At 42.4% G+C, this 58,845-nt stretch overlaps 1 long non-coding RNA gene across 1 annotated transcript; it reads left to right on the forward strand.

The window, feature by feature from the left end:
• The first annotated feature begins 3,714 nt into the window (after window positions 1–3,714).
• Window positions 3,715–49,681, forward strand: LOC132391889 (uncharacterized). Its single transcript, XR_009511368.1, has 3 exons — window positions 3,715–3,871; window positions 39,818–40,007; window positions 49,624–49,681. It is a non-coding gene; the product is annotated as an uncharacterized LOC132391889 (long non-coding RNA).
• Window positions 49,682–58,845: the final 9,164 nt, after the last annotated feature.

Below are 58,845 nucleotides of genomic sequence, written 5' to 3' on the forward strand. Positions count from 1 at the left end.
ACTCACCCAGCACCTGATACAGATAGCCTCCAACCCTGGGAGATAAAGAAGTTCAAAATTATACTTATTATCGAAATATGTATACCATATGGAACCTTGGGCTTCATCTTCTTGCAGGCAGCCAGAAAAGAGAGAAATACAATAGAATACACAATAAAAAAAAGCCCACATCACAAAGTCATTGTGCAAAAAAGAAACTGCAAATAATAAACAAAAAGTGAACAAACGATGCACAGAACCTGAAAGTAAATACACAGCCATGTAGTTCATTCAGCGCTGAGGTGAGTTAAACTTTCTAGAGTAGTGAGCTGAACACTGGTTTGTTCTCCACCCTTGGCAACATTGCCTTAACTTTTAAAAATCTGGCTCAACTCTAAAATCGGCCAGAAATCAGTTTGCTGTCTGCTCTCCGACCTGGGCCTTGCTGCTTTGGCCCAGCTTGAAGATTCTGTCTGGTCCCATGTTTGCTCCAGCAATGGCCACCATTCTGTACCTGCATTTTCAAGAAGCCAGTACACCGAATAGTTCAGGATACCACTCGCAGATGGCTCAAAAGCATACTTCCTTAATGGTAAATTACAGAGTCTCAAAGGAAGTCTAGTAGTTTCGGCTCTGCCTGCAAAGAGCTGCGCCAGCACCATTTCTGTCTCCAGTCCCTGGCCTGGATTCAGAGAGTTGCCTTTCGGGCTTCTGCCTCCAGTCTTGCTGACTTCTGGACTTTGCCCAGTTTCTGGGTATCAAATCCAAAAATCACCGTGCTTGATCTTTGAGCCTCGACCACAGGACTCGTAGAACACAGGTCTGATCTCAGGCCTTGACTTACACACACAAATGGACCTACAGCTGCTGGGGGTGGGGTGGGGATGTAGAATGAAGAATCACTGGCCCTTGTGAGTCCAGCCTATTCTTGTTTGTGATGTTCTGTTGAACATCAGGAGCATGATATGTTGGCACCAGAATGTGTGATGACACACTGACTCAAACTCTGAATCCCGGTCTTGCCCCTGACCTCATTATCCCTCATCCCTGGTCTTAAACCTGATCCCCAACTTTTCACTCTGCCCCCCAAAAAATCTCTATGAACCTTTTTTTAAAAAAAACTGAACCACAACATTGAGGCACGTTGCTGCTCGACAACATTTTAACTGGTTCCTGCTCCTAGCTCTTCATGTAAAGCCCCTGACTTACAACTGTCCCTCATCTTTGTCCACAAACCAGACAGGCCAAGCCAGTCCATCACAGCAAAACCCCTTTCCGTCATTTGAGTACAGTCGGCCCTCCTTAACTGCGAGTTCTGCATGCGTGAATTCAACTAAATGCGAATCGAGAAAACCTGGAAGTGCTCTTCCAGCACTCGTTCTTCGAGCATGTACAGACTTTTTTCTTGTCTTTATTCCTTAAACAATGCAGTATAACGACTATTTGCATAGCATTTACATTGTATTACGTAGTATAAGTAATGTAGAGATGATTTAAAGTATACAGGAGGATGTGCGTAGGTTATTGTGGATCGGGATAGAAGAAAATCAGAAGTTCTCTTACTAAGTAAGTCGGAACAGCTACGTCCAGTATTATTTAGCGTCAGTTAGTCAAACATTTGTCTTAGAAAATAGTATATATTTTACCTTTCTATGCATAGAAAACACTTAAGAAACGTATGTATTTCAATAGCTAAACCACTGCATTCCTTAGTAATAATTGTAGCTTTCATTGAGGCAGGACCTTTCTCACTTTATCCTTTAAAATTGTTCTGATCATTGACCGACTGTAGCCTAACACTTTTCTAATGACCAATGGTGTTTCACCTCTTTCTGATCGCTTTATTATTTCCACTTTATTTTCAATCGTGATCCTGATTATTTTCATGAACAGAAACACTGAGGATTTGGAGCTCCGCCAGGTCCTAAAGACCACCGCACTGACACAGGTTAAATAAGGGACTCGAGCATCCGCGTTTTTTGGTATCTACAAGGGGTCCCAGAAGCAATCCCTCGCGGATAAGGAGGGCCAACTGTACATTTACAAAGAGTGCTACCACAAGAAAGCAACATCCATCACTAAAGGCCCCCATCTGGACAAAGCTGTCTTCTTGCTGCTGCCGTCAGGGAGGAGGTACAAAAGCCTGCTGTTTGAAGGGTAACTTCAACCATCAGACTCCTGAACTAGCATGGATAGCTTTACTTACCTCAACACTGAACTGATCAATGAACACAACCTATGGACTCACTTTCAAGGGCTCAAACAACTCTTGTTCTCAGTATATTTACTTATTTTTTGTGGTTCTCTTTCAATATTTTTATTTAAGTCACAAAAATAAAATAGTACCTAATACATTGTTTTAAAAATATAGTTACAATCACAAAACCCTGTATTCATAAAAATTAAATTGTAATATTGAAATATAATAATTTTGTTATACAAAAAAAATCTAAACCCACTACCAAAGTCAGAGCTGTTAGGAAAAACAAGAAAAAAAAGGGGGGTAATTATCATATAATAAAATATATTATTCGCCACCATCTGTACTTTAACACAAATCAAAGGATTTGAAAATAACTCAAAAATGGTCCCCACAATGTACAGAAGTCTTGGTTAGATTCAAAAACTGAACAATGGATCTTCTCTAAATTTAAACATGACATAATGTCCCGTAACCATTGAGCATGAGTAGGTGGAGTGGCATCCTTCCATTTAAGCAAGAGCACCCACCTAGCTATAAGAGAAGTAAAAGCCAAAATATGCAAATCAGCTGTCTCCAAAATAAAGCCTTTTCCTCCAGCAATGCCAAATAATGCAGTCAAAGGGTTGGTCTTAAATTATTTTGTTATTGTAATTATGTTTTTATCTTTCCTCAGCTCAAGCTGGTGAAACCTGAAGTACTGTCAGAGGCAAGCACACATCTCTCAATTGCTAGGAATTCTCAGACTATTGGTGTCTAGTGGTGTTTAGTATTATGGTTTTCTGGAGATTTGCATAAATATTGCTGTGTAGACCTAATTGTTTAATGCTGTTTGGAATTATACCAGTTGTAGATTTAGCTATTCGGCCAGTGTATACCCTGTTCATGTTCCATAGTCCTTCAATTTCCTCTTTTAATTCAGCATATTACTGCTGTTGTATCACTTACTGATTTTTGTAAGGTAGGTGTGTTTGGAATGGCTGTATCGATTAAGTAAGTTGTTCTTGCTGGTTTATCCTGTAATGTTATATTTGGACGGTTATTACGGATTGTCCTATCTGTAATAATGGATCCGTTTGTAAGACTCTGAAACAAGATCAGGCTTGTATTTAGAGTAAGGTATGGTGACTTTTATGAGTTTGTACTTTAAAACAAGATTTTGGTGAATGATGTTTGTCACTTGATTGTCTCTGTGTAAGTAAAAAGATTGAATTAAACTGCTGCAGTATCCTTTAATTAGTTGGACTGTTTCTGTTTTGGCATTTTCTGCATTTATTGTTTTGAATTTGTTGGTCTTTTATTATGTATTTTTGATTTTTTTTGTGCCTTAACCACCTGGTCCTGTATTGCCAGAAGAAACTGCTCTGTTTCTGTGAAGAGGTCTTCAACTCTGAGCCAGGCGTTTGACACTTCCCTGTCGATATCTGGTGGGAATGTCTTCCATTGAGGGTCATGCTCTTCTATTGGTTAATATTTTCTTTTGTAGTGATAGTTTCTTAATTGTTCTGGTGTTTATTTTGTATTTGCACAGTTTGTTTCATTTGGACGTTGGTTGTTTGTCAGTCTTTGCTTGTGAAAGAAATACAGAATCTGCATACCTCTCACTATGAAAGAGGCCCGAAGGTCAAACCAGTGATCGGCATGCTTGGGTGAAATTCGAAAGTAAAGGAGCCTTGGGTCCCATACCGCCAGGTGAGGAACAGCTATTATCCTACTTCTAAGCTCCTGAACCAGCATGAGTAACTTCACTCACCTCAACTCTGAACTCCGTCCACAACCTATGGTCTCACTTTCAAGGCCTCTGCAACTCATGTTCTCAGTGTTTTATTTATTTGTATAGTATCTTTTGCATATTGGTTATTTGTCAGTCTTTGTGTTTAGCTTTTCATTAATTCCATTGTATTTCACTGTTCTACTGTGAATGCCTGCAAGAAGATGAATCCGCAGGTAGTATGTGATGGCATACAGTTGTAACTACTGTCCAACAGGCTGGTATGTGTCTAGGGGAAATAAGGCCAGCCACTCACCCTCCCCGCCTCCCATATATGCAGGTGCTGTGGGAATCAATTTTATGCCACGTTGCACACACAATATCAAACTCACACCAGATACTGTTATGGAATATACTTTAAAGATTTTACTAAAACTAAATGAGTACTAACAATACAGTACATATGAAGGAAAAGAAAATAAAGTAAAAGGCGCCAAACTTATCAGAGTTCAGTCAATTTAGTGCACATCATTGGAGGTCAACCATTGAACCATTCGACCCCTCGTTACTTTCCTCCGACCTCCATGTCCTTGCACCTGGGACCACCCTGGTGGTCAACCGAGCAGTGCAGCACACGTCCACCTTCTTCGGCGTCTTCTTCCCAACTCCCCGAAAAGACCATGAAACCCAGCTCCCAGACACACAAGACAAAGTAACATACCCCCATTGGTTAACAAATGAATACAATCCCTGTTATCAGCAATTGTAAAGCTAAACAAACTGCGAGAGAAAGCACTTATCATAACAAAGAAGCATTCCTACTCTTAACAAACAAAGAAGCCACTTTGATTAACATACGCAGCACATTGTACACAGTATATGTGCTTTGATAATAAAATTTACTTTGAACTTTAAAACTGACCCCTAATTCCCCACGTGGTCCCCAAAACCATTCCTAGAAACCAAAACGGTGTTGGAGGACATTGCAGCTTGGCACCTTCTTGACCAGAGGAAACTAATCGTTCTTCCCCAGCACACCTGAAACAATAAGTCCAATTCTCTATCCTTCAATGTTACCCAATCTGCAGAGTGGTTCCAGCATTTTCTGTTCTGCTTTCAGATTCCCATTATCTGAAGATTTTTGATTTTTCACAGAAATAGATATGTCAGTTACAGTAAAGGATTTTTATAGGCAATTAATTTCACAAAGGTTGCTAGCCATACTATTGTGACTTCAAATGACAAGAGTGTCCTAATTGCCAGAATGGAACAAAATAAACGTCGTCTAAATCATATTTCAAGATTATGATTGTTTTCAGTTTAGTGAATTTCCTTTAATTGTTACTTCTCATTTGGACTTGCAGTCCACTTCAATTAACAGGTTAACAGCAAAGGCAGGATTATTTGATGCCATTGGTTAATGAAGAAAACCACTGTAGTTGGCCATGATTATAAATATTAATGATGGGTTAGTCCTGAGCCACAAAATGTTGACACCAAACAGCACAGATGAATTTTCCTGGCCTTAAAGGAAATATGCAGCTGAACATCTGATAATCATCTTTTCAGGCAATTGAGACGAATGTGCCCACAAAAATCAAATTACATACAGGCAAATGGATGAAATGCTTTCTTTGCCTCCATGCACATGACTTTAAATGCAGTTTTGTTTTGTGGAAGAGTGAGCTGTTTAGGTGGGACACAACACACAAAGTTCGCCACACAGCCAATCAGCGACTAGATTTCCTGCCCACATCAGAATTGAGTTCCAAACTGACTTCCAATCAGCCGATTGAGTAATATATAAAGGCCAAGCATTCAGAGGACACACCACAATCAACAGCACACTGATGATGTCTCCTCGCAGGGTGACATTGTGAGAACAACTCAACCCAACCATTAACCTCCAAGCAGCACATCTTCGAATTACTTCCAGTGTTCTAACAGCTATGCGCTAGATACTATTATAAAATTGCTAAGGGAATGGTCCAAGCAGTTTTAAGTAATGAATGATTTATCCTTTAAAGTATTTGTTTCGCAATTCCCACATGATCGCTTGGATAAATAATTGATGCACTTTACTGCTTTTATAAAATGTAATTTTAATTCTCAAGTCCCCTGAAGAGCAAATTACTGCCATAGCCAAGTTGACCACTTCACCGTGCAAATCTGTAGGAATGTTAACTAATTGGGTAGATGTGACATTAGGTGAAGTCTGCCACAAAATGTTTCAGTATGGACAATCTTTCTACCATGCAGGGTTAGGAAAAAATGTTATTAGTAAAGTATTATATAAATCAAAATTCCAGAAAATTTGAGGTATATGTGCATATACTCAGGGGCTATGTTATTAGGTACACATATACATCAGCTCATTATGCAAATATCTAATTAGTTAATCATGTGGCAGCAATTCAATGCATAAAATCATACAGAGATGGTCAAGTGGTTCGTTTGTTGTACAGACCAAACATCGGAATGGGAAGAAATGTGATCTAAGTTACTTTGACTGCAGAATGATTGCTGATGCCAGACGAGGTGGTTTGAGTATCTCAGAAACTGGCAATCTCTGGGGATTTTCATGTACAGCAGTCTCTAGAGTTTACAGAGAATGGTGCATAAAACAAAATACATCTAATGAAAGGCACGTCTTTGGGCAAAATCACCATGTTAATGAGAGAAGTCGGAGGAGAATGACCAGACTTTTCAAGCTGACAGGACAGCGACTGTAACTGCATGTTACAACAGTGGTGTGTACACAAGAGACCCTCTGAATGTGCAACATGTCGAACCTTGAAGTGGATGGCCTACAACAGCAGAAGACCAGGACCATACACTCAATGGCCATTTTCTTAGATACAGGAGATACCTAATAAAATGGCCACTGAATGTGTGTAAAGTGTAAATTTTAAAGCAATATTTAATATTTGGAAGCATTACTTTACTTTTACTTTTATTGTCACCAAACAACTGATACTAGAGAGATCAAAGTAAATATAATAAAACTTTAAATTATAAATCATAATTAGAAAATAGAAAAGGGAAAGTAAGGTAGTGCATGTCAGGTCCGGATATTTGGAAGGTACGGCCCAGATCCGGGTCAGGATCTGTTCAGCAGTCTTATCACAGTTAGAAAGAAGCTGTTCCCAAATCTGGCCGTATGAATCTTCAGCCTCCTGAACCTTTTCCCAGAGAGAAGAGGGACAAAATGTGTGTTGGCTGGGTGGGTCGTGTCCTTGATTATCCTTGCAGCACTGTTCCGACAGTGTGCGGTGTAAAGTGAGTCCAAGCATGGAAGATTGGTTTGTGTGTTGTGCTGGGCTATGTTCACGATCTTCTGCAGCTTCTTCCGGTCTTGGACAGGACAACTTCCATACCAGGTTGTGATGCACCTTAGAAGAATGTCTTCTACGGTGCACCTTTAACAATTAGTGAGGGTTTTAGGGAACAGACCAAATTTCTTCAGCTTTCTTAGGAAGTAAGGGTACTGGTGGGCCTTCTTGGCAGTGGACTCTGCTTGGTTAGACCAAGTCAGATCATTTGTGATATTCACCCCGAGGAACTTAAAGCTTTTTACATTATTAAGTGTAATTGGATGCAATGCAGGTTTTTTAATGAAGGAATTCCATTTGACAATCACTTTGTGATAATTGCAACAAGTTGAAAGATTTGGGAACCTAGTCGTGTTATTTTTAGGTAAAATGGGGCAAGAATGACTGATAATTCTACTGTAGTACTGATATTTAGGTATGTTCCTATCAAGAGAATTAACTACAGATTTAATTTGTGATAATTCTGATTCGTAACCACAGTAAAATCTGAAGAGAAGCTAATTTCCATAATTGCAAAATATGTTGAGAAATGTATTGTGTCTCTACATTACTGGCTGAGCAGAAATAACTTCCAACAAAATATTGGGGAAGGTTAAAACTATTATCCTTGTATCCTTATCATATACTCTACAAATGCAAGTCTTCACTTTGACTGTTTTCTGAATCTGCACCAGTTTGTTTGCCCTCGCATTGTGTTTAAACCTGAACTGTGAATCTGACATAAAGTTCTCTCCATTGCCAACTTTGTCTATTTCTGTATCTGTGGTCTCCTATTTTGTCTTTTGCCCTAGCTCAACTGATAATGAAACATTCAGTCATGTCTTTTTTAACATCCAGACATTACTACATCAATGTTCTCCTCATTGGCCTCTCATCGTTCACCTGTCTGAAGTTTGATTTCATGGAGTCATAGAGAAGTATAGCACAGTATTAGGTCCTTTAGCCCATCTAGTCCATGCCTATTTCCAATGACCTGCACCTGGACTGTAGACCTCCATAGCCCTACTATCCATGTACATATCCAAACTTCTCTTAAATGTTGAAATCAACTTCACATGCACCATTTGTGCTGGTAGCTAATTCCACACTCACAACCCTCTGAGTGAAGAAGTTTTCCCTCATCTTCCCCTTAAACTTCTCACCTTTCACCCTTCAGCATGACCTCTGGTTGTAGTCCCACCCAGCTTCGGTGGAAGAAAGTCTGTTTGCATTTCCCTTATCTATACCCCTCATAATTTTGTATGCCACTGTCAAATCTCCTCTCAGTCTTCTATGTTGTAAAGAATACAGTCCTAATCTATTCAATCTTTCCTTATAACTTAGTTCCACCAGACCTGGCAACATTCTTATAAATTTTCTCTGCAAGCTTTCAACCTTGTTTACACCTTTCCTGCAGGAAGGTGACCAAAGCTGCATATAATACTCTAATTCTGACCTCACCAACATCTTGTACAACTTCACCATAACATCCCATCTTCTGTATTCAGTGTATTGATTTATGAAGGCCAACGTGCCAAAAGCATTTTTTACAATCCTATCTACCTGTGACCACACTTTCAACAAATTATGGACCTGTATTCCCAGATCCCTTTGTTCTCCGACACTCCTTAGTAGCCTACCCTGTGTATGACCTACCCAGTTTGGTCATTCCAAAGTGCAAAACCTTGCACTTGTCTGCATTAAATTCCATCTGCATTTTTCAGCTCATTTTTCCACTTGATGCAGATCCCTCTGAAAATCATGATAGCTTTCCTCACTGTCCACTGTTACGTATCCCATAACTGGATAACTTACCAGCAAAGATAGAGAGGTCCGTTGAAGTCTGATGTCACTATTTTCAAACATTTTTATTTATAAAGGGGCACAAAAGTAAGGTTAATACAAACACTCAGATAATGCACGTCGTCAATACTCAATCTAAAGTGTGGGTATAGTAATAATCATCATTAAGAAATGAGCTCTACTGTTGTCTATGGGATAATATATTGTCCGTTGGAAATATAAAAATCACTCAGAAGTCTGCAGGCTTCAGCCTTTTGGGAATCGCTGGGTTTCACTTGGGGCGACAGAGAGAGAGAGATTGGGGAGAAGAGGAAAGACTTGCCGGGTCTTGATGAAGCTTCCGTTGAATCGGGGGTAGCGTTGGTTCCCCTTCCCGATGTTAGTCAAAAGCGGTTTTCTGCGATTCCAGCCACAAATTCCAATCCTGGAATCTAACGCACGTGGCTTCCTTCAAAATGGCTTCCCGCTACGGCGGGATCACTCTCGTGTCTTCTTGGTGCGTCTGAGGGGGCTGTCCCCCTTAGACCCTCCTTTATACTTCCTCACGGGGTCGCAGGTGTCAATCAGGTTGGGATGATGCAATCTCTCTCTCAACCAGCCCACTTTGCCCGAGGGCTTTACACGTGGTCTCCATGAGACAATAGTCACTGTCGCCTTATTTTGCATCCCGCTGGAACGCAGTACTCTGCACGTCTCTCTCTCTCCCACTTCCTGGGTCTACTGACCCCCCCCCCCCCCAAACGGGTGCTCTTGCGATTCTCACAAAGGAGGGGGCTCGGATCATAACACCACTACACCTCCAATCTTGGTGTCATCAGCAAATTTGCTGATGCAGTTAACCACATTATCGTCTGGGTCACTGATATAGGTGACAAACAACAAAGAACCCAGCACTGATTCCTGTGGCACAACACTAGTCACAGGCCTCCAGTCAATGAGGCAATCCTCTACAACTCGCTGGCTTCTCCCACAAAGCCAATGTTCAATCCAATATACTACCTCATCCTAAATGCTGAGCAATTGAACCTTTTGACCAGCCTCCTATGCAGGACCTTGTCAAATGCCTTACTGAAGTCCATGTAGATAACATCCACTGCCTTGCCTTCACCCACTTTCCTGGCAACTTCCTTGAAAAACTGTATAGCATTGGCTAGACATGACCTACCAAGCATGAAGCCATGCTGACTATCCTTAATCCGTCTATGTCTATCCAAATACTTATATATGTGGTCCCTTAGACAACCTTAGAATAACTTTCCTACAACTGATGACAGATTCACCGTTCTATAATTTCTTGATTTCTGTTTAAAGCCTTTTTTAAACAGTGGAACAACCTTGGCTATTCTCCATTCTTCTGGTCCCTCTCTTGTTGCTAAGGATGTTTTAAATATCTCTGCTAGGGCCTTGGTAATTTCTGCACTTGCCTCTGGTAGGGTCCAAGGGAACACTTTGTTAGACCCTGGGGATTTATCAGTTCTGATTTGCCTCAGGGTAACAACACCACCTCCTCTGTAATCTGTATAGGGTCCATGAAGTTGATCCCACTTTGCTACATTTCTATAGACTCTGTCCATCTCCCAAGAAAATCAGATGCAAGGAATGCATTTAAGATCTCCTCCATCTGTTTTGGCTCCATGCATGGATTAATATTCTGGTCTTCCAGGGGCCCAGTTTTGAACCTTTTGCTCTTAACATACTTGTAGAATCCTTCAGGATTTTCATTCACCTTGTCTGCTAGAGCAACTTCATGCCCTCCTGATTTCTTTCTTAAGTGCTCTCTTGCATTTCTTATACTCCATACGCACCTCATTTGTTCCTACTTGCCTATACCTGCAATGCGCCTCCTTTTTTCTCTTAACCAGGCCCGCAATATCTTTTGAAAACCAGGGTTCTCAACACTCATTATCTTTATCATTTATTCTAACAGGCACATACAAGCTTTAAAAATTTCATTTTTGAAGGCCTCCCACTTTCCAAGTACTCCTTTGTCAGAAAATAGCCTGTCCCGATCCACACTTGCCAGATCATTTCTGATACCATCAAAATTGGCCTTTCTCCAGTTTAGAATCTCAACCCCCCGGCCAGACCTATCTCTTTTCATATTTACTTTGAAGCTAATGGCATTGTGGCTGCTGGAATCATAATGTTCCTCTGCACAAACTTCTTTCACCTGCCCTGTCTCATTCCCCACTAGCAGATCCAGAAATGCATGCCCTCTTGTTGGAACTTATATGTACTGATGAAGGAAATTTTGCTGAACATATTTGACAAACTAATGCAGCTAGACCTTTTTTCCCCAGTCAATATGTTACAGTTCATAACCTTGTGTTTCTTGCAGCATTCTGTGATCACTTTACAAATTGTTTCCTCTAAATCCCAAGGACTGTTGGGTGGTGTGTAATATAGCCCCATTAGCATGGCCGTACCTTTCCTTTTTCTCATTTTCCCTGACTACTAATGGCAAACTTCCTCCTTTAATCCCTCCCACTCTGTTACATCTAAAACAATGGAACCCAGAAATATTGAGCTGTCAGCTCTACCCCTCCTGCAACAAATGGCTACAGAGTCATAAAAACAGGAGTTGATGCTTGCCCTGACTTCCCTACGATACTTCTTGCATTGAAGTATATGCAGCTCAAGATACTAGTTGCACAATGCTCAACCATTTGGTTCCCGACTTTGAGATCTTACCAACATCTGCTTCCACAACCTCTCCAGTAACTGTTCTGGCACTCTGGCTCCCATCCCCCAGCAATTCCAGCTTAAACCCCACTGATGCAGCATTAACAAACCTTCCCACTAGAATATTAGCCCCCTCCAGCTCAGGTGCAAACTGTCCTTTCTGTACAGGTCCCATCTGCCTTGAAAGAGTGCTCAATGATTGAAAAATCTCACTCCTACACCATTCCCCTGCCTTCTCCCAAAACCTTTAGCCCTTTCACCAATTAATAACCTATAAATCTCTGCCTTATTTACATCCAAATGACTTGGCCTCCACAGGACACAGATTCACCCCCCTCTGAAATTCCTCCTCCTCTCAGTTTTGAAGTCCTTTTATTCTGAGGCTGTGCCCTCAGATCATGGGCTCTTCTACTAATGGAAATCTCTTTTCACATTTTCATGTTTTCTGCAAACCTGCTACAAATGTTATTGTACTGTAGAGTCCCAGCATCGTCCAATCACAAAATCAACCTTCATTGATAATGGTGATTCGGAGTACAGAGAGGAAGTGGAGCGACTGGTGTGAGAAGAACAACCTTAGTTTGAATGTGGAACTCAGTAGGTCAAGCAGCAGTTATGGAAATGAATAAGCTGATCACTTTTCAGGCCAAAACCCTTGATCAGGTCAGTGACCTGTGCTCCAGCAGGGGTGATGGGGCTTAAGAAGAAAAAGATTGGGATACCTTTCTAATGTGTCCCATTATATGTCAGTCCTACACTACAGCTATGATTCGGGGCTTACATTCTGGTGACTTCTTGCTCTTTCCAAATTGATTCTACATCTTGAACTTATGCTTCATTATGTTTTTCATCAAGATGTGATCACATTCATTATTAGCGGAGTTGCTTACCTTCATTTTCCTTTTGGTAAAACCATCCGAAATGTCAGGGTTCCGGAATCTCAGTTACCAGCATCTATGTCACTCTAACAGCCAGCAAGTCATAACTGTTTATTGTCATCAACTCATCTGTATTCAGAAGCCTTTAATTTTATCTTCTCATTTCCCCCTCCACTTACAGATGGGCATAGCTTTAAAGTGAGAGTTGGAGAGTTTAAAGGCAATTTGTTTTTCTTACACAGAGAGGGATAGGTATCTAGATTATACTGTGAAAACAGATATCATTGTATTGTTTAAGAGGCTTTTCGATAGACCTGTGAACAGATGGGGAATGGAGGAACATAGACCATGTTTATGCAAATGTGCAGTGTATATTGGCATCATGGCTATCCCAGACTTGTGGGCTGACAGACCTGTTCCTGGGCTGTACTGTTCTGTTTTCTATGACTGTATTTGATGTAGAGTGCTTATGTTTCTATACTCTGTAGCATTCCCAAATGGCACTAGCAAACCAACCCCACCCATAGATACTATACATGTTGTGGGACAAACCTTTTGGCTAACACATATCTAACCTTCCCCAGAAATGGTACTAGTTCCCCAGGATTTTAAAGCCCTCCATCTTACACATTTCTGAAGACAAATATTCATATAATTTGTCTTACTATTTCTGAGCTCAAGAGCTTGTGGCACAGCGAAGAGTCCCAAAAGAGTTCCTACTTTTTAAACTATCATCCTCCTCTTCCACCCCTCAAATCATCCTCTTTCATTTCTGGCACTTCAACCACCAGACACATTTACCCCTCCATTTCTCTCTTGGTATTCCAAAGGGGCTTCTCCCTTTGACTTGTTCTAATTCACCCTTACAAATCCACCAATACCGCTCTTCTTCTGTCGGTAGCTGCCTATGAAATATTCCACTCCCCTTTCCCATTGTGAGAGAACAAAGCACTTTCCAATGAAGCAACGTTTTACTCAAAATTCTTCCAATTTAATGGACTGCATCTAGCCAATATGATTTTATTTGTGTCTTCTCTACTGAGGAAAGCACAGGCAGATACAACATGTACAACGATATTGCCTGGATTGGGGAGCATGCCTTATGAGAATAGGCTGAGTGAACTCGCCCTTTTCTCCTTGGAGCGATGGAGGATGAGAGGTGACCTGATAGAGGTGTTCAAGATAATGAACAGTATTGATCATGTGGATAGTCAGAGGCTTTTCCCCAGGGCTGAAATGGCTAGTACGAGAGGGCATAGTTTTAAGATGCTTGGAAGTAGGTACAGAGGAGATGTTAGAAGTAAGTTTTTTATGCAGAGTGGTGAGTGTGTGGAACAGGCTGCTGAGGTCATGCTATATTCTGCCAGAAGTAGGTGACACTTGTGGGCTACTCCCTCGGACTGTGTTGGTCAACGACACAAACGACGCATTCCACTGTATGTTTCGATGTACATGTGACAAATGAAGCTAATCTCTATAACACTTCATCCCACTCATTGTCTTTCTTTGTTCTCATACACTCTCTCCCTGAAGCTCAAGATAAGTACCTCATCTCCCAGCAGGACCCATTACAGCCCTCCAGATTCAACTCAGAATTCAATAATCATCAGCCATCACAGCCTTGTTGCTCACAGTATTCCATATTGTGCTCTTTTCTGGTAATTTCAGACTGCATAGATCTTTGATACATTTTCCTATATTGGAGAAAGTATCTTGGCGCTGAAGGAAGGGAATTAAAACAGTTTTCATGGAAATGGGAGGTAACAAATGAGGGGGGGAAGGGTTGGTGGGGCTATTCTAAAGCCTCCTTAGTAGTAGCTCCAGTGAATCTCTGACTATCAGATATTATTTGGCAATCCCAATGGTTCAGCACTTGGCTCACCAGGTAATGTTTTCTGTGCTCCTTTGTAACAAACCAGATCCTGGTACTCACAATCAGAATCAGGTATCACTGGCATAAGTCGTAAAATTTGTTGTTTTGTGTTAGCATTACCATGCATACATAAGAATACTATAAATTACTATAAGATACATATATATAAAATAAATAAATAGTGCAAAAGGGGAGCAAAAGTAGTGAGGTAGTGTTCAAGGTTTACTTCATTGTCTGTTCAGAAATCTGGCGGTGGAGGGGTAGAAGCTGTTCCTGAAGTGTACCTCCTTGATGGTAGCAATCAGAGAAGAGAGCATGTCCTTGGTGGTAGGGTCCTTAATGATGCATGCCGGTTTTCCACATACCACTCCAACTCTTTGGGACATCGTTTCTTGTGTTACTTTCTAATTCACCTGGGTCCTGATTCACACATTCCTGTCCCAGTCACTGAGGTTCCCGGTTCCTGTGCTCCTTTCCCAATAACTGCTGTTCTTGGTCAGTTCAATGGGGTGCCATTTCCCAACACCCCCCCCCCCCATTTCTCTGGGAAATTCCATATCTGAAAAAAAGTGAATATGTTTGAGTATGAACAGGAATAATATTAAGTGATCTGGAAAATCTGCTTCACTCTGCCCGGCACTAAAGGCAGAATTTCCTGATGGTTACCTGTTTTGATTTGACTTACCATTGCTATTCTAACATGTTGGTCCATGGCCTCCTCCACTGCCACAATGTGGCCAAACTCAGGTAGCAGTAGGAGCATTTCATTCCGTATGGGTAGCCTCCAATCTAATGGCATAAACATGGACTTCTCTAACTCTGGTAATTACTCCCCTTTTTTCATTCTCTATTCCAGTTACCCTCTCACCCTTTCTCCTCTCCTTGCCTGCCCATAATCTCCAACTTCCCTTTCTTCCATAGTCCACTGTTTTCTCCTCTAAGATTGCTTCTTGTTCAGCTCTTTATCTCTCCCACCTATTACCTCTCAGCTTCTTACTTCAATCCCCCTCCCCTACCCACCCACTTCCCCCTCACCCGGTCTCGCCTGTCACCTGCCCCACCTTTTTACTCCAGCATCTGCCCCTTCCTTTTCAGTCCTGATGAAGGCTCCATGCCCGATACATCGACTGTTCATTCCTCTCCATAGATGCTGCCTGACTTGCTGAGTTCCTCCAGCATTTTGTGTGTTTAACTCTTTAAAATTTCTCCCTTTTTATGTTAAACCTGTGTCAACTACTTCTGAAATCCACTGCTCGAAAAAAAAATTCTGAGTATGTGTCCTATCTATGCCCCCTATATTTTGTAAGTCTCTATTAGAGCTTCCTAATTCCATGGAGGATAAACTCAGCTATACAGCAGTAACATCAACACAGGATGTATAGAAAGTAAAGATGGAATACAAAAGTAAACAAGCCAATAATATTAAAGAGGATACCTAAAGTTTCTTCAGATACGTGAAGTGTAAAAGAGAGGTGAGAGTGGATATTGGATCACTGGAGAGGTAGTAATGGGGGACAATGAAATGGCAGATGAATTGAGTAAGTATTTTGCATCAGTGGAAGAAACTAGCAGTATGATGGAAGTTACATGTATCAAGGGTTAATAACTAGAGAGAAGGTTGTTGGGAAACCAAAAGGTCTCCTGGACCAGAAGGTATATACCCTGGGGTCCAAAAGAGTTGGCTGAAGAGATCATGGAGGCATTAACTAGGTAGATACTTCAGTGATTCCAAAGGAAATTACAGTGTCACAAGTGCACAGGTATACAAATATTAGAATAGAAGTAAGAAAGAATAAAAAATAAGTTACTTCAAACAGACTAACAAGAGGGGACCATCACTTCCCCGGTGATAGGCTGACATTATAGAGCCTAATGGCCGAGGGTAAGAATGACCTCATTGACACCCTTTGGAACAGCACAGCTGTCTTAGTCTTTTACTAAAAGTGCTGCTCTGTTCAACCAAGGTGGCAAGCAGAGGATGAGAAACATTGTCCAGAATTGCCAAGATTTTCCGTAGGGTCCTTTGTTCTACTACAGGCTCCAGTGTGTCCAGTTTGACTCCTATAACAGAGCAAGCCTTTCTAATCAGTTTATTGAGCCTGTTGGCATCAACAGTATTGATGCCATTGCCCCAGCACACCACCGCATAGAAGAGTGTTCTGGTGACAACAGACTTGTAGATCATGTGAAGGAGAGGCCTGCATACTCCAAAAGAACTCAGTCTCCTCAGGAAGTAGAGGTGACCCTGGCCCTTCTTCTACACAGCCTCTATGTTGATGCTTCACTCAAGTCTGTCATCCAGGTGCACCTCCAAGTACTTGTAGGTCCTCACCACATCCACGTCCTCACCATCAGTAGTAACATGGAGCAGTGCTGGCTTAGTCTTCCTAAAGTCCACCACCATCTGTTTTGTCTTACTGATGTTGAGCGCAGATGATTCAGCTTGCAACATTTGACAAAGTCTTCCACCAGGGCCCTGTATTCATCCTCCCATCCTCCCTTTATACACCCAACTATTGCTGGGTTATCAGAGAATTTCTGCAGATGACATGATTCAGTGTTGTATCTAAAGTCTGAGGTATGTTGTTGTTTGTTGTTTGTCCTCCGGAGTCGAAGACGACCACGACCTGTCAGGTGGAGGGTTTGTGACTGTGGGTCCGGAGGTGACTGGTGAGGCCAATCCGGGCCCTGAAAGCTCACCTACATGTGGGACACATGAGGGTAGGTGCTGCAGTGGAAGTGGAGGTAGCTCGAGCCTTGCATCTGGCTTAGGCTTTCTGTAGGAGGGTGTAGACGCTGTGGGTGCTAGCCGGCTTCAGGACCTCCGTGTCTGGAACTTTGTCCTGCCATCATATGTGGAGAAGTCTGCGGAGGCAGCTCAAGTGGAAGTGGTTGAGCTGTTTAGCGTGTCTGCTGTAGACAGTTCAGGTCTCGCTGGCATAGAGGAGGGTGGTGAGAGCCACTGCTCGGTAGACCTTCAGCTTGGTGGTAAGGTTGAGTCCTCTCTGCTCCCATACACTCTCATGGAGTCTCCCAAAGGCAGCACTGGCTTTGGCAATTCTGTTGCTGATCTCTGCATCTATGTTCACCGCTCATGATAGAGTACTGCCCAGATAAGTAAAGCTGTCAACTGCCAGTAGCTTCTGCCTCTTTACTGTGATGTGTGGTTCCTGGTAGGGCTTTCTGGGTGCGGGCTGGTACATAACTTCGGTCTTTTTGGTGCTGATTGTAAGTCCGAAGTTGTCACTGGCTCGTGAGAGGCAGTCCATTTCTCACTGCATCTTCTGCTCTGTGCTGGCGTTGAGGGCGCAATCATCAGCGAATAAGAGGTCCCTGACAAGGGTCTCCTTTACCTTTGTAATAGCCTGTAGACACCGGAGGTTGAATAGCCCACCGCCAGTCCTGTATCTGACATGTATACCACCCTGACAATCGCGGACGGCATCAGTCAGCATAGCAGAGAAGACCATGCTAAAGCGTGTAGGGGCAAGAACACATCCTTGCTTCACACCATTCATCACTGGGAAGGCTTCTGACTCGTCACCATCATCTAAAACTTTCACCATCATGCCATCGTGGAACTGCCGAACAATCGTGATGAACCTGCTAGGGCAGCCAAACTTCTCCATTATCTTCCATAAGCCATCTCTGCTGACCGTATCAAATGCCTTGGTCAGATTGACGAAGGTCATAAAGAGGTCGCTGTGCTGCTCTTGACATTTTTCCTGGAGTTGGCGTGCAGCAAGTATCATGTAGACAGTTCCACGCTCTGCATGGAAGCCACACTGGCTTTCTGGGAGGAGACCTTGCTCAAGGTGTTGGAGAAGGCGATTAAGCAGGACGTGAGCCAAGATCTTCCCAGCTATGGACAGGAGGGAGATGCCTCGGTGATTGTCACAAGACTGGCGGTTACCTTTCCTCTTGTAGATGTGGACTATACTGGCAACTTTCAACTGTTGCGGGACCTTTCCTTCGTTCCACATAGACTGGAAGAGCTCAGTCAGCTTCTACATCATGAATGGGCCTCCTGCTTTGTAGACTTCAGCAGGGATTGCATCTGATCCTGGTGCTTTGCCACAAGAAAGTTGCCTGATGGCTTTTCTGACTTTTTCCTCTGTGGGGAGGTTGTCAAGGTCCCAGTTGATCTCCACCTGAGGTAGGCGAGCAATGGCCTCATCACTGATTTCGACAGAGCGGTTGAGGACCTGGTTGAAGTGTTCAGCCCATCTCTCCAAAATCTGCTTTTTCTCTGTCAGCAGCCGAGTCCCATCTGCACTGAGGAGGGGGGAGGAGCTAGAGGACTGAGGTCCATACATAGCCTTCAAAGCGTCGTAGAAACACTTGGTGTCGTGACTGTCTGCATACCCCTGGATCTCATCGGCCTTATTGCTAAACTAGACATCCTGCATCTCATGGAGTTTCTTCTGCACTTTCTGTCTTGCACTGGCAAAGGCATTTATCTTTGCTTGTGATGTGGGATCGTTCTGGTGTGCTCTGAACTGTTGGTGTTTCTCTGACAACAGTGCCTGTATCTCCTCGTCGTTCTCATCGAACCAGTCTTGATGTCTACGGATTGCTGGTCGGAGATGTTTGAGAGCGGTAGAGTAGACTGCATCTCTGAAAGCCGTCTACTGCTCTTCAATGCTGGTGTGGTCATCCTGGGGTGTGTCAAGCAGCCTGCTATCTAGGTCTTCACGAAATTCTTCTGCAACTACGCTGCTCTTCAGCTTGGAGACATTGAGCCTCCTTGCAGTCTTCTGACCTTGGGGTCTTCTCACAGGCAGAATGCGAAGTTTAAACTTGGACACCATGAGTCGATGATCCGTCCAGCAGTCGGCACCACACGTGGCCTTTGTCACTCTCACGTCTTGCCAGTCCCTCTTGCTGGTGATGACATGGTCAAACAGATGCCAGTGTCTAGAGTGTGGATGCATCCAAGATGTCTTGTTACGGGTAGGGAGGCAGAATAGGGTGTTGGTGATGACAAGGTCATGCGTAGCGCATGTCTTAAGGAGCAGCAGGCCATTGCTGTTACACTTGCCAATACCATTGCTGGGTTATCAGAGAATTTCTGCAGATGACATGATTCAGTGTTGTATCTAAAGTCCGAGGTATACAGGGTGAACAGGAAGGGAGCCAATACAGTCCCTTGTAGGGCCCCAGTGCTACTTATAGCCATGTTTGACACACAGCTCTGAAGCTGCACAAACTGTGGTCTGCCAGTCAGGTAGTCCATTATCCAGGATACAATGGAAGTGCCAACCTGCATCAAGCAGAGTTTTTGCCCCAGCAGTGAAGGCTGTATGGTATTGAGGCACATGAGAAATTGGAAGTCATGATTCTCACAGTACTGCCCTGCTTATCCGAATTGGAGTAGGCTAGAAAAGCAGGAAGATGACAGTATTGTCGACTCCAATGTGCTCCTGGTAGGCAAACCACAGGGGATCGAGAGCTGATCTGATCAGGGGTTGGAGATGAGTTAGAACTAGCCACTCTAGGGTCTTCATGATGTGTGAGGTCAAGGCCACTGGACGGTAGTCATTCAAGACTTTCAGTTGGCCCTTCTTGTGTACTGAGACCACACATGAGGTTTTCCACACAATCAGGACCCTTTCCAGTCTCAGCCTCAGATTGAAAATGCACTGGAGAACTCCACACAGCTGCTCAGCTCACTCCTTCAGGACCTTGGGGTTCATGCCATCCGGTCCTGATGATTTGCCATGTCTGAGTTTCCCCGGAGCCCTTCTCACCTGCTCAGTAGCGAAGGTGAGTCCACGATGAGTGGAGAGTTGGTGGAAGTTGAGGGCTTTAGTCGCATTATTATTACTATTACTAATTAGTATTAGTAATGATGGTGGGATCCATCAATCTCGAAGGCCAATGGAGTAAGTGACCTCTCCAGGGCACAAGCTTGGGCAGAAGGTATGGAGATCGTGGGATGCCCAGTTGTCAAGATGCCCTCTCAGCCTCACCTGTGTAGTCCCAAGGAAAGCGAAGCAATACGTTTGCAACCAGCTTGGCTGCAGGACCTGACCGAAGGATGTTCAATGATGTCCAGCTAGCCCAAAGACTCCACTCCGGATTTTCTGTCTGGGTTCACTCCCGTAGCCTTCGTCAGATTCATGGATTTATGTAGCACGGCCTAACTCAACCATGCTAGCCAATACCCATTTGTCCCACATCCATCAAACCCTTTTTTTTAAAATATATTTTTATTGAAGGAATGACACAATACAGAATACATAATGGATTACATTTTCCTCCATTTTGCTTTTATATCTTACCCCAAAACAAACCTCCCCTCACCCTGCCTCCCTGAACATATGATGGCAGCTAATGTATTTGCAATACAACAATTCACAAATACAAGTACGGACATTTCAGAGCCATACCCTCATACTACTTCAAGACGAAGGCCCACACACATCCACAACATGTCAGATGATCCAGAACATACTCATATTACAATTCATCAGCCACCCTGTAAGGTAAATCATATGCGTGTTAAAAGAGAGGCAACTTCCCAAGTTCAATCAGATGCCCTCAACTAGTAGGTAATTCCTTAAGACTCCCAATATATGACAAGAAAGGTCCCCATTTCGAATAGAACTTTTTCCACAGACCCCCTCACAGTGAATTTAATTTTTTCTAATTTCAGAAAAAACATTACATCCTCTAACCAAGCAGCAGCAGATGAGGGAGTGGCAGATTTCCAGACCAGCAAGATTCTCCTACAGGCCAAAAGTGATGTAGATGCAACAATATCCGACTGGTTTGCATTTAAACCCAAAGCATCATCCGCCGCATGACAAGGACCCGACTCAATGTGGATCATGTTGCCCCATCTCACTTTAGAATGTGAATGTAAAAATTTTGGCTAAAGTGCTTGTGTGCCATTTAGAACGCCCCCTTCCCAAGATAATCTCAGATGATCAAACAGGTTTTATTAAAAATCGCCATTCTTTTTTTAATATCTGTCGACTGGCTGAGGTGGTTTACTCACCCAGTGACTCTCTGACTCTGGAGGTTGTTATCCCCTTGAATGCGGAGAAAGCGTTTGATAAAGTGGAGTGGGTATACTTGTTTAATGTTTTGGAGAAATTTGGATTTGGCAGAATATTTGTAGCTGGGGTTAAGCGATCATATCACTGGCCTTTAGCGTGTGTACAGACAAATTATTTTCAATCTATTTCCCATTAACACGTGGCACTCGCCAAGGCTGCCCATTGTCCCCTCTTCTTTTTGCAATTGCAATTGAGCCTCTTTCTATTGCATTTAAGTCAACTACATTATTTCAAGGTGTTAGGAGTGGGGACATGGAACACCCTGTATCCCTATATGCTGATGACCTCTTACTTTATGTTAGCGACCCTGTAGGTAGCAGTCCTGCTATTGTGTCATTATTAGGTCAATTTGGAGCCTTCTCTGGCTATAATCTGAACGTTCAAAAAAGCAAATGCTTTCCCATTAATAACTTGGCCCTACAGATCGGACAGGAATCTTTGCCTTTTCCTTTATCTGAAGATGGTTTTGTATATCTAGGAATACATGTTACTTGCTCTTTTACATCTCTTTTTGAAACTAACTACAGGCCTCACGGTAGCCAAATGAAGGCTGATTTTGAGAGATGGCGCAGTTTACCCTTTCTATAGCTGGGAGAATTCATTCAGTGAAAATGACTATACTTCCCAGATTTCTTTACTTGTTCCAGAGCTTGCCAGTTTTCTTACCCAAGTTATTTTTCAAATCAGTCAACCAAGCTATAACCTCCTTTATTTGGAAAAATGTCCCAAGGGTTAATAAGCACATTCTCCAAAGAGGTTGTGACATAGGTGGAATGAGCTTTTCTAGCTTTATTCATGATTACTGGGCATTGAACATTCAAAAGATATTATTTTGGCTTCACCAGCCAGATATAAACTGGTGCCTGCTTGAGACACGGTCTTGCCACTCCTCATCTCTCCCAGCTTTAGTGTATTCTTCCTTGCAATTGAAATCCTCTCAGTTCACATCTAACCCAGTCGTGCTCTCCAGCCTCAAAATTTTTAATCAGTTTCACTGCCATCAAACACTTTTTTTATCCATGCATCTTATTAAATGTCTTTTAAATGCTGCCTCCACCACTTTCTTTGACAGCTTGCTCCACATTACCCACCACTCTTTGTATGGAAAAAGTTGTCCATCAGGTTTTAGTTTTGCAAATTTGGGAAGAAGACAGTGGTCATCTACCTTTTCTATGCTACTATGATCTTGTATTCCCCTATAGGGTCACCCTCAGCCTTCTATGCTCCAGTGGAAAAAAAGCCCACTCTCCTTATAAGCCAAACCCTGTAACCCTGTTGAATCTTGTCTGCATCTACTCCAGCTTAATGACCCCCTTCTCACCAATGTCTTGTATAATTGTAACACGTGGGAAGGGTAGTCATAACATGATGATGTTTCACAGTTATTTCATTTGTATTTTTGCTGCTTTAATAGCATTACATTACCTGCTGGGAACTGTGCTGATTAGTTAGAGTAACAAACTAAATTACATAAACCAAAACTTAAGGTAAAGTATTAGGATGCAAATTGTCCTGGGAAGATTGGAACGTTAGCTTAAAAGATATGACTTTTTAAAACACTGGCCGATACTATCTCTTGAATCCTCAACAAATATACAGCATATTGAATAATAAGACCATAAGACATTGGAGCAGGTATAAGCCATTCAGACCATCAAGTCTGCTCTGTCATTTCATCAATACTGATCCATTTCCCTCTCAACCCCACTCTCCTGCCTTCTCCCCTAGCCTTTCACATCCTGACCTATCAAGACCTATCAACTTCCGCTTTGAATGCACTCAATGACCTGGCCTCCAAACCACCTATGACAGCAAATTCCACAGATTCACCGTGCCACGGTTGAAGAAAGTCCTGCTCATCCCCATTCTAAGTAGATGTCTCTGTATTCTGAAGTTGTGACCTCTGGTACTAGACTGCTTCACTATAGGAAACATTCTCTCTACATCCACTCTATCAAGGCCTTTCAACATTCGATAGTTTTCAGTGGGATTCCCACCCCCCCCCCCCACCACCACCATCCATTATTCTAAATTCCAGTGAGTACAGGCTCAGAACTATCACACTCTCTTATGTTACCTTTTTTATCTGGGATCATTTTTGTGAGCCTCCTTTGAACCCTCTCCAGTTTCAGCACATCCTTTCTTCCTCTCAAAATGATTGCTAATATTACATTTTCCTTCCTCACCAATGACTTAACATGCAACTTAACTTTTAGGAAGTCCTCCAAGTCCCTTTTTCCTTTCCGTTTAGAAAATAGTCGACACTTTTATATCTTCTACCAAAATTAATGACCATACACTTCTGAACACTGTATTCAACCTGCTACTTTTCCCATTCTCCTAATCTGTCTAAATCTTTCTGTAGACTCCCTGCTTCCTCAACACTACCTGCCCCTCCACGTATTTTCGTATCTTCTGCAAATCTGTCCACAAAGCCATCAATTCCATCATCCAAATCATTGACATACTATGTAAAAAGAAGGGGTCCCAATGGTGATTCCTGTAGAACACCACTAGTCACTAGCAACAAATCAGAAAAGGCTCCCTTTATTCTCATTCTTTGCCACCTGCCAATCAGCCAATGCTCTATCCATGCTAGTATCTTTCCTTTAAAACCTCTTTCAGAACTTTGAATGTAGTTCCTCAGGTCCAAGTAACTTATCTACATTCAGACCTTTCAGCTTCCCAAGCACCTTCTGCCTAGTAATAGCAACTGCACTCACTTCCACCTCCTGACACTCTCAAACATACGGCATTCTGCTAGTGTCCTCCACTGTGAAGACTAGCGCAAAATACTTATTCAGTTCACCCGACATTTCCAATGTCCCTTGTTGCTACCCCTCCAGCATCTTCTTTCAGCGATCCAATACCGACTCGCCCCTCTTTTATTCTTTATATATCAGACAAAACTTTTGGCATCCTCTTTGATATCATTGGCTTGCTTACCTTCATGTTTAATCTTTTCACTTATTATGGCTTTTTTTAGTTGCATTCTGTTTTTAAAAGCTTCCTAATCCTCCAACTTCCCGCAAGTTTTGCTCTATTATACGCCCTCTCTTTTGCTTCCATGTTGTCTTTGACTTCCCTTGTCAGCGACCGTTTGTATCATTCTGCCTTTAGAATGCTTCTGCTTCTTCGGGATGTCACGAGCACAGTGGATAGAGGGGATCAGACGAACATTATTTACTTGGATTTCCAAAAGGTATCATGGAAGAGGGGACCGACTGTAGTGTATGTAAGTTTGCTGATGATACTAAATTGAGTGGAAAAGCAAACTGCGCAAAAAAAAAGGAGAGTCTGCAGAAAGATATAGATATGTTAAGTGAGTGGGCAAGGGTCTGGCAGATAGAGTACAATGTTGGTAAATGCGAGATCGTCCACTTTAGAAGGAAAAATGAAAGAGCAGATTATTATTTAAATTGTAAAATATTGCAGCATGCTGTTATGCAGAGGGATTTGGGAGTGCTTGTGCATGAATCACAAAGTTTGGTTTGCAGATGCAGCAAACTATCAAGAAGGCAAATGGAATGCTGGCCTTCATTGCTACAGGGATTGAATTTAAGAGCAGAGAGGGTGTGCTGCAACTGTACAGGGTACTGGTGAGGCTGCACCTGGAGTACTGTGTGCAGTTCTGGTCTCCTTACTTGAAGAAGGATATATTTGTAAAGGGGGTTTTTTCCTCTTTGTTACTGTTTCCTTTTGTTAACTAGCAGGAATGCTAATTTACTGATAATGAGAATGGTATTCCTTTGTAAACCAAATGGGGATTAATGTTCTTTCTTCTGAGTCTGTAAGCTTTTGTTGACGGGCTTTTGGGCAGATCAGCGCGAGGGGGTCGATAGAGAGGACGCAATGCTCTAAGCTGGGCGAGGATCGGACCCCAAAGGGGGGTCCGAGGCCGGGAGATTCTCCGAGGAGGGGAGGGGATGAAGCTAGATGTGCTTGGTTGACCACTCGGAGGGTCCTGAGCTGTTTGGAGAGTCGAGGAGTTCGGAGGGTCCTGAGCTGCGAGTCGAGGAGTTCGGAGGGGATCGAATGGTGGCCAGAAGACTTCAGTAATTGAGCTGCAACGGTTGTGCACGAAGTGGTTTGGACTTTGATAAGTTTGGCGCCTTTTCTTTAATTTTCTCTTCATATATACTGTATCGTTATTAATCACTTAGTTATAGTAACCTTTATAAATTGTACTCATTTAATCGCATATGGTGTACTGTCTGTTTTTGGGCGAGGCGGGGACATCACACAGCATCCACACCAGCTGATTACCCAGTTTGGCGGGGCCGAAGGCTGCTCCCCCTAGACGAGAACGAGCTGAGCGAGCCTGAGGCGACCCAGGGTGTTACATATTGGCTTTGGAGGCAGTGCAGAGGAGGTTCACCGGGTTGATTCCAGAGATGAAGGGGTTCAACTATGAGGAGTGGTTTAATCGCCTGGAACTGTACTTTCTGGAATTCAGAAGAATGAGTGGAAATCTTATAGAAACATATAAAATTATGAAAGGGATAGATATGATAGAGACCGGAAAATTGTTTCCACTGATAAGTGAGACTAAAACTAGGGGACCTAACCTCAAGATTTGGGGGAGTAGATTTAGGACGGAGATGAGGAGGAACTGCTTTTCCCAGAGAGTGGAATTCTCTGCCCAATGAAGCAGTGGAAGTTACCTCGGTAAATATATTTAAGACAAGATTCGATAGATTTTTGCATAGTAGGGGAATTAAGGGTTATGGGGAAAGGCAGAAAGGTGGAGATGAGTCCATGGCCAGATCAGCCATGATCTTATTGAATGGCAGAACAGGCTTGATGGGCCCGATGGTCTACGCCTGCCCCTATTTCTTATGTTCTTATGTATCTATCTTGTGCCTTGAAATTTGCTCCCAGAATCTCCAGCCACTACTGCTCTGCCATCATCGCTGCTAGTGTACCCTTCCAATCAACTTCGGTCAGCTCCTCTCTCATGCCTCTGTAATTCCCTTTACCCCACTGTAATACAGCTATATCTGACTTTACCTTCTTCCTCTCAAATTGCAGAGTGAATTCTATCATATTGTGATCACGGTCTCTTACCTTAAGCTCTCTAATCAAATCTACCTGCATATTGAAATTCCCCATGAAAATCTAGCATTGCCCTTTTGACATGCATTTTCTATCTCCTTTTGTAATCTGTATCCCACATCCTGGCTACTGTTTAGAGACCTATATATAACATCCATCAGGATCTTTTTACCTTGCATTGGGTAGAGTTCCTTGACCCTACCCACATTGATACTACATCTTCGGATCCTATGTCACCTCTTTCTTGTAATTTATTTTTTTATTGAAGTTTATCATCAAACAAACATTTCCATAAGATGTATTTCAGACATTGTACATATATATCATATAATCATACATATCACAAATCTCCGCAAAGTATTTATCTGAGGTATACACTTATAGAAAAGAGTGGAAAGAAAAAACAAGCAAAAGGAAAGAACTATGTACAAGTAGGATCTTTTTTTTTACAACAGAATTTTTTACATTAAAAAATGCTTTTAAACCATTTTTCCCAGTATGAATCAAATTGTTCCAGCTTATGATTAACAGATGCTGTTATCATCTCCATTTTGTAAATGTCCATTGTATTTTCCATCCATGTATTTAAAGTTGGGCTCTCCTGTGATAACCATTTCCTAGTAAGAGTCTTTTTACCAGCCACCAACAATATATTCATTAAATATTTATCTCTTTTCAACCATTCTCGAGGTATATATCCAAAATATATGGTCTTACTCTCCAAAGGTATTTCACATTTAAAGATGTCTTGTAAGGCATTGTGTATCCCCCTCCAAAAGTTTTTGATAACAGGGCGGTCCCAAAAAATATGATAATGATTTGCATTTTGATTTCCACGATTTCTCCAGCAAACAGGGAGGTCACTATCATAATCGGATTTCTGAGAAGGTGTAATAAAATATCAAGTTTTTCCATCCAAACTCCCTCTATTTCTGTGAATTGGTACACTTCCATTGATACCTCCATATTGTTGTCCATTCTTCCTCAGATATAATTATCCCTCCTTCCTTCTCCCATTTTGTTTTAATGTATGAAGTCGAATGTGTTTTAAGATTTGAGAACCCCTTATACATGCTTGAACTGATTCTACTACCATTATCTGAATTATATGCTTTTCTAAAGAGCTCTATCAAGCATGTATTTGCCTTGGTTACATTTTTAAGCATCTTATTAACATTTTGTCGCATCTGTAAATACCGATAAAAATCTTGTTTTTCTAATAAGTGTTTCTCTTTAAGCATTTCAAAACTGAACAGTGTTCCTTCTTTCATTATGTTGCAAAGAACTGTTATTCCTTTAGCTGTCCAGTCTTTAAATCTAGCATCCAATTTATTTGGTGTAAAATCAGAGTCATATGCACACCATTTAAGAATTGCAACATCTCCCTCTAGATTATATTCTTTTATAGTGGTTTTCCATATTTTAAGAGTCAATTTCACCCATGGGTTATCAATAGTATTTATGTACCTTTGCAGGTTGTTATCAGCCAAAATTGCTTGTATGGGGATGGGAAGTACCCGCTCCTCAATGTTTTTCCATTGAGCGTCATATGATGGGTTGCACCAATATATCACAGCCCTCAACTATGCTGCAAAATAATAATCTCTAAGAGAAGGCAAGCTCCATCCCCCCTTTTCCTTTGTTAATTGAAAAGTTTTGAGATGAACTCTAGGCCTTTTACCCTGCCAAATATACCTTGATAGCATCTTGTTCCATTCATTGAATTGATTTTGATTAATCTCTATTGGTAGGGTCCGTATCAGATATAACAGTCTGGGCAGTATATTCATTTTAATAGACTCAATCCTTGAACTGAGACTAAAAAAAAGGAATCAGGCTCCATCTTGCCACATCTTCCTTAATTTTTTTATATAGAGGCTGATAATTACATTCTGATAATTTTGCCAAATCTTTTGGCATAATGATGCCTAAATATTTGAAAGACTGTGTGCCATGCCCAGGGGTATTGACTTTCAATTTCTCTTGGTGGGCTATAGTAATATGAAAGTAATTGGGTTTTATCTATGTTGATCTTGTAACCTGATAATTGACCATATTGTTCAAAGGATTGCATCAAATTAGGTAAAGAGTATGTTGGTTGCTCTAGATAGATGAAAATGTCATCCACATAACAAGCCAATTTATGCTCTGTCCCTTTAATAGTAATTCCCCTGATATCTTCATTTTGTCTGATGTATTGAGCTAATGGTTCCAGATATAGAGCGAAGAGTAGTGGTGACCATGCACAACCCTATCTCGTGCCCCTTTCTAGAATAAGACTATTTGATAAATATCCATTGATTTTAATCCTAGCAGTAGGATTGTCATATAGTGTCTGTATAGTTTTAATAATTGTGTCTTGGAAACCAAATCTATGTAAAACTCTGTAAAGAAAATTCCAATTAACCGCATCAAATGCTTTTTCAACATCCATGCTTATCACTATTGCTTTGATTTTATTTTTTTGTATATGATCCATAATGTGAAGTGTCCTTCATATATTGTCTTGAGTCTGGCGTTGTCGTATAAAACCTGTCTGATCATTACGTATCAGTATGGGTAGAAACTCCTCTAATCATTTGGCCATGATGGAGATAAATAGCCTATAATCTACATTAAGAACAGATATTGGTCTAAATGACCCGCATTCCATTTTATCCTTGCTTTCTTTCAGTATAGCTGAGATTATTGCTTCCTTCCAACTGGATGGCATTTGTGCCTTTTTTAGAGCCCAGTTCAGTGTGGGGAGTAAAACAGGAATTAACTCATTTTTAAATTCTTTGTACCACTCTGCCGTATACCCATCTGATCCTGGTGACTTGCTTAATTTAAGCCTACTAATTGCAGCTTTTAATTCAACTTCAGTTATGTCAGCAGTCATCCTTCTATTTTGTTCTTCGCTTAAAGTGGGTAACTCTAGAGAATTCAAGAAGGTGTCAATTTGGATTATGCTTCCCCCTGGAACTTTGGAATATAGCGTTTTGTAAAACACTTCAAAAGCTTCTTGAATTTCACTTAGCTTATTTTTTATCATTTTCATTCTTGGGTCCTTAATTCTATGAATTATATTTTCTGCTATCTTTTTTTTCAGTTTCCATGCCAGTATTTTCATAGATTTCGATCTACTTTCATAATGTCTCTGTTTCAGAAACATTAAGTTTTTTCTGATTTATTTCATTCCTAATTCTTTTAATTTCCCCTAATGTATCCTGTGCCAAATTCAATTTCTGTTTTTTCTCTAGTTCCTTCGTCTATTTTGTAATTCCTCGAATGTTTTATTCCTTATTTTTTTCTTATATGAAGATATCGCTATAATTTTCCCTCTTAAGACCGCCTTCAGAGTATCCCATAAAATGGGAGTTGAAACCTCTCCATTATCATTAAATTCTAAGTAGAGACCAATTTCTTTTTTAATTTGTTCCTTAAAGTATGGATCATTGAGTAGATGAGAATGTGGAGCAGAATAATGAGTGTAATCCCTTCTGTCAGGGAAAAGGTCCCTCCATATATCAATTAAACCAACATCCTTAAAAAGTGTATTAACTTTCTTGTGTAAAGATTTTGTTACATAGGTTTTTCTATTGGAAGAGTCTAAGTTTGGTTATAATTGTAAATTTAAGTCTCCCCCACCTATCAGGAGACCTTCTGTTTCCGTTACCATAATATCAGTAATTTTCTGAAAGAAACCAATATCACTTCCTGGGGGTGCGTATATATTCAATAGAATAACTGAATTGCCATCTATATTCCCCCTTACCAGACTATATCTGCCTTCTTTATCTCCCATTTCAAATATTTTTTTCAAAATTTAGCTTACTTGAGATAAGAATAGCAACTCCTCTCTTGTGTCACCTCTTTCAAAGGACTTGATTTCATTTTTTACCGACAGAGCCATGCCACCCCCTTTGCCAACCTGCCTGTCCTTTCGATACAATGTGTATCCCAGATTGTTAAGCTCCCAACTATAACCTTCTTTCAGTGTTGCCCACAACGTCCTGCCAATCTCTAACTCTGCTACAAAATCATCTACGTTATTCAAATATAACACCTTTGGTCCTGTATTGATCACCTTTTTTGATTTTGTCTCCCTTGTTTCACTGCAATAATTCCATTGACTGCAATGTTAGTCTATCATCTGCCTGACCTTCCAGACAGTCTCACTACACACTGCCTCTGCTTATATACCAACTGCCCTATCCACAGTCCATGGAACCATAGAACGCTACAGCACAGTACAAGCCCTCCAGCCCTCCATGTTGTGCCGACCCATATAATACTTTAAAAAAAGTACTAAACCCACACTACCCAATAACCCTCTATTTTTCTTTCATCCATGTGCCTGTCCAAGAGGTTCTTAAATACCCCTAATGTTTTAGCTTCCGCTACCATCCCTGGCAAGTCATTCCAGGCAGTCACAACTCTTTGTGTAAAAAACTTACCCCTGATGTCTCCCCTAAACTTCCCTCCCTTAATTTTGTACATATGCCCTCTGGTGTTTGTTATTGGTGCCCTGGGAAACAGATACTGACTATCCACCTTATCTATGCCTCTCATAATCTTGTAGGCCTCTATCAAGTCCCCTCTCATTCTTCAAAGTTCCAAAGAGAAAAGTCCCAGCTCTGCTAACCTTGCTTCATATGACTTGTTCTCCAAACCAGGCAACATCCTGGTAAATCCCCTCTGCACCCTCTCCATAGCTTCCACATCCTTCCTATAATGACATGACCAGTATTGAACACAATACTCTTAAGTGCAGTCTCACCAGAGATTTGTAGAGTTGCAACATGACCTCTCTACTCTTGAACTCAATTCCCCTGTTAATGAAGCCTAGCATCCCATAGGTCTTCTTAACTACCCTATCAACCTGCGCAGCAACCTTGAGGGATGTATGGATTTGAACCCCAAGGTCCCTTTGTTCATCCACACTCTTAAGTAACTGACAATTAATCCTGTACTCAGTCTTCTGGTTTGTCCTTCCAAAATGCATCACCTCTCACTTATCCGGATTGAACTCCATCTGCCATTTTTCTGCCCAACTCTGCAGCCTGTCTATATCTTCTTGTAACCTTCAACAACCTGCAGCTCCATCCACAACTCCTCCAATCTTCATGTCATCCACAAACTTACTCACCCATCCTTCTGCCTCTACATCCAGGTCATCTATAAAAATCACAAATAGCAGGGGTCCCAGGACAGATCGCTGCGGCACTCCACTAGTCACTGACCTCCAGGCAGAATACTTTCCTTCCACAACTACCCTCTGCTTTCTTCCTTTAATCCAATTTTTTATCCAAGCAGCCAAGGTTCTATGACTCATGACTTTCTGGATGAGTCTCTTGTGAGGGACCTTGTCAAGTGCCTTGCTAAAGTCCATGTAGACCACATCCACTGCCCTACCCTCATCAATTTCTTTTGTTACCTCTTCAAAAAACTCGATCAGGCTCGTGAGGCACGATCTTCCCTTCACAAAACCATGTTGACTATCCATGAGTAGACTGTACTTCTCCAAATGCTCGTAGATCCTATCCTTAAGAATCCTTTCCAGTAGTTTGCATACCTCCAACGTAAGACTCACCGGTCTATAGTTCCCAGGTTTCTCCCTATTACCTTTTTTAAACAAGGAACTACATTTGCCATTCTCCAGTCCTCCAGCACTTCCCCTGTAGCCAAAGAGGATTCAAAGATCATAGCTAATGCTCCAGCTATCTCTTCTCTCAATTCCCACAACAACCTGGAGTGTATCATATACCCTGGGGATTTATCAATCTTGATGTTTTTAAGAAGATCCAGCACTTCTTCCTTAATCTCAACATTGTGCAGCACACAGGCCTGCTCTATTTTGACCTCACCCTGATCAAGATTCTTTTCACTTGTGAATACTGAAGCAAAGTATTCATTTGGGACCTCCTCCGCCTCCAGGCACAAGTTGCCCTCTTTATCCTTTAGTGGTCCCACTTTCATTCTCGTCATCCTCTTGTTCTTCACTTACGCATAGAACGCCTTGGGGTTCTCCTTAATCCTACATGCCAAGGCCTTCTCATGTCCCCTTCGAGCTTTCCTAAGTCCTTTTTTAGCTCCTTCCTGGCTACCCTATATTTCTCATGAGTCCCTCCTGCTTCCTGCTTCTTATATCTAACATATGCTTCCTTGTTCCTCTTGACGAGTTGCCTCACGTGTTTCATCAGCCACAGTTTCCTTTTCCTACCATTTCTTCCTTGCCTCAGTGGGACAAACCTATCCTGAACCCAGCTCAAGTGGTCCCTAAACTTCTCCCACATTGCTTCTGTGCTTTCCCCTTTGAACATCTGTTTCCAATTTACTCTTGCTAGTTCCTGCATCATCCCTTCAAAGTTAGCCCTTCCCCAGTTAAGCACTTTACCATTTCATCTGATTTTATCTCTTTCCATAGCTATGCTGGAGCTAAGGGAGTTGTAGTCACTCTCACCAAAATGCTCCCCCACCAAGAGGTCTGTCACCTGACCAGGTTCATTACCCAGAACTAGATCCAGTACAGCCTCTCCTCTCGTCGGCTGGTCCACATACTGTGTCAGGAATCCTTCTTGAACACACCTGACAAAGTTAGCCCCATCTATCCCCCTTGCACTCAGGAGATGCCAGTCAATATGAGGGAAGTTGAAATCACCCATAATTATTACCCTGTATTTTGTGCACCATTCTAAAATCTGCCTGCTTATCTGCTCCTTGGTGTCCCAAGGGCTATTTGGGGCCTGTAGACTACTCCCAGCACAGTGATTGATCCCTTCCTACTTCTGACTTCCACCCAGACTGACTCAGTGGACACTCCCTTTGCAGCGTCCTCCCTTTCTATAGCCGTGATACTATCCCTGACCAGCAATGCCACTCACCCCTTTTTCTACTTCCCATCCTATTCCTTTTTTAGACACCTGAACCCTGGAACCTACATCATCCAATCCTGCCCTTCCTCCAACCAAGTTTCAGGAACAGCCACAACATCGTAGTTCCGCATACTAATCCATGCTCTAAGTTCATTCTCCTTGTTCCTAATACTCCTAGCATTGAAATAGACACATTTCAACACCTTTAAATGGCTACAGTTATGTCTCGTCCCCACCTGTCCTTCCTCATCAACTCAGAACTCTTAGCATCATGCCCTTGTCCTTCTACCTTAATCCCTGCACGCACATTCTGATTCCCACCCCCCTGCCAAACTAGCTTAAACCCTCCCCAACAACTCTAACAAATCTGCCCACCAGGATATTGGTCCCTCTGGGATTCAAGTGCAACCCGTCCTTTTTGTACAGGTCACACCCACCCCAAAAGAGGTCCCAATGATCCAGAACTCTGAATCCCTGCCCCCTGCTCCATCCCCTCAGCCACGCATTTATCCTCCACCTCATTCTATTCTTATTCTCACTGTCGCGTGGCACAGGCAGTAATCCCAAAATTACTACCTTTGAGGTCCTGCTTTTCAAATTCCTTCCTAATTCCCTGTAGTCTTCTTTCAGGACCTCTTCCCTTTTCCTACCTATGTCATTGGTACCAATATGTACCACGACCTCTGGCTGTTCTCCCTCCCACCGCAGGATATCTTGGACGTGATCAGAAACATCCCAGACCCTGGCACCTGGGAGGCAAACTACCATCCGAGTTTCTTTCCTGCGTCCACAGAATCGCCTGTCTGAACCCCTGACTATAGAATCCCCATCACTACTGCCTTCCTCTTCCTTTCCCTACCCTTCTGAGCCACAGGGCCGGGCTCTGTGCCAGAGGCTTGGCCACTGTCGCTTCCACCAGGTAGGCTGTTCCCCCCAACAGTACTCAAGCAGGAGTACTTATTGCCAAGGGGTACAGCCACTGCGGTACTCTCTAGTACCTGACTCTTCCCTTCTCTCTCCTGACTGTGACCCATTTCTCTGTCCCCCGTGGCCCCGGAGTGACCACCTGCCTGTACCTCCTCTCTATCACCTCCTCACTCTCCCTGACCAGATGAAGGTCATCAAGCTGCATCTCCAGTTCCCTAACACGGTCCCTTAGGAGTTGCATCTTGATGCACCGGGTGCAGATGTGGCAGTCCGGGACACCAGGAGACTTCAGGACCTCCCACATCTGACACCAACCACAGTTTGTGGTTGAGTAGTATGGCCTCACACACATACTACTTCCTTTTGCAATCAACAATTGTCTCGCCTTGTCCCATAACTGCTGAAGCCCGTTGAGCCAAAGCCCTCTCACTCTGCTGCCCACTGGATATGGCTGCCTCCTTTTTAAACTGTTCGTGCTCAACTGGCTGACATCGCGTACCTGCACAGTCTGGCCTCTCTCTTACCCCGAGAACTCAAAATGTCTTCCCACTGGAAATCCTTAGGTGCTCTCCTGCTGCCTTCTTGTTCCGAATCAAAAACTTCTGCAGATTCCTTGCCCTTTTTAAAAGGTTTGCGCTCAACTGGCTGACGTCACGCGCCTGTGCAGTCTGGCCTCTCTCTTCCTCCGAGAACTGAAAATGTCTTCGCACTGGAAATCCTTAGGTGCTCTCCTGCTGCCTTCTTGTTTTGAATCAAAAGCTTCTGGAGATTCCTATCAGTTTGAACCCTCCCCACAAGGATATTGGTCCTCCTCGGATTCAGCTGTAACCCACCCCTTTTATACTGGTCACACCTTCCCCAGAAGAGATCCAAATGAGCCTGAAATCTGAAACCCTTACCCCTGCGCCAGTTCCTCAGCCATTCATTCATCTGGCAAATCATCCTATTTTTGCCCTCACTGGCATGTGGCATAGGCAGCTATCCAGAGATTACTACCCTGGAAGTCCTGCTTTCGGCTTTCTACCTGAAAATTTTGGAAAGATGACTAAAATAATGAGGAAGAAAGAGCCAACAGTATATGGGAGTAAACTAGTAAAGTTAAATATTTAGTTTTAATAGCTTCTATTTATATAAGGGATATGTATAAAGGATAGCAAAAGTAAATTTTAGTCTCCTAGAAGCTGAGCCTAGTTAATTAATAATGGGAAATAAGAAAATAGCGGCAGTTCTAAGCAAATATTTTCCATCTACCTTCCTAAAATTGGACCAAAATAGTGAGTAGCAAAGATGTAGAACAAGGTGAGAAACCTAAAACTTTTAATATTAGTAGATAAGAAGTACCAGCTAAAGTTTAAGAGACTACTAGACAGGTATATGGAGGAATTTAAGGTGGGGTGTTATATGGGAGGCAGGGTTTGAGGGTCAGCACAACATTGTGGGCTGAAGGGCCTGTAATGTGCTGTACTATTCTATGTTCTAATAGGAACAAAGAGATGAAAGTTCATCTTGATTGATGACCTGTGTACTCATGTTTTAAAAGAAGAGGCTTCAAAGAAGATCTTCCAAATTGTGATCTTAGTTGTGGTCTTCCAAATTTCCTTAGGTTCTGGAAAGATCCCAGCAAATTAGAATGCATTAGTAGAACACTGCTATTCATGTGGTTGTGGATGGGAAATGATGGGGAGGCGAGGCAGATTTTCTGCAGTTACAGAGAAAAATGACTAAAGTTAAAATCTCCATAGTTCAAGGGAAGAGTAGTGGATCTGAACTTGCAAAAGCTACTGAGAGAATGTGAGATGAATTTTTATAACCTAGTGTAATAGTGCAGTGAAGAAGTTGTCTTAGCAATTACTGTGACAATTTAATGTTTATCTATATACTCTCATATTGATGCAATAACAGTATAAATGTTTATAAAATACAATAATGGAATATAATATCTCACCTCACTGGTTTTCATACACATGTTTACATTTATATATAGAAATATAGAAAATAGGTGCAGGAGTAGGCCATTTGGCCCTTCGAGCCTGCATCGCCATTCAGGATGATCATGGCTGATAATCCAACTCAGAACCCTGTACCTGCTTTCTCTCCATACCCCCTGATCCCTTTAGCCACAAGGGCCATATCTAACTTCCTCTTAAATATAGCCAATGAACCGGCCTCAACTGTTTCCTGTGGCAGAGAATTCCACAGATTCACCACTCTCTGTGTGAAGAAGTTTTTCCTCATCTCGGTCCTAAAAGGCTTCCCCTTTATCCTTAAACTGTGACCCCTCATTCTGGACTTCCCCAACATCGGAAACAATCTTCTTGCATCTAGCCTGTCCAATCTCTTGAGAATTTTATACATTTCAATAAGATCCCCCCCAATCTTCTAAATTCCAGTGAGTATAAGCCTAGTCGATCCAGTCTTTCTTCATATGAAAGTCCTGCCATCCCAGGAATCAATATGGTGAAACTTCTTTGTACTCCCTCTATGGCAAGAATGTCTTTCCTCAGATTAGGGGACCAAAACTGCACACAATATTCTGGGCGTGGTCTCACCAAGGCCTCACAAGAGAGTCCCAGGTAGACAGAGTATGAGAAGGGTCTGAGACATGTATGTCAAAAGGAACAGTGTCTGTGAGAGAGAGACACACACCAGTTCCAGTGCAGATCTGGAGAGAGATGGGAGCTGAACTGTCATTGATTAGCAGTAAGGTACTGGATTTTGGTCACAAGCTGGGAATGGTACCTTTGAAAGGAATAGGAAAAGGGACAGAAACGGTGCCTTTGCATAGGATCATTATAAATTGTGAGCTGGTATCTGGACCAGTTGAAATAGGGGTGCGATCAGAATTCCTGAGAACTGACGTGGACGTCCTTCTTGGTAATGATTTAGCCGGTGGTAAGGTTTGGTCAGCAATGAAGCTGATGAGCCAGCCTGTGAGTGTTGTGGTCCCGCCCCTAGATTCCAAGATCTATCTCGCATGCACGATCACTTGCAGCATGTCGAGAAAGGCAGCTGAGAACGAGAGCAGTTTAAAACCGGCCAGTATCGATTTGGCCGAGACGTTTTTACCGACCCTGTACCACGAGAGTTTAAAGGGTGGTAAAACGGAGAGTAGTAAAGTGAAAGAGAGTAAGGGAGAGGAGGTAGACCTGCCCTTAGCGAGAAGAAAATTTATAAAGGCACAAAGTAAAGATGAGAAACAGATAAAGCTGTTAAAAGGTCCAGAGTTGGACATGGATGATCTATCTGGTTTGGCAGAACTGTTTGAAGAAGTTGAAAATTCTAAAGGTGTTCCCGATAATGAAATGAGGGCAGTCCTAGATGAAAAGGATGCCATTACCTTGAAGAAGTCTGCTGGGTTGGCAGATGAGGTTGTTTCAGCCCGCGGGGTTGAGTTTACTCTGGAAGGGAGTTGCCCAGAGAGTAGCTGGGAGGATCAGGGGAATTTAGAATTTGAAAAGGGTACGGGTATTGAAAGCCTGGAAGAGGCAAATGTCCCGTTTGAGGGTGTCCAAGATGTGGATGCACATGGTATTGAACCTAGTAATGGAGCTCAGAAAACGTCTGAAGTATTTGATTCAGTTGAAAAGGAATGCAGTCCTTGTGGGTTAGATAGACTTGGTTCAGTGAAGAAAGGGTTAACCTTGGTAATAGTGGGAAGTGAGAATTCCCAGTTGTTTGTGCTCGAAGGTGTGTTAAAAGTTAGTGAGGAGATAAAAGGTGGTGAGGTGTATATTATTATTGAAGGAAAAGGGAAAAGTGTAGTTCCTAAATTGAATGAAGAAAATTTAAAGTCTGGGTAGATGTCAGAAGCAGCAACCAGGCTACAGAGACAATGGCTTGGTAACATGTTGCCTGTGAATCAATTACAGGTTGAGTTGGAATGTAAAGGTGCCCCACACTCTATTGTTATTCAAGCGTGTGGTGTGAAAAAGCAGAATTCGAAATGCTGTTTGAACAAAGGGGGATTGCTTTCAGATCTTAAATTGAGAACTAATAGCATGAAGGGTCCTGAAGAGAAAACTAGCAACTTGCTTAAACTTAAAGAATTGTGTGGAACTTCGGAAAATGGTCTAAGTTTGGAACACATTGTTGATAAAATAACTCCTATGAAAGGACCGGGCGAAAGCTTATTTCACCATGGTGCACAAGCTCACCACGTGGGAGTTAACTGGAAAAGGCGCGAGGGTTGACGGGCTGCCATTTTAAATAGCAGGATCCTGTTTTAAGGGATTTCAACAAAGCATGTGAATAATAAAGACAACCCCCACGAAGTTTGACTGTTCAGTTTGAAAGTAAAATAAAGATTAGTCTTTGCATGAACTTTTGTAGTATACACGTAAGCTAAGATCACAACTCTTTAGTTTTTGTTTGTGGAAAGAAATATAAATAGGTAGTTATTAAATTGAGATCTGATGCTACAAGAATTTAGTAAGGCACAAGATGTTGAGATATTAAAGGAAGTGACAATGTAATCATTAACTGTTTAGATGCTGAATTGAATGTATAACTGTATTACTCTGTAGTGAAAAAAAACACTTTTGTATTGTGTTAGATTCTAAAATCCTGCAAGACTCTGTATTACTTCGTTTTTAACCGATGGTAAAAACGCTTTGAAGGAAGGGGGTGTTATGAATGTGCCACAACTCTGAGGGGCCAAAGGGTACAAAGTAGCCCCCTCCTTTGTGGGAATCGCAAGATCGCTATTAATTCGGGTCTGGGACCCAGGAAATGAGAGAGAGACACGCAGGATCCATAAGGGTTTGAAATGTGGGTCCTGGCCTCAGCAATACAAAGCCACGGATAACAGCCATTGTCTCTTGGAGACGGAATTGTGTATTGAGTACTGTACTATTCATTGAAGCCCTCAGGGAATGACCAGAGTGGGCTGGTTGAGGGATTGCACATCCCAACCTGATTAACATCTGAGACCCCGTGAGTAAGGATAAAAGAGGGTCTGAGGAACAACCCCTTCAGACGCACCAGGAGAAACGTATGAGACCGGTGGGGACTTGTGTGTGTGTCCATCCTTGCCAGGATGACGTCTTCCACGGAACGGCCTCACTGAAGGACGAATACGGATCAAGAGCAGATAAAGGAAAGCTGGCAAGTTTCTATTCTCAATACCCCTCTCTCTCTCTCCAACAATTGAAAACCCAGCGGTCCCCAAAGGCTGAAGCCTGTATGAACTGAATGAACTGAGTGACTTTTATATTTCCATCGGACAATACGTTATCCCCTAGACAACAATAGAGCTTATTTCTTATTGATTATTATTATACCTGCACTTTTAGATTTAGTATTGACGACGTATATTATCTGTATGTTTGCATTGATCTTATTCTTGTGTATTTTTACTAATAAATACTGTTTAAAAATAGTACCATCAGAGTTCAATGGACCTCTCTATCTTTGCTGGTAAGTGACCCAGTTACAGGGTTCATAACACAACTCTAACTAGTAAAATAAAACTGTTACAGAAGCAGCAATGAAGAATCCTTCTACATCTGAGTGTGATGGTGTTCCTGAGTCTCCTCCTGGGACTTGCATGGCTGGCAGTAGTGAAAAACTGAGAGGGAGCTACTGGCCTGATGAAGGAAGCTTCGAACACACCCCGAGATAGAGGATCTTCATTACTGCCCTAATCGCCAGTGGCATGGCGAGCAGTAGGTAAGTAAATATATCCCAGTTACCTTATACAAATCCTATAGTAATGATTCATTTTTTTATGCTTTCCATATTCTCTTCAGCTACTGCAGATTCTACTAGTCACTTACACACTGGAGACAATTTACCCTAGGCCTACCAGTCCACATGTCTTTGGAAAGTGGGACGAAAGCCGAAACATTCAGAGGAACACTCACAGTCACATTAAGAACATATAAATTCCACACAAACAGTACTAAAGATCAGGACCAAACCCAGCTGAGGCAGCAGCTCTTCTAGATGTACCTCTCTTTTTCTAATGTTCATATTGATTTAGGTGCGCTGATGTTCCCCTTGACATCATTTTCCTTTCTTGCTGTCTTTCAGGGCATTTGGGGAGAAAAATGTTTTGTGGGCTTCCAAGAAGTGTGGAGATTCAGAATTATTTTAGAGTAAGGTGGATAAAATTCACTGGAATTGGCCATGCAAGTAGAAGAAGGCATTTAGATGCCAGCCTTCATCATCAGGGGATCGAGTGCAAAATTAGGGACATAATTATGTTGCATAAGTTGTTAGTGTGACTGCCCTTGAAGTATTGTGCGCAGTTTTGGTCCAATGAGGTCACAGCACAGTTTTAACTTTTGTAGTCAATTTTGCAGTTCGTGGAGATCGTTTAGGGAATAGAGAGAGGTCAGGTTAAGGTTTAGGGGCAGGGATGGAGACTTATTAGAGTTCAGTCTGGAGTCTTGAGTCTGTGCTCCAGTGGCTCGGACATGAGATATCCATGAGCCTGGCAGGGATGTCCAGCCGGATATTGAATCAGCCCCTCCAGGGCTAGTGGATTGACAGCAGGATCCAGAGCCAGAGTTCCATGCAGGCAAGAGGAATAAGGTCTGATGATCCCTGGAGTTTGTGAATTGGTGAGACCAGAATTTGAGGCCTAGTGTTCTGGGTCCCACCGTCAGTAAGTCCAGAATTCGAGACCTGGTGTTCAGTGATTGGCGGGTCCTGGGGTTGATGCTGAGGATATAGGCCCAAGAGTCAATTTGGAAGTCGAGGAACATTGGCCAGAGCTTCACATCTCTGAATCTCTATGAGTCTGCTGGGGTAGTCAAAGGCCCAAAGTCTGTGAGTCTAAATCTGAATCCAAGTCCCTGGAGGCCAAAGAAGACAGCCTGTCTTGGGGTTAGAGGACTGTGCATGTGCATGGGTGAGAGGGAGGAATGGGGCTTATTTTGCTATTTTGTTGGTTGGTGTATTCTGTGCTGAGCATTCTGGGTATGCTATGTTGGTGCCAGAATGTATGTCAGGGCTGCACCCAGCACATCCTCGGGTTGGCTGTTCAGGCAAACAATGCAGTTCATTGTCTGCTTTCATGTACACATGATGAATAAACTTGGATCTTGAATTTTAAGCAGGAAAGACACAGTCAAACTGGAGAGGATGCTGAAGAGATTTATAAGTATGCTGCCTCTCCCTATAATCCCCAATTATGTTGGTCACAGAGGATATTTATTCACTGTAATGGAGTGCAGGAGAATGAGGGGTGAACGAAGAAGACTGTAAAATTGTGAGACAGTCATAGCCTTTTTCCCCCGATTATGGAGTCCAAAACTAAAGAGCACAAGTACAAGAGCAGAGACATATAAAAGAAGCAAGAGGGTAACTTTACACAGAAGGCAGTGAATACCTGGAATAAACTGCCAGAGGAAGTCATGGGTATGAATGCTGTAAGTAAGGGCCGTTTGGAGAGTTACATGAAGAGGAGGGGACTGGAGACTTATGGACCAAACCAGCAGGGGGGTAGACACAGACAAGTTGGGCTGAAGGGCCTGTTTCTGTGCCATGACTCTATTGACCCTTATCATGCCCAACAATGGCAAAGCTTACTTTTCCATCATAGACCTATGGATCTGAAAATTTGTTCAACAGAGAGCAATATAATCATATCACATAATTATCTCTCAATAATTTTGGAATAGTTGGAGCCATGTGCTCATGAAATCTGAAAACCTGGAATGATGTAGAAAAGAACTCTCAGCTTATTTTTAAGGAAACAATGCTTGTAGCTGAAGTTGCTGTAACTAATTCTCATTTACTTAACACACATCCAGAGATAAGTTGAACTTCGCTCATGGGTCAAGATGACCTTGCAACAATAGAATGGAATATAAATTGTTAGGCTTGAAAAGGCACTGAGACAATTGTCCGAAGGCCAGTGAACAGTTTAAACTTCTATTGGTTTAATATGAAGCTCAGCAAAGAATAATAAAGTCCAGTTTATTGGCCAAGCACAGACGGGAATATAATTAATTTACCAGTGTGACAACATTTAAGTATCCCTTAAATTTTCTGAATGATATTTATATTTGGCACAGAAGTAAACCACTTGGCCCAACCTTTCCATGCCAACGTTCATACCTCACTGGGTGTCACAGTGACACAGCTTGTAGAACTGCGTCACAGCTCTTGCCACTCAGTTCAATCCTGGAGACATTCTCTTTGTTTCTGCATGGGTTGCTCCTGGGTGCTCCAGTTTTCTCCAGTTTCCAAAGCGTTACGTACCCCGTAACTGGGTCACTTACCAGCAAAGATAGAGAGGTCCTTTGAAGTCTGATGGTACTATTTTAACAGTATTTATTGATAAAAATACACAAAATAATATCAATGCAAACATACAGATAATATACATCATCAATACTAAATCTAAAAGCGCGGGTATAACAATAATCAATAAGAAATAGCTCTATCGTTGTCTAGGGGATAATGTATTGTCTGATGGAAATATAAAAGTCCTTGTTAGTTCGTTCAAGCTGCAGCGTTTTGGTTTGAGAGGAAGACGGGTTAAAACTTGCCCAGTCCTTTTATGATGTCAATCCTTCGAGAGTCTTTGGGAGTTGGTTTCCCCGTTGTTAGCTAAAAGCCATTCTCCCGTGGTAAAAGCCACCGGTTCTGGGGCAAATGGAACCGAACACACATGGCCTCCTCCCACCGGCTTCCGCTATTACGGGATCGCTAGCGTTTCTTCTGGTGTGTCTGAAGGGGCTGTTCCCACAGACCCTCTTTTATCCTGACTCACAGGGTCTCAGATGTCAATCAGGTTGGGGTGATGCAATCCCTCCCTCAACCAGCTCACTTTGCCTGAGGGCTTCCACGTAGCACAGTATTGTAATACACAAGTCCGTCTCCAAGAGACAATGGCCGTTTCCCATAGCTTTATATCACCGGGCGGATCAAGACATTCCGCACGTCTCTCTCTCATTTCCTGGGTCTCCTGACCCAAATCAATAGCGATCCTGCGATTCTCAAAAAGGAGGGGGCTGCAGGCGTAACAAAAGACATGCTGGTTGATAGGGTAATCGGTCACTAGTGTGAAGATGCTGAGCAGCTAGGAGAGAATATGTTGCAAGAAATTGGGTGGAATTGGATCGGGAATTTTGCTCTGAGAGATGTTGGACTGAGTGGCCTCATATCATGATGATCTCCTCATATCTCTTCTCACCTTAAACTAGTCGTGGTATCCTACTCCCTTATGTGCTTATTTATCTTTCCCTTCATTGCCCACCTGAACCAAACTAGTGGTGGCAAGTTGCACTGTAGTGGAAATGAACTCACAACTCTGCCTTTGTCCAGGCCTCATGTGGTGACATAAGCATTATATTACTGTGGCCTGTCACCCACACCTGCAGCTCAGGTTGGTAGTCAAAGAGTCATAGGGTAACACAGCCCTTCAGTCAATCTGCTCCATGCCAACCACAGCATCCCCAGTTGACCAAATTTGGCCCATATTTACCTTCCAAGCCTCTCTCCTCCATGTTCCTATCCAACTGCTTCTTGAATGTAGCAATTCTACCCACTTTGACCACTTCCTCTGGCAGCTCATTCCAGGTAGTCACTACCCACTGTGTAAAGAAATTACTTCTTAGGTTGTTTTTAAATTTATCTTGTATCAGCGCTCTCTAGATATGGACTCTCCATCCCTGAGGAAGATATTATGTTTTGTAACTCCAGGACATGAAACTATTTGAAAGAAAAACACAGAGCCAGGCGATTCTTAGAATCTTCATCTTTACTTTTAGCAAAGCGTGCACCCATGACATGGTGGTGTAATATTGTATGCCATTCACATACATTTACATATAACCCCCTAATGAATTATATAAACAACAAATGCTTAGTCAATCAATGTATTTACAATATTACTCAAGTATTTCTGATATGCAGTATTAAATACATAACACTCCTCCCTGCTTATGCATAAACTCCCTCAATAGAGAATGCATCTCAACTATATACACAATATTAATAAAATACAAGTACTATATAGACATACTCAACATAGTAAATTTTAAGTTGCCCTATTCAGGCCTAAAGATTTAATCGCTGTGGAGGATTTCTTACTCCATTTGACAGGTGAGACTTCTGGGGTCTCCTCTGTGATGGTTGGCTTTGAGACTGCAGGGACAGCTCCTTTCTTCTTTCTTCTCCACATTGCCCTTGGCATTCTCTGGACAGTGTTGACATTCCGAACAGTGCATGATGCAGATCCCTCTGCAAGCCATGATAGCTTTCCCCGCTATCCACTACGCCTCCAATCTTGGTGTCATCGGCAAATTTGCTGATCCAGTTAAACGCATTATCATGCAGATCGTTGATATAGATGATGAACAACAAAGGACCAAGCACAGATTCCTGGACCACACCACTAGTCACAGACCTCCAGTCAGAGAGGCAACCCTCTACTGTCCGAACTATAAAGAAAACTTTACCTGGAGCTTTTGTTTTTTTGATAAAAACTAGTGGAAGTCCTAAGGGAAATGTCAAATTTACTTAGCTGCCTGAGGAAGTAGAAGTGTTGGTGAGCTTTTTTGGCCATGTTCTCAGTATGTTTGGTCCAGGACAGGAATGATATTCACTCCTAGGAACTTGAAGCTCTTAACTCGCTGAACCTTCAACCATGGATATAAACAGGAGCGTGTGCACCGCCTCCTTTCCTGGATCAATGACTAGCTCTTTCGCTTTGTTGACTCTGAGAGAAGGATCGCAATCATGACTCTATCTGCTTCTTCTACTCTGACCCATCATTATTTGAGATGCACGGTGGTATTACCTGCGAACTTGTAGATGGAGTCAGAGTCATATCTGGCCATGCAGAGGTGAGTGGATAGGGAGTAGATTAGTGGGCTGAGGATATACTAATGTTGGGAAAAATCATGGCGGAATTGTTGCTGCTTACTTACTAATTGCGGTCTGTTGTTCCGGAAGTCAAGGATCTCATTGCAAAGGAAGGTGTTCAGTCCTAGGTCTAGGTGTTTGGAAGTGACTTTGATTGGAGTTAGAGTATTGAAGGCCGAGCTGCCATCAATAAACAATAGTTTAATGTAGGTATCTGTGCTGTCCAGATACTCCAGAGGTGAGTAAAGGGCCAGGAATATGGTGTCTGCCATAGGTTTGTTTCACTGGTAGGTGAATTGTGGTGGGTTGAGGTTGCCTGGGAGACTGGAGTTGATGAGTGTCCTAACCAGCCTCTCAATGCACTTCATGTTAGAGCCACCTGACAGTAGTCATTAAGTGTCCTTTGTTTTTCTAAGATACCAGAATAATGGTGGCCTTTTTAAAGTATCTGGGAACCTCACATTGAAGCAAGGAGGGGATAAAAATGTCTGCAAATGCGCCCATCAGCTGAACTGCATAAGGACACTGGAGGCCATATCCTTTCTGTGGATTCGCTCTCTGGAATATGGTTTTTGATGAACAAATCCTTCAAAAGGGTGAAGTTGTAGTCTTAGCATTGTCACGTACCGCGTAACCGGGTTAAAGAACCAGCAGAAATGTAAAACACATTGGAGTCTGGTATTGCTATAGACTAATAGTGTTTATTAGTAACTACACAATACAGTACTATAAATGCAGATATATTAAACAAGTTAGCAATGATATATATATATACATGGGTGTGGAAATAAGCACAAAACTAGGCTCTTTCAAACCTAGGGGTGAATGGATACAGTCTTATGATGATGAAGAGATTTCAGTTCAGTTTGAGGTAGTTAGTTGAGTAACGTTGGAGAGAGAGAGAGAGACACACACACACCGACTGTGACCATAACACGTACGACTGTTCTTCAGTGATGGAATTATCACCCAGGCGAGGGTGGACACACAAGTAATTCCCCACTGGTCACACCTTTTTGCACTGCTAGAGCCATGAATCGATTTCCCCCAATCGATCCTCGAAAACCCCACCTTCCTGTGGGTACAACAAAACTCGTTCAGTGTCCAAACCTATGTGTCTGTCTGCGTAACAGCGGACTTGGTTTTTATCTCTCCACGTTGGACACCAGCTGTCCATCAACCTGCTCCTCCTTCCTCTCTCTGTAAGAACTTTGCAAGCAGGCGAGTGTCCTTATGGAAAGGTAAACAACTTGTAGAGAAACCATAACATCAATCTTTCAAGCAGTTTCTGTCTCTCTTTCTCTCTCTCTCTCTCACTGCATTGGATGCCTCCCTCTCTCTCTTAATAGCAGCACAGTTCATAAAGTCAACTCTGGACCCCATCACAAACTAGGGTCATTTCTGAACCCCGTCACAGCACCATTAAGAATTTATCATAGGATTCTTCAAGGGTGCATGTAAAAAATCCAATGCCTATTTCTGGTTCATTCCTGGGATGGTTCCTGAATGCTTGTCCTGCATCGAATACAGTCTCCCAATTCTCACGAGAGAGAGTCATAGAGGTACAATTCTCTCTACTTGTGACCAGTAAGATTCAATATGTCTTTACCTATATCTGAAATAAAGACAGAAACTGCTGGAAGCAATCATCAGGTCTGTGGATAGAGTTACCATTTGACCTTGCAAAAGAGAGAGAAAAGCAAACAAGAAGCGGGGGTTGGGGGGGGCGGGTGAGATAAATACAGGAAGTATGTCCAGTGAGGTGAGGTCAGGATTAACCATTTTACAGAGTTGTGTAGTCAATAGATGAAGGAGAACAGTTAGAGAGAGGAAACAGTCAAAGGACATTTAAACCAGTGCACACAAGAAGGTAGGAACAAAGAAGAAACAGCCACCATCTTTGTCCTTCAAGCATATTCTGCCATTGATTGGAATCACAATCTTCTACTTCAGAGATACTTTCCCGGGCTGCCTTCATATCCATTGATTCTCTTAATGTTCACTAATTATTGATCTCTGTTTTGAATGTTCATGATGACTGAACATCCACGGCTCTCTGAGTAAAAAATTTTCCCCATCTCTTTCCTAACCAGCCTATTCACTAAGAATATGTGCCCTCTGTTGCTTGATTCCCCAGCTGGGATATTCTTCTCCCTGTATTCAGCCTGTCAAGTCCTCTAAAACAATATTGAACTTGGGTCAGAGTTGTTGATGAAACTAAAAGTTGAATGTTTGAAATGCTGTTAGCAAAATTTTCATACCTAAATGAAGATATCACAAAAATCAAGTGATGTTGGCAATTATATATATTCAAAGAACAGCAACTTGATAATTATTTACAACATATCTCAATATTACTGTTATATCATCAGCTAATTCGGCTATGCACACCAAGTTCTGACCTTGGGGTGCTCTCTCTTCCCTGTTGTTTCTAGGTTTACATTAGAGAACCAACTTGAGACCCCTGGTTATATAGCCTAATCAGTTCTTTGTTTAGTCCTGTACAACTACTCCTTCCTCCACATTATCCTCAACACAGGGGCCCCTCAGATCTGTGTGCTGAGACCACCTCTGTACACCCTGCTGACACATAGCCGCACGGCCAAACTTCCGTGTAATCACATGGTCACATTCACCACTGACACGACATTGCTGGGGCTCATCAGCAACAATGTTCAATCAGATGGCCCACAGAGAGGATGTGGAAGAGTTTGAAGCTTGGTGTCAGGCAAATGACCTCTTGCCCTATATTAACAAGACAATGGAGATGGTTATTGACTTCAGGAGAACTTGCATCATTCGCGCTCCTCTTTACATCATAAAGCCATAGGAGCAGGTGGGGGATAGTTGTTGAGCAACTGGTGCAGATCACAAGTCCTGGTTATGTGATTACTGAAGCCAGGCAGTCTCTGAAGAGAATTGATAATAGCTCGGGTCACCCATCTTGTAAAGACATTGCCCAGAAGAAAACAAGCTGCTTCTGTAGAAAAATTTGCCAAGAACAATCATTGTTAAAGACCATGATCGCCCAGATCATACAAAATAGCACATAATGATGATGATGATAGATAGGGTAAATGCAAGCAGACTTTTTCCACTGAGGTCTTTGGTTAAGGGTGAAAGGTGAAATATTTAAGGACAACATGAGGGAGAACTTCTTCACTCAGAGGGTGGTAGAAGTGTGGAATGAGCTGCTACACTCTGTTTAAGGGAATAACAGATTAGAATTTCTACATAGAATGAACTAGACCGGGGGTCGGCAACCCGCGGCTCCGGAGCCACATGTGGCTCTTTTACGTCTGTGCTGCGGCTCCCTGTTGCTTTGGGAAATAATTGGTTGTGGCGACCCTTTTCCTGGCACATCCGAACCGACTCACAATTAGATAGCCTACGGGGGTTTGCGAGCACAGAGCTTTGGAGCCTCTGCGCAATGGGGGGCAGGTTGAGGGAGGCTTAAAAGTGAGGCTGAAGATTTCGAATAAAGTTTTTTCCTTCGACTGCAGTTACCGACTCCGTGTCATAATTTTAGCGCTGCGTGTAGCACACCGCTACATGGTCAGTATTTAATTAAAATGTATTTTATGTTAGTTTGTTAGTTTTTGAAATGTAAATCTAAATTTGAAGATTATGGTGATCTTGTGCAATCTAATTAAGACGTTGTGGCGACCCATTTCCTGACACATCCGAACCGGCTCACAATTAGCCAGCGTTCAGGCTAAGGGAGATAGCCTACGGGGGTTTGTGAGTACGTGTCTTTTGGAGCATCCGCGCCCATGGGGGGCGGGTTGAGGGAGGCTTAAAAGCAAGGCTGTTTAGTTCAAATAAAGCTATCTTTGACTGCAGTTTACTGACTGCGTGTAGCACACCGCTACAACGTGTTTTTATCGCTGGCTGTCCAGAGGGGAGGTGCTGAAACGCTTTGTCACGTGTCTGGAAGAAGTGAAAACTTTCCTGGGCAGCAAAGGGCTCACCTTTCCTGAGCTGGAACAGCCAGAGTGGCTGGAAAAGCTACACTTCATGGTAGACATGACAGCGCGCCTGAACACGCTGAACACAGCTCTTCAGGGGTAAGGATGTACAGCCCTGCACATGCTGGAGGATGTTTTGGCATTCGAGCGCAAGTTGACGTTGCTTGCCAGAGATTTACAGAAAGGCACTTTGTCTCACTTCCCCAATTTGAGAGAGTTCAAACAAGGTCACGACATGATAAATTCGGGGTATTTACATTCTGCAATCATCGCAATGCAAACATCGTTTGGGAAACGCTTCTGTGAGTTCAGAGAGGAAAAAAACACATTATCCTTCCCGGTCACTCCCCTAAGCATCGATCCATCCCTACTGAATATGACTGCATTGTTAGGTGTGAGTCAACCTGAACAAGTATGATAAATATTTTAATTGCCTATTATTTTACGTATATTCATATGTTTTCATTGTTCAGTGAAATAGTCCTTTTATTTTTCAGGTTGACAGCTGGCTGACGTTATTTTTGGTTTGCTGCTGGCGGCAAATTTAAGTTTGGCGTTTTTCATAAATACAAGAAGGACTCAAATAGACATTGAGTATTTTACTTAAAAGTAACCTTCAACCCAACGTCTTTTTTTCGGAGTTCAAAATGTTTTTGTTGCATGCAGAAATGTAATTTTGTTTTCTCTGCAGGAGTTCATCAATTTCATAAATGCAACACATTATAGTTTGTTTATACATAGCATAAAGGCAAAACAAAACGTTGTATGCAGTGTTATTTCATTTTAAATGTCAAACGGGTTTTGCGGCTCCCAGTGTTTTCTTTTCTGTGGGAAACGGATCCAAGTGGCTCTTTCAGTGGTAAAGGTTGCTGACCCCTGAACTAGACCATGAGACCATAAGATATAGGAGCAGAATTAGGCCATTTAGCCCATTGAGTCTGCTCCTCCATTTCAGTATGGCTGATCCATTTTTCCTCAGCCCCAATCTCCTGCCTCCCCCCGCCCCAACCCCCTCATCCCTTCATCCCTTCGTGCCCTGGCCAATCAAGAAACAAAATACCCTGTAATCAACCTCTGCCTTAAATAAACATGAAGATTTGGTCTCCACAACTGCCTGTGGCAATGAATTCCACATAGTCACCACTCTCTGGCTAAAGAAATTCCTTCTCATTTCCATTTTAAAAGGACATTAATCTTTTCTGAGGTTGTGTCCCTTGTTCTTAGATTTCCCCCACCATAGGAAACATCCTTTCCACATCCACTCTATCAAAGCCTCTAACCATTCTATAGATTTCAATGAGGTCACCCCTCATTCTTTTGAATTCTAGTGAATAGAGACCCAGAGCCATCAAACTCTCTTTAAGTGACAAGCTATTCAATCCTGGAATAATTTTCATGAACCTTCTTTGAACCCTCTCCAGTTTCAGAACATCCTTTCTAAGATAAGGGGCCCAAAACTGCTCACAGTACTCCAAGTGAGGCCTCATCAGTGCCTTATAAAGTCTCAACATTCAGTTGGGAGAAGTGCACAGGCACAGTAGCTCATCGTGCAAGGCCACTGAGAAGATTCAAAAAGCAAAGAGTGTCTTTCAGTGGGAGATTCGATTGGGAGATGTGCACAGGTGTAATAGCTTGTTATCGCACAAATCCACTGAGAAGGTTCCAGGTTAAAAGGGAGACACTGCCTAGCAGAGTGGTCATTGGAGTAGCATGAGTCAGAGCAGTAAGGCTTTGACTCACCAGGGCTTCGGCAAGGACGAGCCTTGACGAGGTAAGGAAGTAAGTTACTTTCATATCTTTTTTCCCCTCTAAATTAAGAATAGTAGTTATGACTGCAAAGCCAGTTTTCTGCTTTGAGTGTCAGGTGTGGGATAGCCGGGAAACTGATGGCCACATCCGGGCTAGGGTGCATCGTGCTGCAGCTCCTTAGAGACTGAGCTGGGGAACTGGCACTGCAGCGCGATGATCTTCAGCTTGTTAGGGAGAGTGAGGAGGTGATCGATTGGAGATACAGGCAGGTAGTCACACCGGGGGCCACAGGAGGCAGAAAAGTGGGTGACCGTCAGGTAGTGAAGAGCACAGAAGTACTCCTTTTTGAGTACTGTTTGGGTGGGGGGGGGGGCGGGGGGTGGTGGAATGACCTACCTGGGGGAAACAACACTGGCCGTGCCTCTGGCACTGAGTATGGCCCTGTGGCTCAGAAGGGTAGGGAATGGAAGAGGAGGGCAGTGATAATAGGGGACTCTATAGTTAGGGGGACAGATAGGTGATTCTGTGGGCATGAAAAAGAAATATGGATGGTAGTTTGCCTCCCAGGTGCCAGGGTTTGTGATGTTTCTGAACGTGTCCACAATATCCTGAAATGGGGGTGGGGGGTGAGCAGACAGAGGTCATGGTGCATATTGGTACTGACGACATTGGTAGATAAAGCAAAGAGGTCCTGAAAGCAGAACATGGGGAGTTAGGAAGGAAGCTGAGAAGCAGCAGGACCTCAAGGGTCGTAATCTTGGGATTGCTGCCTCTGCCATGCAACAGTCAGTATAGGAATAGAGTGAGGTGGCAGATAAATGCGTGGCTGAAAGATTAGAGCGGGGGGCAGGGAATCAGATTTCTGCATCATTGGGACTTCTTCTGGGGCAGGCGTTACCTTCATTTGAATCCAAAGGGGACGAATATCCTGGCGGGGAGGTTTTCTAATGCCACTGGGGAAAGTTTAAACCAGATTTTCAGGGGGGTGGGACCAAAGTGAAGAGGCAGAGGATGGGCTAGTTGGCGCACGTAAAGAAAGCTTATAGGAAGGTTGTGAGGAAGGATAGGCAGATGATAGAGCAAAGATGTACTCAGCCGGATGGTTTGAGATGTGTCTATTTTAATGCAAAGAGTATCATGAACAAGGCAGACGAACTTAGAATGTGGATCAGACAGACAGACAGACATACTTTATTGATCCCGAGGAAAATTGGGTTTTGTTACAGCCGCACCAACCAAGAATAGTGAAGAAACATAGCAATATAAAACCATAAATAATTAAATAATAATAAGTTAATCATGCCAAGTGAAATAAGTCCAGGACCAGCCTATTGGCTCAGGGTGTCTGACACTCTGAGGGAGGAGTTGTAAAGTTTGATGGCCACAGGCAGGAATGACTTCCTCTGACGCTCAGTGTTACATCTCAGTGGAATACATGGACTATGATGTTGTGGGCATTTCAGAGACTTGGATGGCTCAGGGGCAGGAATGGCTACTTAGAGTGCCAGGCTTTAGATGTTTCAAAAAAGACAGGGTGGGAGGTAAAAGAGGAGGGGGTGTAGTATTGCTAATCAGGGATAGTATCACAGCTGCAGAAAAGGAAGAAGTCATGAAGGGATTGTGTACTGAGTCAGTGTGGGTAGAAGTCAGTAACAGGAAGGGGGCAATAGCTCTACTGGGTGTTTTTTCATAGACCACCCAATAGCAACAGAGACATCGAGGAGCAGATAGGGAGGCCAGTTCTGGAACAGTGCAATAATAACAGTGTTGTTATTGGTGATTTTAACTTTCTAATGTTGACTGGCATCTCCTGAGAGCAAAGGGTTTAGACGGGTTGGATTTTGTTAGGTGTGTTCAGGAAAGTTTCCTGACGCAGTATGCAGATAAGCCAGTCAGAGGGGAGGTTGTACTTGATCTGGAACCGGGAAATGTACCTGGTCAGGTATCAGATCTGTCGGTGGGAGAGCATTTTGGAGGTAGTGAACACAACTCTATCTCCTTTACCATTGCGCTGGAGTGAGATAGGAACAGACAATTTGGGGAAACATTTAACTGGGGCAGGAGGAAATATGATGCTATTAGGCAGGAACTTGAGAGAATAAATTGGGAGCAGATGTTCTGCATGGTAGAAATGTGGCAACTGTTGAGGGAAGATTGCAAGGAGTTCTGCATAGGTATATTCCATCGAGGCAGGGAAAGGATGAAAAGCTTCTGAAAGGTTCAAGAAACCAGTTACTGATAGAGTTCTAGAAAACTATAAGGTTGCCAGGAAGGAGTTTAAGAATGAAATTAGGAGAGCTAGAAGGGGCCACGAAAAGGCCTTAGCAAGCAGGATTAAGGAAAACCCTAAGGCATTCTACAAGTATGTGAAAAGCAAGAGGATGAGCGGTGTGAGAATAGGTCCAATCAGATGCGATAGTGGAAATGTGTGCCTGGAGTCAGAGGAGGTAGCGGAGGTACTTAATGAATATTTTGCTTTAGTATTCACTGGTGAAAAGGACCTTAGGGATGATTTACAGCAGACTGAAACACTTGAGCATATAAACATTAAGAAAGAGGATGTGCTGGAGCTTTTATAAAGCATTAAGTTAGTTAAGTCACCAGGATTGGACGAGAAATACCCCCAGGCTACTCTGGGAGCTGAGGAAGGAGATTGCTGAGCTTCTGGCTGTGATCTTTGCATCATCACTAGAGACAGGAGAACTACTGGAGGATTGCAGAGTTGCTAGTGTTGCTCCCTTGTTCGAGAAAGGGAGTAGAGATAACCCAGGAAATTATAAACCAGCGAGTCTGACTTCAGTGGTGGGCAAGTAGTTGAGGAAGATCCTGAGAGACAGGATTTATGAGTATTTGAAGAGACATAATCTGATTAGGGATAGTCAACATGTCTTTGTCAAGGGCAAACCGTGCCTTACGAGCCTGATTGAATTCTTTGAGGATGTAACAAAACACATTAATGAAAGTAGAGCAGTGGACATAGTGTATATGGATCTCAGTAAGGCATTTGATAAGTTTTCCCATGCAAGGCTCATTCAGAAAGTAAGGAGGCATGGGATCAAAGGAGACCTTGCTTTGTAGATCCAGAATTGGCTTGTCCATAGAAGGCAAAGGGTGGTTGTAAATGGTTTGAATTCTGCATGGATGTCAGTGACCAGTGGTGTTCCACAGGAATCTGTTCTGGGACCCCTCCTCTTTGTGATTTTTATAAATGTGTGGATGGGGAAGTAGGAGGGTGGGTTAGTAAATTTGCTGATGACATAGATGTTGGGGATGTTGTGGATAGTCTGGAGGGTTGTCAGGTGTTACAGCAGGACATCGATAGGATGCCGAACAGGGCTGAGAAGTGGCAGATGGAGTTCAGCCCAGATAAATGTGAAGTGGTTCATTTTGGTAGGTCAAGTTTGAAGATAGAATATAATATTAATGTCAAAGGACAAATTAGCCTGTATTTTTTCTAATATTAATCCTATTTGTGATAGATATAATATTGAGGTGGCTACTTTAACATTTATGTTCTGGTCTTGTATCAAGTTAGATAATTTTTGGCAAGAAGTCTTTAGAACTTTATCAAAGGTTCTGAATTTGGATCTACAACTGAATTTACTTACAGCAATTTTTGGGATCTTTCCATCGGAAGCTGGAGATATTCCTGTTTCTGCTCAACAGATGATAGCTTTTATAACTTTATTGGCTAGGAGAGCCATTTTGCTTAAATGGAAGGATTCTAATCCACCTACTGCTCTTTATTGGCTTACCTCCATTATGTCCTGTTTAAGATTAGAGAAAATAAAAAGTCAGACATTTGATACATCCTTTAAATTTGAGGAAACTTGGTGACCTTTTGTTCAATATTTTCATATGCTCTGACTTATGGCCTTTCCAGTTACCTTTTTGAAGTTTTGGATTTGATCAGAAAGTTTTTCCTTAATTTTTTTGCTTTCACTCTCAGTTTGAGCTGCCCAGTTCTTTTTTCTTTTTTTTTGTTTTTTTTGTGTGTTTTGGGGGGTTTTCCGTACATTTCAATTATAAAAGTTTCTTTATCTTTTTTTCTTTTTATGAATAAGAGGAGAATCAATTACCATTCTCTATTATATACTATTAGAGTAATACTATGTTTGATCTTGATAGTGTTTATTTTTCCTTTTATTTGAACTGTTATTAAGATAGATATTTGTGATAATTCTCCTTGTTTAGATATATATATGTACATTTTTATTTAACTAATAAAAAGATTGATAAAGAAAGAAACATTCTATGCAGTGTGAAGGATCAGAGAGATCTTGTGGTCCATTTCCATAGGACGCTTCAAGCTGCTGTGCATGTTGACAGTGTTGTTAAAAAGGCATATGGTGTGTTGGCATTCATTAACCGTGGGATTGAATCCAGGAGCCATGAGGCAATGTTACAGCTATGTAAGAACTTGGTCAGACCTCACTTGGAGTACTCTGTTCACTTCTGGTCACCTCACTACAGGAAGGATGTGGGTACTATAGAGAGGGTGCAGAGGAGATTTACAAGGATGTTGCCTGGATTGGAGAGCGTGCCCTATGAGAATAGGTTGAGTGAACTTGGCCTTTTCTCCTTGGAGTGATAGAGGATCAGAGGTGAACTGATAGAGGTGTATAAGATGATGAGAGGCATTGATCATCTGGATAGCCAGAGGCTTTTTCCCAGGGCTGAAATGGCTAGCACAAGGGGACACAGTTTTAACGTGCTTGGAAGAAGGTAAAGATGGGATGTCAGAGGTAAGTTTTTCACACAGAGACTGGTGGGTGCATGGAATGCACTGCCGGCAGCGTTGGTGGAGGAGGATACAATAGGGTCTGTAACGTTCTCCTTCGCGTATAATGAACGTCGAATTTAACGTCGAGATAAACCACAGTTAATAAGAACCAGATCGCAGTAAGATTAACCCTTTACTGTTCACTCTTCACATTAACATATGGTGAAAACTGTTGATAAAACAATACAAGATTGATACAGTATTTGTTCCTTCCTTAATATCACATTTCAAGTGTAAATACTTGCAAAGGTGACTATAACTACATTACACTAAGGTGCAGTATACAGGGAGAGTTTACCTGCTCCATTGACTACTTTAAATACACTTCCATGCAAACTATCCGCGACTCTTTAACTAACGAAAGCATAAACATTATCTACCGTCGTTACTTCTAACAGGATCGGCATTAACATCTTAGTTCAATATATCGATTATCTATTAACTTACAGCGTTGCTCTCACTGTGATTTCTCATGCCTGCAAAACTGCTTCTGCTGAGGTGTGCCTCGTGGTAAGCCCCCACCCTCGCGCTAATTTCAAACCGGTACTTTCCCACAAGACGCGGCGAAACCGGATGTGACGTCATCGCATGCCGATATATTTTACATGCAATGAATATACTTTAAACACTTCTAATTCTAACTAGAAAATACTATTGAATGAATTACTAAGCGAAAATATTATAAACTAAATAACTGTCGTAAAGACAGCACAGGGTCTTTTAAGAGCCTTTGAGATAGGTACATGGAGCTTAGAAAAATATAGGGCTATGTGGTAGGGTAATTTTAGGCAATTTTTAGAGTAGGATACATGGTCGGCACAGCTTTGTGGGCCGAAGAGCCTTCAATGTGTTGTAGATTTCAGTGTATCTTCTATGTATGCAACATTACATCCTTGTTTTTATATTCTAGTCCTCTTGAAATGAATGCTAACATCACATTTGCCTTCCTCACCACAGACTCCACCTGCAAAGTAACCTTTAGGGAATCCTGCACAAGGACTCCCAAGTCCCTTTGCACCTCAGTTTTATTTTTGTATTTTCTCTCCATTTAGAAAATAGTCAGCTCAAGTGCATGACCCTGCATCGCCCTGTTAGCCTAACGTCAGTCGTGGGGGAGATGCTTGAGTCCATTATTAAGGACGAAATAGTGGCATATCTTGATGGCAGTAATAGGATTAGGCCGAGCCAGCATGGATTTACCAAGGGTAAATCATGCTTGACTAATCTGCTGGAGTTTTTTGAGGGTGTAACAAGGATGTTAGACGAGGGTAAGCCAGTGGATGTAGTGTACCTAGATTTTCAGAAGGCATTCGATAAGGTGCCACATAGGAGACTGGTGAGTAAAATCAGAGCTCATGGCATTGGGGGCAGGGTTTCAACATGGATAGAAAACTGGTTGGCAGATAGAAAGCAAAGGGTAGCAGTGAATGGGTGTTTCTCGGACTGGCTGGAGGTGACTAGTGGGGTACCACAGGGCTCTGTATTGGGACCACAGCTCTTTACGATTTATGTCAACGATTTAGATGAGGGCATTGAAAACTATGTCAGCAAGTTTGCTGACGATACTAAACTGGGTGGCAGTGTGACATGCGAAGAGGACGTTAGGAGAATACAGGGAGACTTGGATAGGCTGGGTGAGTGGGCAGATACTTGGCAGATGTCATTCAATGTGAATAAATGTGAAGTTATCCACTTTGGAAGCAGGAACAAGAGGGCAGAGTATTATCTGAACGGTGTAGAGTTAGGGAAGGGAGAAATGCAAAGAGACCTAGGAGTCCTAGTTCATCAGTCAATGAAGGTGAATGAGCAAGTGCAACAGGCAGTGAAGAGGGCAAATGGAATGTTGGCCTTTATTACAAGGGGAATTGAGTACAAGAGCAAGGATGTCCTTTTGCATTTGTACAGCGCCCTGGTGAGACCACACCTGGAATATTGTGTACAGTTTTGGTCTTCAGGTTTAAGGAAGGACATTCTGGCAATTGAGGAAGTGCAGCGTAGATTCACTAGGTTGATTCCTGGGATGGCAGGGCTGTCTTACGCAGAGAGATTGGAGAGATTGGGCTTGTACACACTGGAATTGAGGAGATTGAGAGGGGATCTGATTGAAACGTTTAAGATAATTAAAGGATTTGATAGGATTGAGGCAGGAAATATGTTCCAGATGTTGGGAGAGTCCAGTACCAGAGGGCATGGATTGAGAATAAGAGGTCAGTTATTTAAAACAGAGTTGAGGAAAAACTTCTTCTCCCAGAGAGTTGTGGAGGTGTGGAATGCACTGCCTCAGAATATGGTGGAGGCCAATTCTCTGGATGCTTTCAAGAAGGAGCTAGATAGATATCTGATGGATAGGGGAATCAAGGGATATGGGGACAAGGCAGGGACTGGGTATTGATAGTGAATGATCAGCCATGATCTCAGAATGGCAGTGCAGATTCAAGGGGACGAATGGTCTACTTCTGCACCTATTGTCTATTGACCATAAACTTCCCAACACCGTATTCCACCTGCCACTTCTTCACCCTTTCCCCTAATCTAAGTCCTTCTGTAGCCTCTCTTCTTCCTCAAAATTACCCAACTATCCTCCAAAACTGCCCTCCAACTATCTTTGTATCAACAAACATTGCAACAATGCCATCAATTCTGTCAATCAAGCTCATTGACATATAATGTAAAAAAAAGATCCCAACACAAACTCCTGTGAAACACCACTAGTCACCGATAGCCAACCAGTAAAGGCCCCATTTATTTCCATCTATTAAAGGATCATTCAGGAGTACTGCAGTATTATGTTTTGTAGCTCCAAACCCTTAAATTAGTTAAAAGAAAGACACAGGAGTCTGAAATGTGAGTTCAACTTCGTGTTTGCTTTAAGCGAGGCACACACATATCACGTGGTAGCATCATGACTATATTAAACCCATAATGAACAAGAATGCTTAATCAAACAATACTTTTACACTATTACTCAAATATTACTGAAATATTTAATACGCAATAGCAATGAATTCCACAGATTAATCACACTGTCTAAAAAGTAATACTCAAAGTTCAACATTCAAAGTAAAATTTATTATCAGAGCACATACACATCATCACATACAACCCTGAGATTCTTTTTCCTGTGGGCATACTTGGCAAATCTATACAACAGTAACTGTAAACAGGATCAGTGAACAACAAACACGAG

The sequence above is a fragment of the Hypanus sabinus genome, chromosome 3, assembly GCF_030144855.1.
Source record: "Hypanus sabinus isolate sHypSab1 chromosome 3, sHypSab1.hap1, whole genome shotgun sequence".
Lineage (NCBI taxonomy): Eukaryota > Metazoa > Chordata > Chondrichthyes > Myliobatiformes > Dasyatidae > Hypanus > Hypanus sabinus.